Source organism: Falco rusticolus, chromosome 1 (genome assembly GCF_015220075.1).
Source record: "Falco rusticolus isolate bFalRus1 chromosome 1, bFalRus1.pri, whole genome shotgun sequence".
Lineage (NCBI taxonomy): Eukaryota > Metazoa > Chordata > Aves > Falconiformes > Falconidae > Falco > Falco rusticolus.
Genome location: NC_051187.1, coordinates 121802188 through 121873459, shown reverse-complemented (window position 1 = coordinate 121873459; position 71272 = coordinate 121802188). Strand labels below are relative to the sequence as shown.

The 71272-nt window shown below is 42.9% G+C and overlaps 2 protein-coding genes across 4 annotated transcripts; one reads left to right on the top strand and one right to left on the bottom strand.

Moving 5' to 3' along the window:
- Positions 1-31333: 31333 nt before the first annotated feature.
- On the bottom strand, positions 31334-37488 carry LOC119152761 (caltractin). Of its 3 annotated transcripts, XM_037398428.1 has the most exons (6): positions 36959-36977; positions 35584-35739; positions 34561-34658; positions 33622-33750; positions 33377-33514; positions 31334-33140 (listed from the first exon to the last, which is right to left on the bottom strand). In XM_037398428.1, exons 4-6 carry the CDS (start codon positions 33742-33744, stop codon positions 33051-33053), a joined length of 351 nt encoding a protein of 116 aa, XP_037254325.1. In that variant the 5' UTR covers positions 33745-33750; positions 34561-34658; positions 35584-35739; positions 36959-36977; the 3' UTR covers positions 31334-33050. The 3 variants fall into 3 exon arrangements, with proteins under 3 accessions (XP_037254325.1, XP_037254331.1, XP_037254315.1); XM_037398434.1 differs by lacking the exons at positions 34561-34658; positions 36959-36977 and adding an exon at positions 37387-37488; XM_037398418.1 differs by lacking the exon at positions 34561-34658.
- A 115-nt stretch (positions 37489-37603) lies between these two features.
- Positions 37604-67666, top strand: BBS12 (Bardet-Biedl syndrome 12). The gene is made up of 5 exons (XM_037398406.1): positions 37604-37721; positions 40856-57699; positions 59061-59286; positions 60540-63922; positions 67581-67666. The coding sequence occupies exon 2, from the start codon at positions 40872-40874 to the stop codon at positions 43002-43004; it is 2133 nt and encodes a 710-aa protein (XP_037254303.1). The 5' UTR covers positions 37604-37721; positions 40856-40871; the 3' UTR covers positions 43005-57699; positions 59061-59286; positions 60540-63922; positions 67581-67666.
- Positions 67667-71272: the final 3606 nt, after the last annotated feature.

The following is a 71272-nucleotide window of genomic DNA, read 5'->3' as shown; positions in this document are numbered from 1 at the left end:
TGATAGCCCGTTATCTAGGAGGGAAGCAAATAACCTGAAACCTCGACCTTTCAAGTGTCTGTGATCTGAATAATGTTTTGTTCCTCACCAATGTTGTTGCTTATATGCTGCACGACTGCCTGTGAGGGCAGCCGGGAGCTAAGGAGCATCATTTACACTAAAGGCTTCAGGTGTCCTTTTATGTGACATGACTCAGTATGGAGGACAGCAGCACCAAATATCATCCTTCACCTGAGTTGTTTTCTCCATATATTCCATATACAGCACAATGCTGAGCAGGTCATTAAGTAATCCTAGCAGGTCGCACACAGGGGAATAAATGAGCAGCAAGAGGTTTAAAAATGGTGGAGAAGTGGCAGCAGGTAAACCTTGTGCAAGCTGCTGACAGTCATTGGTGGTTCATGCCTGAGCACCTCGTGGGGCTACTCAGTCCCATAGGGCAAAGTTGTGTGCCCCCTCCCCCCTTTCCTGAGCTGTCAGAGGGGGAAGTGAATCCTCCTCCTCTGTGAAAAGCTTTGAGTGGAAAAAGCTATGGAAGAGCCTCAGTGTTACTGTTAATACAGGCGGTCTTTTACAGAACTGCGGACGAGACCTAAATGAAGTGCACTTATTTTTGGACGAAGAAAAGGAGCTTGCTTTCCAGAAGTCCTTGACTCCAGTGTTGACAAAACAGTTACCCTAACTTTCAGTGTGCTGTACAGTAGAATAAGCAGGGCTTGTAGTATATGAGCTACAGCAATCTTCTGGGCAGCAGTGTCCTGCAAAGAATGCGTGGAACTGAGCCTGCTCTGAATTCCCTTCTCAAGTAGCCCGTACACCTTGCTGCGCTGAGTTTATGTAGTCCAGAAATTTGTCTCCAGGCTCTTTGCATGGCCAGAATGAAATCAGTCTTGGACCAGGTTCCCAGCAGCTGGCTTGCAACAGTGTAGACATCACATCTGCGCAAGAAAAGCAGCTCAGACCCATCACTGGTTAAATAATCCACTAGTACCTGTTTGGAAAACCGAACAACCACTGTACAAATTTTGCCTGAATGCAGTACACATTAAAGGTCTGCTCGAGGCAGGAGTTTGTAGACTGAGAACATAAATAGCTGAGTGACATCAAAGCCGCACTTCAGACTCTTCCTATGATTAAGTTTGCTGCTCACGTGGGGCAAAAAAGGAAATGCTAAGTCCCACTTCAATACTTTTGATGCTGCTGTGCCTGTTTAGAAACAGGATATATCATTGGAAATATCTGGGACATGAGTTAGGGCAAGGTTGGAAGAAACCTTGAGGTCACTTCCTCTTCCTCCTGTCCATACCTGGTCTATTTTTCTTGTGCTTATTTGTAATAAATGGCAAGAGTAGACAATCTAAAGTGAGAAGCAGGGTGCTCGGCCACCCAGGAGATGCTAATGATAACATAGTAGATGAAAGCTGCCGCACACCTCTCTCCTGCTCCTGCTCCCCAAGGCCTGCCAGGTACACAAGTATGAAGGTGATCACCTTATAAATGGTTAGGTGGAAAGATAGGAGCTATAGGTTAGATTTAAAGGGACTTTTCTGATAGGTGGAAGAGATATCTTGATCTCTTTTTGGAACAGGTCTCTGCTCATCTCTTCCCATGATTTTCTTCTTGGCCCCATCCTGAGAAAAAATTTCCATCTCTCTCTACTCTGGCTTGTGTGAGGAGGACTGTTTTCCTTCTTGCTTTTTGCTCTCCTGCTGTTATACTGGCAGCCCTGGGGCACTCTGGGATCTTTCACCCTTGTGCCAAGCAGTCAATGTCCTCTGGATTATGTGAGGTGGCAACTGTTTGTTGGGGAGCCATGTAGCTGAGCTCATGTCTCTCATGATCACAAGCATGGGTCTCATCAGTTGAAAGAAGAGCAACACGCAGTGGTCTGAGATTGATAAAGGACTTCTAATGCTTAGGTCACCTCAAACCACAGTTCAAAGGGCTGAAGATGTGGTTACAGTGGGTGTCTTGGAGGAGATAGGGTGACACTAGAGATGTGAAGCAAAGTCCAACATCCTTTGTGCCTGGAGGAACACCATCATGACTCAGGAGCGCACCTGTAGGGGACAGCTGCCCATAGGAGCTGAGTCCTGTGTTAGGTGACCAACGAGGTTCTTCACAATTTGGGCTCCTCGGTAAGACTTGCAGGGCAGCAGGTGAAGGCAGGCCCAGGTCCTGGGTGGCTACAGAGCACGGGAAGTCACCTGCTTGCTCCTGGCTGGGCATGCTGAGCATCTGCACCTACCCAAATCCCTGCCCACCTGGCTTGCCTACTCCAGGAGGCAACTTCTCCAGCATCTTTGGAAACAGCTGCTGTAATGGAGGTGTCAAGCCATCCTCTTCTCCTTCAAATCCTTCCTGGCAAACAGTTTTCCCGGGATGACTTCACCAAGTAAATTAGTTTACCGAGATGCTGAGAATTAAATGTACAGGCAGTACTTTTCTCCTAAACCTATAGGCGAGAGGTACTTGAGTAAGTGACTTCAGTGCCTCGCATATACCTCCTGTTGCAAGACTCAGGACCTGCACATTCTCAGTGCTGGCAAGAGTCTCTGTGGCATTAGTCACAGAGCAACCCACAGTCACTCTGGCTGTCTGAGCAAGAAAACTTGTGGTTTCATTTCAGCTTCCTTGCTAGAAGTCCCAAAGCCAGACATCCCCCTTTTGGGCAAGAGGTGCACTCCCATACCTGACTTATCCCTTTTATTACTTGCTATTTCAGCACCTGTTTCCTCCTTGGCTTTGACTTTACGCTCCCCTTCACTTTGGCGCCCTGAGCACGCCAGTGCTTGGTGCTCCCACAGCGTTACATGCTGCCTCGATGGTATCGCTGCATCCTCATCCACCGCTTCCTCCCCGCTCGCCCCAGCTCCCACCACCACGGTGCGTCTGTAACGTCACCGGCCGCTGGCTGCAACACAACTGGCGTGTGCACATCACAAGCCCGGCGCTCCTCTGATGGCTAAGAACTGACTCCCAGATGTCTCACCAGTTTTAAAGCCCCGTGTCTCCAAATTCTGTCTTTTCACCTAATACTGGCCATTTCTCTCTCTGCCTTCAGATTCTTTCTCTCTGTTCTAAGCAGAAGAATTTTCTTTGCCTTGAGAAAGGCTTTCTCATACAACTCTGCCTCATTGATTCTCCACTCCTTCCTAAATCTCAGATGGAAAATGCCTCTTCCTGCCCCCAGACTTGTTTTTCTTTTCTGCTGGGACTGATTTAACTGCTTATTACTCTGTGCTTCCAACGTTGCTCAAAAGATGTTGCAGAAAACAAAGCTGTATTTCATTGACACAGAAAACAATTTCAGAATGGGATGAATCACCCTTTCTTCAAACCCCAGCTAAAAATAATTTTTAAAAAAAAGATGATTCACTGTAGAAAGTCTATATGAGATTTCTCAAATCCAGTTCTGGTTTATTATCTGTGAGGCAATTCTGTGCTTGTCATTCTGGCAATGTGGTATCATTTTACTTGAAAATGGCCTGGTGGTTTTATTGATTCATTCTGGGAGATGACTTTATTTTGTTGGTAAATCTGAAGGCAATTTTCCCTTGTTTCATGAAGCATTTGAAGCATATCTTACATTGCAGACTATAGAGTATTTTGGAAAATTTAAGTAAATATATAATAAACCAACAAGAAACACAATAAAAATACAGCACATTAGAATTTTTTTTTTCAAGCAGAAATAAAACACTTTTTTTTTTCAAGCAGAGAAAAAAAAATTCAAGCAGAAATAAAAGAAAAATAAAGCCAAGGAAAGGCAGTGCTTTTTTATGCAACACACAAGCTGTGGAAGTTTTTATCTCAATGCCACCAAGGGCAAGATCTTCATGAGATTCAGAACAATTAGGCACACTGATATCACCTATAGTTAAATTGCCAAAAACAGATAAAAAGAAAACATCAAAATGGGAGGACAGTGATGCCTGCAGCACGTTCCTTAGGATGCAGAAGTAGTGCCCGGTGCCACGGGCTGCCAGTGCTCCCTCGGCCAGGGACTGGGGCTGGTTTTCAGCCCCCTCAAGCTGGATCCAGCCTTGCAGTTTCCTTGGCGTTGCAAAGGCTGCGACTGCCTCTGCAGCCTCTGCACCGCAGCAGGATTGATGCCTCGATGTGGTGGGCCATCGGCTGCCTTGCAGTACGTCAGGGCTCTGAGGAACGGCGATCCTCCCACCTACACCAAATATTCCTGGACCTTCTAGTCAAATCAGACCAAAAGCCTGGCCCCACGTGAAGTCTGTGTTTCCATCTTTCCCTGGTGAGCGGGGTGAGTATTTTTTAATTTATGCAAAAACGTATGTTGTTCACATGAGCTTTCGGTCTACGTCTACGTTATCACAAGCATCCCCAAAGAGGAAGACCAGAAAAAAGCTTTGGTGGAGGTCGAGTGCGGGAGCACTCTGGAGACCCAGCAGCTGTTTTGTGGGCTGGGGGGGATTTGATGCGTTTTGGGGATCGGTCAAGGAGGGGAAGGGGTGTTCCTCAAGCTCACAACAGATCGCCCTGGATTTAAATAAAAAATACAGGTGCAACATTGACATACTCTTTATTTTGCATTTCTGTAACAGTAAATTTTTCAAAATTATTACAGAAAAAGACTGTGAAGTAACCAAGCATTGCTATCCTGGTGTGAGCAGAGGAATGAGGAGCAGCACATGCCTCCTGCCGAGCCCTCGCAGCGCGGCTCCTGCAGTCTCGGCCGGCATCGCCTGCCAGCCCCTGGCTCCTGCAGGTCCCTGGGGCACCGAGTGACTTCAGGAAGAAGTGGGATGACCAGAGGGTGGGCAAAGTTAGCGAAGACTGCCACGGTGCCCTGTCGCAGACAAGGTGTGACATTTATGGCGGTGCTGACATGCGTGCTGTGAACTGAAGAAAAAAGGGTGCACAAGGTCAAATGTCCCAGCTCTGACTCTCGCTGAGGGTTGTCTGGAGCAGAAGTCAAGCTGCTGCATGGTGAAAGTTTTTTATGAATGACTCTCGATTAATACTTGTGAAGCTGCTGGGAGGGAGAAATATGAAGAGGAATGAGCACTGAATGTGGCCAGAAGCACTGCTGCTGATAGGGCAAACGTTCCCCGTAGGCACGGGCAGAACAGCAGCAAGGCTGGACAAAGATTCACGTCTGCACATAAACCGTATGCATTGGCCGTTTCCCCAGACAGATTTTGTAAGAAGTGCCAGCTAATCAAACTGCCTTTTAACCCAGTTTTCACAATCTACACACTTCATTAGGGCTACTTTTGACGTACCTATCAGCCAAATTTACTGTAAGCCTGCAAAAGTAGTAAACATGATTTGTTTACAATTTACTTAGAAATGATTTTACAAGTTAGCTAGAGTGCTTTGTTCTGGGGAATCTGCTTTTCAGACGTTCCTCCTAGTGCACCAAGAGTAGTCATATTCACGCGGGAAAAAGATGAAACCACCTCATCCATAAATTAATGTCAAGCTGAATATATCACAAAAAGAAAATAAGATCTGTATTTTTCATGCCGTTGGTGCGTTCTAAGTCTGCGAGATATCACACCAGTAAACAACAATCTCTTGGGGGCAAAACTGGCAGTCTCGACCCCAACTCAGAATGTAATGCTTGGCCAAAGCCAGGCTTAAGGAAGCAAATTTTAATTGTGAGCACTGCTTAGAGCACGGTCAGCTTGCAAAGGATGTAAGTTGCTTCCAGAGAAAGTGAGGATTGTGGGGAAGACAAACTGTTGGACGTTGTTTGGTGCTTCATGGATGTCTTAGTTTTGCCATGAGGATGCCCAGCACAGTCAGGTGAGCCTTTGCAGTTACCGTGCTCAGCTGAGCCACAGTAGCCAGGCGTGTGGCTGTTCCCAGTTCAGTTCCATGCTAAACGAGCTGGGAAGCTCCAGCAGCGCACCGAGGTACTGCTGCTCAGCTGGCAAGTGCTTGCTGCTGTCACCTTCTTCCTCTCTGCTCTTCGCTTGCTGTGAAAGATAGTGGGCTGGATCTTTGGTCGCATCCTCTGTGGCCGTTTTCATACTCAGTGTTACGCTGAGTCAGTAAAGACTCGCGAGACATAATAATGCGTTAAACATCTTGAGTTACGCTGCATGCGCTTGTTGGGTGCCACTTCAGTCAGTTTTCTGGTGGCGATGGCTGAGGCTGGTGTATCAGATGGGAGATCTGGCTTGCTGAGAAACGTTGTGTCAAAGCCAAGATTTCTGTCCCAGTATCACCACCCACAGCTTCCCAGGAAAGGCACTATTTCTGTTGGGGTAGTTGAATATTGAATCTTAGTATCAGCTATGACCATTGGCCAAATATCACAGCCACATTTTCAAACTTCAATTTCCCAAACAATTTTGTCCATGTTTGCTGTGCCAGTATTTAGTGGTGATGTAAGCCAACTTTGTTTGTGCCACGGATGGGGTGGGTTTTTTCAAAACACTGTTAGATGATAGTGTGCCTACTTAGCAGAGAACAACAGAGCCCAGAAAGAAGATGCTAAGACAAGCTCAAACATCAGATTTTTAGATGTATTTACTACACCGTAGGGCAGCAAAAGTGGTGTATAGTTTTGCCATACAGAGAAAACGAGTGTGCTTTGTTCTGGGGAATTCACTGTTAGATTGGAGGTGCGGGGAGTTCAAAACCAACACGAGGAGCAATAATTATTCAGCCTGCAAAGAACTAGAGGTACATCCAACAGAGGCTTCCACCCAGTTTTGGTCAGGCTGACAAGATACAGCTTCCTTTGCAAACCTGGATTCACTTAAACCTGTAGGTCAGCACAGCTACAGCAACACAAGCACTGCAGTTTCTACCAGGCTGCTAGCAGTTCCTTTCACATGCACGTTAGTGCCCCTTTCCTCAGTGACAGGAAACCTGGGAATATGCAGAAAGCATTACCACACAACTCTCTATATACAAGTGTCAAGACTCACCCCTTCAGAAACCCCGCTGGGGTTTGTGGTCACAGATACTCGCACCTGGGCACATGCTAGAGTCAATTTGTTCACTGAGGGTGTCTGCAAAGCACAAATGTCACTGTGCAAACTTGTCCACATGTTCCCCTTTGCCACGAAACAGGACCTCCTTTGTATGGGTGCCCAGGAGGTGTCTTTTGCTTAGAAATGTACCCCTTTAACACCAACTGATGAATATGATATGGCCAAACCTGAACGCTGTAGCTACCATCAACGATACTAAGCACGCGAATGGTGATAAGGCAGGGCAGTGCACTAAAAAGAACTGTTACAAACAAGGCAGCATAATAGGGGACTTAAAGATACCTTGTTTTAATGAAGTGAAAGATTAAAATGTAGGCTGATCTTCTGTCACTTCTGTTGTTTTGCCTTACATTTTGCAATCCCATACACAAATATCAGTACATGTTTATTCTAACACCAGTTTGCTCACTGATTTGCATTTCCAAGGATAAAATTTGCTCCTCTGTATATAGACGGGTGTTTCGCAGCTTTGCCCTTAATCATGGGCAAAGACAAACTTGTCTGCCAAAGCGGTGTTCAGCCACCTGAGAGTTTTCCAGAGGCAGGTAATTCTCAGATACTGAAAAAGTTGACAGATGTCAAAGGTTCTCATTCAAAATTGCCTTTAAAATGATATTGTCTGTCTACTGCAAATGTTTTTTTTCCTGAAGGCTTTGTCAATAGTATTATTTCTGCAACTGGAAATGGCGTAAGAGGGGTTTTTCCTTGTAGAAACCGTTGTAGAAGGTCAAGTTTCACTAAGTAGACTAAGACTCAGATATCCTATGCAGTTCTCAACTGAACCAAATAAATCTACTTCAAGTCAATGAATGTGAAGTTAATTCAAATTTACATTTGTGAGAATTTAAGGCCTAGACAACATAAAATAAAGAATTTTACTTAATAAAAGGAATAGCAGCGCTCACTGTACAGTTTGGAGAGGTACCTTGTGCTGCAGTGCAACCAAATGAATTCCTTTCCCTTGCACACATCATCAGGCTTAAGGCAGAAACTTTGATTTCAGACTAATTACTTCTGCTAAAAATTGTAGAGTACTTAAATTTGTAACTTCACCTTTGTCGTTTGCCATCCTTCTGCTGTTCATATTACCCAGAGTTTTACTGTAGTATTTGTTCTTATAGATCTGTCCATTGCTCCAAATTATGCCTAAGTCACTTGCTCTAGCAATGATGAAAATTTCTGCAATTAGTTTTGGTACTCAGTGTTGTTTAGGTGGTTGGACAAAGTATCACAAAACATTTGCCTATGTTTTATACACACAGCAATAAAAAGGAGCGGGATAGCAGAAGGTTTCTGCCAGACCAATGCCAACCATGTTATATGCCCTAAGGAATGACCCAAACAATGGGATAGACTCATAAATACAGCAAAAGCTGTTGAAGAAAAATGTCTTTATCCACATACTCATGGAGTAACATGGCCAATCTTACCAAGTTTCACAATGAATAGTAAGTGGGAACTGAAAAAAACAAACTCTTGCCCAAACATTGTTACCGTAAATGTAAAGGAAAAGAAACACTGTAGGTGGGGATAGTAGTTCTGAGCCATTCCTTTGGTGTCTTAGATGTAACTGTCCCAAAAAAACCCCAATAGGACTTCACCGTCAGAAATCTCCCATTCTGCAGACTGCCTGTCTGCTCTTGCCTCATTGGCCACAACCCCTGAGCATTCTGACTACCAAAAAAAAAAAAAAAAAAAAAAAAAAAGAATACCATTTGACGTATTTCACATTTCCACTTATGTTCGGTGATCTTTTTTCCTTCTGTCTGCGGTTGTTTAACCTTGATCCAGCCATTCAGGTGAGAACAGAGAAAAGTGGAAACAAGTCTATATTTTTTCCCCCTGCATGTCAAGGTGCGTGGCTACCGTCTCAGCACGGTCAGAGGTGGACTCAATGGCCTTGAAGACAAAGTGTTCTTTAAAAACAAAACAATATTTTGCTTATGGCTCAATGACTTCTAATTTTTTCAGCCAAAAGCAATTATTTTACTGATTGGCTGCTGAAAATAGCAACTGCTCTTTGCCCCTGGGTATGGCTTTGGAACCACAGAGGAGATTGTGGGATAACACCATCCAGGTGCCAAGCTCCAGAAGCTACAGTGCAGCCAATGATCAGCCTTACGTTTTGCAAAATCTTCCTTTGCATGTGGTGTGTTGTGCATGTTTAGGCCTTCTTATTTGCAAGCTGTTCAGCTGCAACTAAACATTTCAGTGCAGCAGGGAGGAGAGACACGTATTTTGGGATAAAAGCCAAGCTGACGTTCCCATCCTGTGAGCTGGCTACATTGCACTGGCAGCTAAGTATTAGGTGACTCAGTCCTATACGGTCCAAGTCAGGCAGAAAATAGCAATGTTTGTGGCATACAGGGTGGTGTGGCTGGTCCCATCCTATTCAACAAATCAGTGTTTAAATTGATCACTGCACTTTTCCTTTCCCTGGTGCAGCACCCAGACCAGCCTGCTTAACTTTTCAATATCCCAAATACAATGGCAACATTCAGGCCGGTGCTTTCAAAAGTAAGCCTTGGAAAGTGCATGTGAAAATTGCCCTCTCCATTTAGACACCGAAGTAAAGTGCCAGCCTTCAGAAACACAGTTCTGAAAACCCCGGACTTTATCATTAGTGACATTTTGTTGAGATCTGTTATCTGTGTGGTTCCACAAGTGACCTAGAATAAGAACAGCAGAATTCTTGTTCTTCGAAATGGAAAAATTTGCCCTTTAGGGAGTACTCCACCACACAGAAACAGTCAGGCACATAAAGGATGGCCGTTTGCCTTTGCTTCGACTATCGTTTCATAGGATGCTCTTTCTCAGCAGTAGTGGAGTTGCCCGGTGGCAATTGATGAGCCGCAAAAGCAGCTGGAGATGACTCGGGATGGTTTTGCTCGCAGTGTTAAGTTTCCCAGGGTGAGCAGAGCTGGGGAGGATGAATATGCTGCAGCAGGGCAGCAGAGCGGAGGGAACTGATGGCACACCACAGCTCTTGTAGTGAGTGACTGCTGCAGCCCACAGCCACAGTGCCGACTGGGGTTGCCCTTGGGTTTTTCAGTGATTTCTTGTAGCGTATCTGCAGCCACAGAATCATCTGTTTGGCTTTATTTTAGCTTTACTTGAGAAGAACCCAAGCAGATTTCCTCGTGTTAGTTGCAGCAGGGGGCAAAGGCTTGGGGCAGGATTAATGCTTAATGTCTGGGAGCGGCAGGTCCCAGGTGCTTGGCACAGTCAGGGGACCTGTGTGGGCAGCTAAGGACGTCAGACACATTTCGGCTGCATATTTCTACTGTTTCACATTGCACAAAATCTGGCCCCATATTTGTATCAGTTGGGAGTCAACGAAGCGTAGGAATACCATACAACCATTTGCTTTTTATAATTGTTCTTATAAATACGCCACACCAAAGACCCAAGTTCTGAGTGCTGCCTAACAGGAAAACTAGACCGTGCTTAATCTCCACTAGGATTTCACTTTAAGTTAGTTAGTTCCAATTAAGAACACTCATGTTTTCAGAGGTAAGCCAAGGGAAGGCAAGAGCAGAAGGTACAGCTCTTACCAGAAGTAGTATCATTGAAATTCCTGGTTGTGGAGGGGTGTTATAGGACTCGGTCCATACGTTGAAGCGTTGATCAAAGTTGACTTAGGAAGGGGTCCTTAACTGGATTTGTATCTTTAGGTACCACCTTGCAGTTTCCCAGACATAATCCTTTTCTGATTGAATAATGAAGGAGAAAATGGTTTGCTGAAAGGGCACGTGAGAGGCAAAGCACTGTCTAACATTTAACATGGACAAAGTTACATTAGGTAGGAAAAGAAAGATTTACAGGAGACTATGAACTATTTTTTCCTGTTGGAAACATGCAGAAAGAATTGCCATGCTAGGCAAAGTCTCCCTATACATCCTAGAAGTTCAATATTTAGAAGAAGTAATCACCAGTGCAAGACCTTTCTCTCTTTTGCCAACCTACACAAGAAAGATAAAAATGGATAAACTACATGGGGACCCATCACTCTTAATCCAGAATACACCTGTCTGCACATGGAATTACTCAGGAAAATCTGTTCCTCAGCAGATCCAGATTCTACCCTTAGAAACGCATAGCAGGAACAGCAGCTTAAACAAGAGCTAGCATCTTCCCAAAACTAAACAGAGACTATTCTCTAGTCTTACCGTTTCAGTGTGCATTCTCCCTTCACATTATCCATCCATAAAAATGCAAATGTCAGTATTGAAAGCTGTGCAAGGGAAAAATGATGATTAAACCCTTTGCCTCTGTAAATGGCTTGAAGACAAAAGCCCATATCTGCAGTTCTTCATTTTTTTGGTATAGGAAGCAAGCAGGTCTGCAAAGAGACTTCTTAAAATAAAAAAAAAAAAATCAGCCTAACCACTGGTTCCGCCTGTGTATTAGTACATATGTTAGCTTCTGGGGGCTTCTCTTACTCAGAATTGAACTGAGACTGACAGTAACATTTGTTTACTACGTATTTAATCAACCTTTGCCAAAGCAACTGTCTAGAAAGGAGCAATGTATTCATTGGGATAGGAACATAATTGTTAAGGATTATTTAAGATTAAAAACATCCACAGGTCATAAGCGTACATATTACTGGAATGAAGTTTTGCAGAAACCAGAAGATACTTGCTTTCTCAAGGCAAAGATTACTAAAAGGAATGCATGAGATGACACTGAAAAAGATGATCTAGAAAGAAAATAAGCAATATCAGTATAATAAGATAGAAACTCTGAAGTCTCCGGCTACAAATCAGATACTTTAGCGCTTCAATAGATTGTGCTTGATTTCTCTAAATTCAAATTTGTGATGTTGGGCTTCAAAATTCCCAAAATTTGCATGAAATGGAAGATGTGCAGCCAAGAGTTAATATCGTACGAAATGAAAATGAGTTAATAGTCAAAGACCTGCTGAGAAAACTTGGCATTATCCTCAGGGAATATTTTTCCTCAAAGCCTTATGCCTGTTTTGGAGTGATCTATTCTAAACAAAAAAGGAAGGGGTTTGCTTTTGTGGGGAAGAAGAGTGGGGTGGGTTTTTTTGGTGTGTTGCTCTGAAGTGTGGATTGTACGTGGAGTGCATGTTGAAATGCTCACAGTTACTTCTGCCCAGCACAGTGCAGTTCACACTGGTGGAAGTTTTTATGTCAGGCAGCAGAGTGCTTATTACTGTTATTAACTTCACTTCCAGTAATTGGTCCATTGCTGAGACTAAGGAAGAAAAATAAAAAATATATATTTTTTAATCATTACAGCTCTTTCACTGGGAGCCTCTAACAGTTCCAACCTCTGGAACAAGATTCTTATGTTTGTCTGCAAGAAAGGGACAGTGTCACCCATACTAGTGTCACAAAACCATCTTCCTCAAATGTAGCCAAGTAACAAATCCAGAGCATCTTGGGGGGGGTGGGGGGTGGGGTGGGGGGGTGGGGTGTGCCTTTCTAGAGCCTGACAGTGAAATTTCCCAACGCGCCTTGCCCTGAGGATGCTGTGGCTGAAGGTAGGATGGCCAACGAGCCCTGCCTGATCCAGGGAAGCCAGCTGTGGCTTCAGAATTGTGATTAAGACTTTCTTCTAATATCCCCATAATAACCTTTTATTTCATTTCCCTAACAAAGAAAGTGGTGGTGGTAGAGGAATAGAGATCCTGAGAGGGAGAAGGCTGGAGGGCAGGCGTGGTTGCGTTAGGCAAGGGGGACCTGGACAAGCAAGGGAGCTGGCAGGGCTCTGGGGTGGTGGGACCAGAAGAGGACAGGAGGCATCTGCGCTGCAGAGCATGGGTGGCATGTCAAGGCAGAGCCAGTGCATCTGTCCCTCCCAAGGTAGGTCCATGCAGAAGATGAAAAACCTTTGTGCTTTCAAGTCAGGCACAAGCTCAAGGGACAGAGATACCAGTGCTGGGGCTGCCCATATCCCATAGTCTGGTCACAGAGAGCAGGCGTCTGCCTGATATCTGAGGGGGGGTGTGCAGTAAATAAAATAAACAAAACAACTTTTACCTTGCCCCAAAAGAAGTGCTGGTAAAGGCTTGCTCAGGGTTCAAAATCCTACTTGAGAAATGCCCTGACAACCTTACAGCTCCTTTCTGCATAATGCAGGAGTGTTTATGTCCTTTCCACCCACCTTTGCTTTTTAATTCTGTGCCTATATCTTGCACTTTGAGAAAAGCCTTTACAAGTCCCCAGAAGCTTGAAAAATCATGAGTCAGACTCCCTCAAAAAGAGGGTTTTGTGTTTGTTTGGGGTTTTTTTCAATCTACATGACACTCAATACTTTTATCTACATGTGTGCATAAGACAATAAGGTGTTAATTTTTTGGCCTCTGGGTAGGGGATATCTGTCAGGTTAGTTTGATGATGTGGGGCTTTCACCTGCTCCCTTCGTCACCAAACCTGAAGCCAGGCTGTGTTCCCTTACACCCCTCATCATCCTGCCCCTGATTTGATCATCCTCCACTGACCTCCTCTAGCAAGGCATTTATAGAAGCCATTGTGCCTGCACAAGCTTCTACTCTTCTTCTCACAGACTGTATCAGATGTTTAGCAAGCTGAAAAGACAGATTTTTGCAATGCAGAGCCAGAATTTGTGCATTCTCCAGGTGCCCAGCTCAGAACACCCGGGGCCTTGATGAGAAGATGAGTACTAGCAGCTGTCAGAAAGCTGTGCCTTGTGCTAAGTGTTGGAACAAAATACTAAATATATTTTTTCTCTGGCTTTTAAAATAGGGAAACAGTGCACCGTTGCTCTTCAGCTGTTTGAAAGTAAATATGTTCAAGTATATAAGGAGTGAGAAGGTTTGGAGGAGTACAGCAGGAGTGGATGTTTTCTACAGGAACTTATGCTGGATTTATGTGGTGCACAAAATAATGCAAAGAATGAGAAAGATCATACGTTCAGTAATTTTTTGTCAGTAGGAAGAATCCTATGGAAAAATCTGCAAGGTCATGTAATTAAAAAATAAGAATGGAACTCAGCAACAGACTGAATTAAGGTTGAAAAAGTCAACCTAGATGTTGCTCTTAACCATGCAAGTTTGGCTTTGCAAGTGTACTGCCCTTTCCTGGCCGTTTTCTGTGCTTTCAGAGAGCTATTGAGTCTGTTGAAGACAGGAGATTAATTAGTCATGTCACTCTTGGATTCAGAGAGAGATTTGCTTAAGGTTCTAGTGAAATGATGTTTGCTCATGTGAAACCTGTAATATTAAATCATAGCATAATGAGATCTGTCGAAGTGGGAAGTCTATTATTGAAATCTGATGCTTTTTCACCCCTGCTCTTTACAGGGCCAGTTCCAACATCTCAAGAGCTTCTCTCAGCTCTCCCCCATTTTTAATTATACTGTTCAGCTTCTGCCGTTCCTGTCAAAGAGTCTTAGTGATTTCATTTTTGGGTCCTTTGAACTGGCTAAAGTAAAACTGGGGACATTGTGCTGACCTCGGAGTCCTCCTAGGTCTGGGAGCTCTGAAACAAGGGTTGTCCTCTTTGAAGGTGGGAAGAATTGTGCGTTCATGGCTTTCAGCCATTGCAAAACAAAACCTCCAGATACATCATCCAGAGTTGCTCTTGAAATGCCTTTGTAAGGAACCAGACAGATTCTGCTCACATTGAAGCTGTTCTGCTCTGTGTCTGGATTTTTCTTTACAAGCCATCTGATGAGGAAGGACTAACCTCATTCACAGCACAAGCACAGGCAGAGTTGTGGCATATGCCTGTGGTCTTAAATTTTTTTCCGCATTGGTCTCTCATTACTAATCTCTGTTTTCCTCCATCTTCCCATATTTTTGTACCAAAGCAAATCTTGCTTTTAAGAGATAGGGATGAAGAGGAGGTGCTTGAAACAGTTTCACAGGTTTTCTATGTTCAAAACCATTTCTGAACCACTTACAAGACTTCGGTTGAAGTAGATCAGTATCTGCCAAAAATAATCCCTCAGATGCATTTCCACAGCCACATAAAACAAACAGCCACCTGTGACCAAATTGTGCAAGTGGTGCAAGCTGCGTAGTACCAACAGGATCCTGGTTTTCCTCATCTACTGCCTTCTCAGTTATGCTGTGAAAGTTGTATTTGACAGCAAGTGCTATGATGTGGTATAAATAAATCGGCTATTCATAAACAGTTCTACAAATCATTGTTTATCAGCCATTAAATATCAGCACATGTTCATTAAAAAAGCATTGAGAAAACTTTTTAAAAGCTAATAGAGGAAGGGCATAAGATGGCGTGATATGCTTTGGTTTAGCACAGTGATTTTCATATTGTAATTATCATACCTTGTCTGGTCTGTTGAAATTATCAAGGGCTTCCATCTTTTGATCATTAATAGTAAGAGATTGACTTAAATTACAAAGGAAGAGCATTGATGGAAAATTATCACTGAAAACCACATTGTCCTTTATGCCTGCAGACTTTACTGGGTATCCGATGAGCTGCTGAGTCACTAACATCAGCCCTTGGGCTGCAAAAGGACCGAGGCTGCGTGCCTCGTGGCGTTTAAAAGATCAAATGGAAATCTTGACAACTGAAAAACTTCCCACACATGTGCCCGTTGCTAGTCTGAGCTAGCAGATCGGAGGACTGTGTGTAGTCTTGTCCTCAGTCTTTAACACCACTCTAACTAAAAGCCTGCTCCCTGTTGCTTTCTTTTAATATGTGAAGATAAACCCTTTACTGTGTGACTGAGGCTGTCAGCTTATTATAAATGTATAAAGTGTGCGTGTCGTTGGAGATGTTCAAGAAATGAGTTGAACAGTACCATACCTCTGCTTGCTGCCAGATCAAAAGCCAATCCCTGAAGTCGTATGGCTGCTGCTAGTTTCAGAAAAACGTTATTTCCCTGTGCCTTGACTTGTGCATATCTGAATTTTAACCTAAATTATCACACCTCTGAAGCCATGGAGGCTGGAGTATTTGTTAGCTCCCATTTGGTGTTTTGGTCTTCTGACCAGAAAGCTTGTCACTCAGCTGAAGAGTAAGAAATGATAGAGTGTGGCGTAACCAACCGGCACTACCCGTTGTAAGTGCAAGGACTGAGCAATTGACGTGAACTGTTTGTAACCTATTCCCAGGAAAAGGGCTTCTGGTGGGGAAAAAAAAAGAGTGTTGCAAGTTATTTACAGAAACCAGTACTGGTTTGTGACTGATTCACAAATCTCTGGGCTGAGGTGGGCAAATAATATGTTGGCCATTCGTAATTTTGCAGTTGGGATAGATCAACCCTCTGCTCTGAGCCTGGAGAGATCCTAAACGAGTTACACCCAGGTGAACTCCGCTGAGCCTGGTTTTCACCTGGCTCGTAAGGTAGGAGAGGGCAATGTCCCTCACTGGAGAGGGGAAAGCAGTTTTCCTCTACCAGGCTGGCAGAGGGAGGTCTCAGTTGGGGACCTCTTTGCTTCCAGACAGAGGATGAGCCCTTCGCAGGTCTGTAAGTTGTCCAAGAGAAGCAGAGCTAGGGCCAGCTGGGGAAGTGGGGAATTACATAAAATCATCTTGGGAGAAGCTATAACAAGGATTTCAGTCCTGGTCCTTGCCCCGAGAGAGGGCTGGGAGCTCCCCCCGGGGCTGGCCAGCGAAGCGTTGCTGGAGGAGAGGGCCTTACACAAAGCAGGGAGGAGGGAGGAAGACGTCGGTCATCTAGTTAAAGTAGGTCAATATCTGCCAAAAATATTCCCTCGGAGGCACTTCCACAGCCACATAAAACAAGCAGCCACCTGTGACCAAATTGTGCAGCACATCCTGTGTTTAAAGATGGTTTGTACATTTGTGCCAATCAGTTTGGGGTGTTGGAAGGGGTTTGGATTCAGATCTGAATCAATTGACCACGGCAGTTTTCCCTCCTTTCGCTCGAAGCCTTGGAGGAACTTTGCCCATCGCTCTGTGGTGTGCGCCTCTCGTTTGTCACTTGAAATGATCCTCTGTTGTGTTATTCTTCAGCTAAAGGTAAAAATTCATCCAGATCTCCTTTAGAATTCAATTTTCAACCTTCAAAAAAGAAATCTGAAAAAACAGTCAGAGATATTTACCATTGGAAGTCAGACTGAGGGCAAGAACTTGTGCTTCTAAATCCTGTAGATGTTTTGTGACTGCTGCTGCCCCACAGCCATGCCTTGTGACTTCACCCTTTAGGCAGTTTTGGATGAGGGGAACGTGTGGAAGTACACCTTGAGATAAATACTGTGTTGTAAGAGTATGGACTCCAAGGAACAAGGGTATCCATTTTCATTAAAAACAACTGGTAGAGAAGGGGAAGGACAGGTACGAACAGTTAGCAGGAGCCTGGTGTGCTTGTGGTGGTAAAAGTGATGTTCTACTGACACACATATATCTATATATAGGTATACAGAGAACCTGGCACTTTGAAAGGTCTGCTTCTGGTGACTGATGCCTGCTTTTATCATTTTTGCATATAATTATGCAAACATATGTTTGCTTAAACATAAAGATGAAGGTTAGACATGTATATAATTCCCCTCTTCCTGCAGAGTAAGTGTATAAGGAAAGGGGAAACTGAAAACCACAGATGGTTTTGGCAGAAATTCAGATTAACTGCATTACCTGTCTCGAGATCATAGTCCCCCAGGGTCACGCAGACACTCTTGTGGTGCGTGAAATGGTTGTCCTGCTGTGGATCCTGCCTTGCTCGGGTCAGGACTGCCCCAGGCGACCTGTCTTTGTGTGACTGCCCATGTGGCCATGGCTGGGTGTTAGGTGAGGGTGCCTTGCACTCTCCTATGCGGAGTTTCCCATCGAGTGCTTATCCTTTTCTTCAGCAATCCAGGGGGGACGTGCTCAGAATTTACAAGTCTCATGAGGAGCAGCTGAGGGAACTGGGAGTGTTCAGCCTGGAGAAGAAGAGAGTCCGGGAACGCCTTACTGCTCTCTACAACTACCTGAAAGGATGCTGTGGGCAGGTGGGGGTCGGTCTCTTCTCCCAGATAACAAGTGACAGGACAAGAGGAAACAGCCTCAAGTTGCACCAGGGGTGGTTTAGGTCGGATATGAGGAAAAACTTTTTCACTGAGAGGGTGGTCAGGCACCTGAACAGGCTGTCCAGGGAGGTAGTTCAGTCACCATTCCTGGAAGTGTTTAAAAAAAGCATAGATGTGGCACTTAGGGACATGGTGTAGTGGTGGGCTTGGCAGCGCTGTGTTGACAGCTGGACTTGATGATCTTAAAGGTCTTTTTCAACCTGAATGATGCTCTGATTCTGTGAATCAGCTGCAGCTTTTCCTTCTGTACAGCTTGCCCTGCAGGCAGCTGCAAACAGTGTGTTTTGCCCCCTTGTGCACAGGTTGTGCTGATCAAAGTGAAACCAAGTTGCCTCAAGTAGTTGGTTGAAGTATTGAAACAACCTCAGGGGTCTCTAACGTCAGTTCAGTAGTAGTTATATCTGGTCATCTTGCCATCGTAAAGGACCCAGATGACACACATATGTGTTGTTCTGAGAGTTTATATTACTTTACAAGGATAACATGGTTCTTGAAATTGGTGGAAATCCATGTGCAGCAGAGGTGATAAGAAGCAGCTGGCGGTGCAGGAGGAGGTGCAGAATGAGGTCAAAAAAGAGCCAGTCTCACTGAGGGTCAGCGACGTGCAGCGATGGGAACAGGCAGAGGAGCTGCTGGCTTCGGGAGTAGGCTTTGGCTGGGACAGCAAGCACCAAGTGAGAGGTGAGCAGCACCGGCAGTGAGGCCGATGAATTGCATGGCTTTGGGAAGCAGGAATGATTATTAAAGAGCATTTTGCCAAAGGCAATGAGGAAAGTTTGAGGTGTGTGTATGGCAGCAGGCTAGCAGAGAGACAGTAGGAGTAAGCTGGTACTGGGGAAGAGCTCTGCCAAAGCAACAGCAAAGCTGGCGGTACGTTAGTGTGCATCTGTTCAGGGATATGTGTCCACCGTCACAGTTTAACAGTTGGGTGAGCAAAGTGACCGTGCCTGAGGAGTGAGGAGGAATCAGCAACCCCATTTCATGTGTGCCATGTCCCCCCCCAACCCTTTCTGCCTTGCAAAGGGCACAACTGGCTGATGTGCTACTTCTCTGCAGTTTGCTGTAATTTTTTTCCCCAAGGTGCTCTAGTATATTTTATATTAATTGCTGTTGCAGCTGTCCACGCTTCTTTCCAGCTCCTTGCTGGAGGCTGCATGGGCTTCCCAAGGCAGAGGAGGCAACTCATGCCCTTCCTGTCCCACCTGCTCGGCTGCCACGCTTAGAAAAGGATCTTGCCGTTCTCATGAGCGTGGCATGGTGTGTTGCGTTATCACACAGCACTGTGGTTACTGACGGCTCCCCACCGCTGAACCCAGGGAGGCACAGGAAGCATGGTGGAGTACGTGACCCAGCACAAGGCAGTAAGAGGGCACCTCCAGTCCCTGACATGACAGCCACCCCAAATTCTTGCATGTCTTAGCATTTATCCCTAGTCTGATGTTTGTGTGGCAGTCCACAGGTAAAGAAGGGACTGGGGAGGTCTTTGTGGTGACAAAAGCAAATAGCAGGGGGTATGTCAGAGAGTGCAGTGTATGGCCATCTCTGCTAGTCTGCAGAGAGGTAAAGCAAAACAGATCACACCTGGTTCGGCTTCCTCCTGCCTGGTGTGTTGGCTTCAGGGCAGCCACCTGGGTATCTCCATACAGATCACCTGGGTGTCCATCAAGCCTTGTCGTACCAGATGTACTTTCCCTGAGTCCTCCAGGAACCCGAAACTCTGAGCAGCCCAGGCAAAAGCACCCAAATGTGGGTTTTTTACATCATAGCAACTAATCTGCAAGTCGGTAATCTAGGAGCAGCCCTGCCCAAAAGCGTGGAAACCACAATTGGACCTCTGCAGACCTGGAGAGCCATACAGCTTGCTTTGCCCATGCCTGAATCTGCTGGCTCTGCTCTGGGACACCCCCAGTGCATCCAAACCTGCAGCATGGCTAACCTGCAACACGCCTTAGGCACCCACAGGCAACTGAGAGCTGGCTGAGCTGGCTGCGCTTGCAGTTTGATTATTAAAGCCCCAGCATCTTGCTTCTCACTCAGACTTGCAACTTGGACAGCACCTTTGCTCAAGTTGGGGACTGCTCTGTGTCCAGATCATGTTTAAATCTGGATGTATGTATTCAGTAATGTAAAGGTTTTATTCACAGAGCTCAACTTTCTTCCTGTATCTCTGTTACTGCAGGATTCTTCTTGGCTTTCACACAGTCGTTGCCAGCTACTGCAAAGCCAATTTCCCAAGCCTACCTTGCTGTTTAAATAATTTCTGTGATACCTCTCTCCTGTATTAGATGCAAGTAAAATGCCTGCTCATTCAAGGCCAGCTGTGGTGTACTCTGAGCCTCTTGATCATCTCCCACTCACTGTCGGTACGTTCCCTCCTGCCTCTTACTGACCTTACTGCTCCCAGGCTCTACCACCCACCTGTTACGTATTTAAGAGTGCATGTTGCTTGGTATTTCCAAAGCATCCCAATTTCAGTCCTCAGATGGCTTTGGGAAATGCTCCTTTTCTAAGAAATGACTAACAGAAGGATAGTTCTTGGACGTTCCTTGGATTTCTAGCCAATACTGCCTTGTGTATCATCTGTCTGTTACCACCCGCCTTCCACTGACGTTGAAAGCTATCTAGGGCATGGGGCTATTACTGTTCTGTTTGGATAGTCCCTAAAAAACTCATATGCAAATAATAAATAGTGGTTATTGCTAGGAAATCAGTGTGCTTTATCAGGTAAAATCTACTGAAGTTGTAATGTTTTTAAAGAGATGGTGCCTTGAACAAGCCAATTTCTCAATGGAAACTGCTGAAATAAGTGTCAAACTATTTCATTTTTGTCAAAGACCTATACCACCTTTTGAACTACGAAAGTTTCAGGATGGCAACAATGCCACAAAAATTACTGTCCTAGACTCCGTTTTCCATTAAATACCTAGATTCAGTTTGAATCAGTGCTCACTCTTAAAAACAAATTATTTTGTAGGTTAAAAGGAACTCATCTGCCACCTTTACATTTTCAGGTGGTATTCCAAAACCACCTTAAACTTTTGAACTCCAGGACAATGAGCCAGCAGGTCACACACTGTTTGTTGATATAAATTCATTCTAACTCCCATGCGTAAAAGGAAATTCACCCGAAGAATAGTTTGCCTGGTAGGGGGTATGATGAACCCAGCACTGGGGGAACCTGTGGTGTAACCAGCTCCTCCCTGAGCGAGGCCAGTGGTGGAGTCAACCCCTGTACAACTTCCCAGAAGAAAATGTTGCCGTTGAGCACCAAGTGTTAAAACATCCCACTGGTGACCCGGTCATGGCAAAGTATTTGCTGGGCCTTGTTTCTCCCTTGTTGGTGTAGATTACAAAGGCAGGCTCTCTTGTCTGCCCATCAGGCCGGGTCAAAGGCACTTGGTCCAGGAAATGAATTCATGCTGAGACAGAGTGAGGAAAGGCTGGTTTGTTTTTCCTTTGACATGCAGCTATTTTCCCCTGTCTGTGCTTTCCTCTTTTAGTCAATATGAGCATGGAACAAATGTGACAGGCAATGGATGTCAGGAGAATTTTTCTCTCCTCTGTTTCCTGCGTGGTCTGGCTTCTTAACCTTCCTGGAAGAAGTTCAGGTGGCTAAACAGAATGGGAGGACAGTGCTGGAGGCGCAGGGGCAGCAGCTTTGCTAAGGAGGCATGAGGAGGAGGAGGAGGAGGACGAGCCTCCAAGGAAGCACGGCACTAGCAAAGTAGGGATTGCCTTAGGGCTGTGGGCTTTGGCTGGGGAACTGATGCCAGCTCAGAGGCTTATAAGCCATTGCAGACTTGGGGTGGGAAGGCTTGTGCTGCACAGGACCAACAGAGGCTGTTTGGTTGCTTTCCTAAGGCAATCCCTCCTGGTGCCAGCTCTGCTGACACCTCTGTGTGTGAGCACACATTTGGGGATGACAGGTCTCTTGTCGACTCTGAAAGAGCAGCTTCTCAAAAGAGCTTTTGTCTGGAGCAACTGCCCAGACAGCTGGGCAAACCCCTGTCAGTCTGCCCCGTGTTTTCTTTCCCAAAAGCAATACCCAACCTTAGGCTGGAGAGCCAGGCTCTGGCTGCCTCACCCGAGATGCTCACGGTGTTCTCAGAATAACACCACCATCAACATGAGCTTGGCAAGTGCCACAGGGAACTCGTAGGAGGAAACAACATGGATCTGTGAGCAGCGTTGTCAGTTGCTTTCCCAGCAGTGTGCTTGCAGAGTTGTCATCTGAAGCAGCACTGGCAGTATTCAACCTGTATTGGCAGACTGCAGAGATTGCAGCAGCCCTGGCTGCTTGCACCCGCCTCTGCAACTGTCTGCTCGTGGAGAACAGCTGAGTGAGCCAGGGTGGGTGGGAAGCGAGAGGAGAACCTCTGGTGACCTTCAGTGGAGCCCAGCAGGTCTAGGCTGGCACAACAGCACAGCAAGACTAGTGACTTCAGTAAGCCCCTGCGCTCGAAGGCGCACAGCCTGGGCTCCCGCGGGGAAGACTAAGGGCTTGGTGTGACCTCCCCTCGCCAAAGAGCAGGGAGACAAGGTGAGGTGGGACAGGAGAGGCGGTTTCCTGGTGGCCCTGGCTGATCCCCATGACGGGAGGTAGCACTGGTCATGTACCTGAAGGCACTGGGGTTGGCACACCAGGGGGGCTGTGGGCGGGCATGCGGGGCAACGCTGGCCGCAGGCTCCATGCACAACAACTTGTGCCCTGGGAGCCAGCAGGCCACCAGCCAGGGCCCGGGAGCTGGCCCTGAGCCTGCGGACACCACCCACACCACAGTGTCCCCTTTGTTTTTGGTGGCCACGAATCCCGAGGCTGTAGCTGCGTTTCCTACACCTCCTGGGAGGACGTGGGATTTTCCTGGCTGCGGGGCAGGGGACGGCTGCGAAAGGCAGCGAGAAGCTCTGCAGGCTGGGCCAGTGACTCAGCTGCTGGCAATGGGCAGGGGACAGTACAGACGGGCTTCCCCCTCTCCGGCTGTGCAGCAGCCTGAGCCACTGTGCCTTTGCAAACCTTCATCCTTTTGCTTTTCCACCCTGCTCTTTGTATTTTATAAAAAAAAAAAAGAAAAAAAAGAAATGTGGGTTTCTTTGTAACAGTTGGACATGCATTTACCATTCACCCCATGCTGGATGCATGCGTGTGCGTGCACACACATACTGTATACCCACACACAGATCTTGCAATCATACCATTGTTGGAGTTTCATGTACTTCTGACATGCAAAAAGTACAAATGTGAGCATACGTTTAGAAGCTTCACTTGGGAAGAGCAGGGGATTTGCTGTAATATTTTAGTCCCAAACAGGGAATGGATCCGTGCACTGTAGAGTTGTCTCTCTACATTTTGTTGAACACTGTATTTGTTCCTAATATGAAGGAGGAAGCTGAAAAATGGCCACGTAAGGAATATTGTTACCAAACACTAATCTCAACTAGGGTAGTTTTCTGCTAAGAGAAAATAATTGTCGTTTTGCCACCTGTTTTACCTGTTATTTACAAAAAAAACACCAGAGGCAAACAAACTAATTTCGCCAGCAGGAGATACCCTAACTGGTTTGGAGAAACGAGCACATGATTTTTATTTTAAAAGTATTTCATTCCTTTCATCACAGTCATTTCTGCAGAAACACAGTCAGAAATTGCTGTGTAGGAGTATGGATTTCTGGTAACAAGGCCACCTACGCAAATCCACCGCAGGAAATAGGAAGCCCGTACCTAAAGCCTTCATTGTCTAGGGCCCAATTCTGCAAAAGTGCTAAGCACCGCTTAGTCCTGCTGAAGACAACGGGAATAGATGATGCTGAGCAGGAGGTGGTCAGGATTGAACCATCCTATATCTTGACTCGGTGAGTCATAGTATTGCATGGCATTTGATAGTCAGGAGAATTCTGACTCTTTGTGCAAAAATCCCCACATAATAAATGGTATCCTGCTGAATACATCTATTGCACCTTGCTTTGGTACTAGGAAGCATAAGAATACTGGTTTCTTCCCACCACCCTCCTAAAAACTTTCATTTCTGGGAAAAAGCTTCTTTAATTTTGATACATAAGCATTTTCAAATATATCTTCTTTTGGATTTGTAATATTACTATTTTTAATACTGTAAGCAATAATAAAATTGTTTTCTGCAGAAGGATCCTAAGCATTTACTTCACCCAGGCAGTTTATCAGGATTCGACAAAGAATATTTATTTATTTTGCAGCACGAACAGATATGATATTCAAACCTCTCGGCCATTTTGTTGAGCACTTTATTTGTTCCTGATATGAAGGAAGAAGCTGAAAAATGGCCACGTAAGGAATATGGTTACCAAACACTAATCTCAACTAGGGTAGTTTTCTGCTAAGAGAAAATAATTGTCGTTTTGCCACCTGTTTTACCTGTTATTTACAAAACCATAGGTCTGCTCTAGGTGGCCTGTACCTTCACTGACATGGAGTTTTTCATCTAGAAAAAAATCTTCTGTTTTTGCAAAGTGTACCTGTTGTTCCACAAGTAACAGATGAGACTACTACAACTGAAAAAATATTTGAAAAATAATCTTTGTTCACTTACTGTGCTCATTTGGTGGTTTTAAACAAAGCTGGTTTCTGTTTCCTTGTGTAACTGATTAGCCATCAGGAACTGAGTAATTGAAAAAGAGCTTTACCAATGGTGACAGGGAGAAACGCTTTGAAAATTATGGGCTTTAACATTTTATTTAAACAGGACCACCAGTCCTGCCTACTCAGAGTTGCAGAGAGGGCTCACCAGAAATCTGAAATTGAATTAATAAAAGAAATCCAGATGTTGGGTTTGGTGGATTTTTTTTTAAGATGTAAATGATAAGTTCTCTGTGACCCATTTTTTGGACCTCATCAGTATGTGAGTCCCATAATAATTTAGTTAACTTGGTAGGAAAAAAACAACAAAAGCCCAAACTTTGCTAAATTTATCTAAAAAACAAACTTTGCTAAATTTATCTATCTCCCTTTCCAAAAGGAGCTATTCTGCAGCAGTCATCTTTGACATCACGTAATTGAATACATTGTATGGACTGATTGAAACAAAGCATTCAAGAGAGATGTGGAAACCGTGCATCTGTAGATTTCTTCTTTGACTGATCGTGGCATAAGCTATCTAAAGAGAAAACATCTGAATCAGTCACCTTAGCTTTTGTTTTAACATGGGGAACACAGACCTTTAAAAACTGAAATTGAAATGATCTGGTACCATGTTTTTAGAAGTCGGTATAAATGACGCTTTTTTTTGTAGTGAAATACTTTCTAGTGTTTATAAATCAGATCTGCAATGTTTGCAGTCAGTTTTCCCTTGATATTTAGATCTTTCATGGTACTTCTCGTTTGGAAGTCTGAAATAATTTACAGGAAAGTATGTGTCTTTTCTCTATGTTAAGAGTATTGAGCAGAGGCAAGTGAAGAAGGAACCATACTAGGAAGGAACTTTAGACAATAAATAGCATGCATGTGTAAATTTTGCTGCTTTTGTTTGTGCTAAACTATTTTTGAGGAGAGCGTGCTTTGAAATATCATTGAAAATGGGCTAGGTTAGCTGTTGCATTTGTTTCCCATGGACAACTTTTTTTTTTTTCTCTTTGTTTAATGTTGGGAGGGTGCTTTTGATAGTGAAACTCATGGCATTTCTAGATGCAGTCAGAAGCTTTCAAAGGAAATACCTTTGAAAAAACAACCTGTCTGTTGCAGACCCCGAACCTGGTACAGAGGCTTCCCAGGCCAATTCCCACAGCCCTTGCTGGCCCAGTGGGATTTTCACTCCAGGGAAATAACAGCTAGGCTTTGGCTCCACAACTCTACAGTAGACGGATCCATTCCCTGTTTGGGACTAAAACGTTACAACAAAACCCCTGCTCTTCCCGAGTGAAGCTTCTAAACGTATGCTCACATTTGTACTTTTTTGCACGTCAGAAGTACATGAAACTCCAATAATAAGATTGCAAGATCTGTGTGTGGGTATACAGTACGTGTGTGCACGCACATGCATGCATCCAGCGTGGGGTGAATGATAAATGCATCTCAAACTGTTACAGCTGTGCCCAGAATATAGCACGTCTGCGGCCCAGGTTTGACAGCTTCGCTTAGTTCTCAATCCCTACGTCAAATCTAATTCGGACAAGCAAAAAAAATTGACTCGAGCAATTTCAAGTTCAGGAATGAGCAGTAGTCAGAACACCAAAGAGGGCAAGAACTATAGTTTTGGGTCTCCAGCTCCACTCCAGTGGACCCCTGAAATCAGCAAGGGCTGAGGCTCTCGAAGGTAGGGACCTGGGATGCACTGCTCACACACGCTACGCTGCACTGCACGGGAGTGGGTTTGTCACGGGCCAGCTCTGCTGGGCTCCCAACTCAGCAGAGAGATTTGGATCATCACTTTAAGCCTCTTTGTCTGTACTGCTTAAGGAATTTGGGCACATATAAATGAGGTTTTGAAATATTGAACTTTGTAGGTCCTCTGTCTTGCTCCACCCTAACTCCATGTCTCTTCCTCACCGGCCCACGGTATTTTTCCAGCAGTAGATGACAGCTGTCAAGCTCTTGATATTCTCAGTTGCCTTTAAGCAAAGGCAGGTGCCCACCTATCGTACTTTTGATCTCTGCCCTGGCAGTTGCCTGAAAACGTATTTATTGATCACACTCCACCGCGCAAGGCCACTGGAATAAGACACATCCCGATGCAGACAGTATCCTAAAGGTCAACACACTCACCTTGTGGCCAAGAGTCTAATTCTCATATCCTTGTTCCTCTTGACTAGAAGCAAAGCCACAATTCCAGCTTTCCCACATCCCGAAGGAGGGCCACAAGCATCCTGCAGCGGGTCTGGCTTTATGTGTCTGCTTGAAGTGGTTCCATTTGATAGCAATATTCCCAAAGAGAAATAAACTCTACAGAGCAGTGGTCAGAGCGCTCAGGGGGACTGTGTGAAAAGCAAGTTCAGTTCTCTGCTCCCCCGAGAGCCTGTCTGTAATAATTGATACAGAGTGGGAGTTTCAGAAAGTGTGGTTTGGAGGTTTAGCTTTGAACAACCAACTAATAATTATAGCATTTGCACTTGAGTTGTATAAGAAGCCTTGTGTTCCTTTTTCAGAAAAAGGTTATTGTGTCCAACCGCATATTTCAAGCCCCAGCTGGATGGTGTTTGTTAGCCTACTTTCAATCGTCATTAAAAGCCACAGAGGAGGGAAATAAGCATCACTCATCTTACACATTAGTAACTGGATGCCCTCTAGCGAGACTGCAATGCTCTCAGACCAGCTCTCTATTCCCTTATAAGAGGGAAAGACTTTTACATCTTTCCTTAATGTAAAAATTTATGAGTGCATCCTGTAGTTAAGCGGAGTGTGCAATGCCCACTGAAAGCAGAATTTTATGCCTGCTCAGCAGAGGCTTGCACAGAAACTTCGGGCTGTAGCGAAGGGGCAGTCCTGGCCTTCTGTTCACAGAATGGTTCAGAGGGGCGTCTGCGTGCTCACCCTGGGCATCGGCACACAGTCCTGTTGGTTGGGGTGACTGTCCGCTCACAGCTACGCTTATATTGGTATATATGACAAAAAGGAAGCCATCTCTGCAGAATTATCCTCACAGAGTTTTGTCCTGGATTCAGCCGGGATGGAGTTAATTTTCTTCTCAGTAGCTGGCGCAGCGCTGTGGTTTGGATTTGGTGGGAGAACAAGGCTGATAACACACTGATGTTTTTAGTTGTTGCTGGGTGATGTTTATACCAAGTCAAGGACTTTTTGGTTTCTCAGGCCCTGCCAGCGAGAGGGCTGGGGGGGGCACAAGAGACTGGGAGGGGACACAGCTGGTACATCTGACCTGACAGCTGGCCAAAGGGATGTTCCATACCACAGAAGGTGATGCTGAGTGTATAAACGAGGGGGGCGTTGGCTGGGGACAGCTGGTTGCTGCTGGGGGGCTGGCTGGGCATCGGTCAGTGGGTGATGAGCAACTGTCTTGTGCATCGCTTGGTTTCTTTTCTCCCTTCCCTTTGGATTTTATTCCTCTCCCCTTCTCCCTCCGTTTCATTATAATTGTTGTTTATTATTGTTATTGTTGTTGTTATTATTTTATTTCAGTTATTGAATTGTTCTTATCTGAACCCATTAGTGTTCCCCAGTTCTCCTCCCCATCCCTCTGGGGATCGGGGGAGTGAGTGAGCCGCTGTGTGGTACTTAGTTGCCAGCTAGCGTTAAAGCATTGCAGGTTTATTTCCTCAAGCATTAGGGATCATCCCAGCCCACGGACCAAGCAGTTTGTTTGCTCCCCTGCACCAGGAGGCACGTGGGTTGCTCCTGCCCGGTCACTCGTGTTGAAGGATGTCTGAAGAACACACCTAACTATCTGATTGTTTGCTCTCCCTGCCTGATTTTTGTAAAACGTGTCAGACTGCTGCAGCTAGTTTCTGTTAGCATATGTAACTAGGTTTTCAAACAAAGCTTCTGTTGTCAAGCATCTCAGAACCAGCGTTTTTCTCATCTTCGTTTGTTACTATCTGTGTGAGGAAACAAAAGTCATTTTGAAACAAATATAGCAGGGAGAACAGGTTCTGAGCGAGCAGGAGGGCCACTGGCAACAGTACTTGGCTCAGTCTCAACGGTTCCAATTTGGCTTTAACACTGACGTTTTGGGAAAATGGATGCCTGCAAATGTGCTACTTAAAAGGCAATACATCGTACCGATGTGCTTGCAAAGATTGCCAAAAGTACCAGCCAGCGCATGGAATCGATTTAAGTAGTATGGTACTGTAGAGTTTTTGTTGGAGTCATAGAAAGATTTAACCCGTGTCAGAAAAATGTGTGCTGCCAGCATTTCCATGTGTCAAATGTGGCAACGGCGATTTCTAGCCCAGAGCAGGTTCCACTGCCTGAGTTTTTCTCAACATCCATTTACGCTATCCTGGCATATTTAAAAGCAGATGTAGTGTGACAATATTTGATTTATATGAACTCACTGAGGTTTCCAAGGAATTAATACTTAACATTTCAAACATGTGGTGTGACTTCACCAGGCAGTTTGCAGGACATGGCAGTTATTCTTCAAGACTGTAAATGGCCAAATTGAATATTTTAATATTAAATGCCACATGCATTTATTGAAATATTTGGGCTCTGTTAGTAAGACTCTTGGCACACGAAAGTACACAAAGGGTTTCTTTTGTTGCTTTCCCCACATCCTCTTTTAAATACCAAGATTAGGCTTACCTGAGAAGAAGCCATTATTTTTCTGCAGTGTCAGAAGTTGACTCTGTGCTTATTGCTCTGAAACAAACCCACACCTAGTGAAGAGAGAGCATAGCACTAGTTGCCAGTTAACTGCATGAGCACCTCAAGCAATGCAAGCTTCTGCTAGTCTTTTGCAATCACACGTGCCTGGGCAGCCTGCAGCTTTACGTGCGTCTGGCACGGGTCTAACTGCACAGAAGTGCTGCCTTTATCCACTTTTCACTGTGGTGTGATAAGAAAGCACAACTGTCCAGTGCCTCAAGTCACCAGCTCAGATTACTGGAAACATCTTTGCACACTAGAGAGTAACATTTTGTTTTGGTTTCTTCTCTAAAGCCAACAGAAGATTTGCTGTACTGTGGGACTGGCTGTACTGTGGTACCAAGAAATGGTAAAGAACTTAAAAGTTGCACAGGGGAGATAACAGAAAAGGTTAGTTAAAAATTGCCATGCAATTGGCTTATTTCGGATTACAACTTGTAATTTTTTTCTCTTGAACTATTTCGTATTTTATTCAAAGCCCAGTACATCTTCATTTACAAACAGTTTTCATTGGAAGTCATTTGCAATACTATCTCCCAAGAAGCTATCACCCTTAACAATGATTTGACATTTAGGTGCTTGCCAAATACACACCGCAGTTCCACTTTCCTTTTTGTACAGTATCTGGCTGGCACAAACACTCAAACTGAAAACCAGGCTTCGCTGATGACGCAGAAGGAAGGATCTCAGCTGGATGCACATGTTGCAGCATCCGAATTGCAGCCACCTGAGGGGAATTTGCAAATGCCAGGTAAGAACCCAGCCTCTCTGTCAGCATGAAGGGGAAAAGGGATGCCCAAGATGAGGCTCACAGCCACCTGCCTTCCCCTCCCCCCAGAGCTGCTCAGGTCGGTCTGTAGGGAACATTCAGCACAGTTGTGGCAGAAGCCTCCCCCTCTGCACCAAGTGCCCGTCAGTGCGCACTCACACTGATGACCACTTGGACTCGGGTGCCTTGAGGGATGGGTCCTTTCACGCAAGGCAACCTGAATCACCGCATGGCCTCCTTTTTGGTGCTTTAGGAAACCAAGTCTCCTGGAAGAGACTGAGCCCTTCCCAGCTCTTATTTTTGAGAACAGGGTGAATGGGAGGAGGAGAGGAGTGCAAGTGTCTCCTCCAGTGAAACCCTCCCCATTCAGGGCAAGCTACTTGAGTAGGCACTAGAACAGAGTCCGTGAAAAAGTCTGCTGGGTACCTTCCCAGTTCATTGATCTGAGTCACTTTCTGCAGCGCAACAAAAGGATGAAATTCCAGAATGGGCAGTTCAGCACCTGTTCCTCACACAAAGCTAACTCTGAGTTCTGCCATTGGCTTCAGTCAGGCTCCTTTTCCTCCACCATGTATAGAAATGTAAAAGATAAAAATCTAGAAGGGACAGGAAGGATTCACAAGGGCACTGAAAATAATTCACAGAACCACAGTATACTGTGCTTTAAGTTGTCACAGTTGTGCGATACTGCTGCGCTAAGTTGTCATACTCAGTGCACGTGGCTGAAGAGGGGGCAAGGTACCCCTCACTATCATGTGAACTAAAGCAGCATGAGACACTTGTTCTATTACATTAACAGCTGCAAATTTTGTGCTGATTCAGCCCATGCTCAACATTCCAGACTTAAGAGATTAATGGGCAAACCAGAAGTAAGATTTCATCATTGAGTATACAGGATAGGTATGATGGTGTGGTTTTTTCCTACCTTCAGAAGTCAGGTAACGGTATTAGAACAGGAAGAGAGAAGTGACGTGCATCATAGGTAAACAGCAGTCATCAGTCTGTGGCGGCATTTAAAAAAGTACTGTCACTCTAATAGGCTCTGGGATTCCCCATAATCAACTAGAACTTCAAATTTCCCTTTCTGAATATAAGTGGTTAGTCCTAGAAACTTTTAATCAGCATAGTGGAAGAGGAATTATACGATAGACTCCTGCACCTAAGAATTTCTCTCTTTAGAAAGAAAAGATAAATGAAAGTGAAAATATACTTGGTGAACCATTTAACACTTTAAAATTATCTTTGAAAAGTTAGTTTTCACAGTAAGCACACCAAGTTACAAAGCACCCAAAATCCTTAACTTGCAAAACAGTTTTATTTCACACTTATACAAATTTAATAGACATTTTAAAATGCTTACAGCACTATAGGCTACATCTACTGCCACTGAGTATGGTAATAGAGGACTTCACAGGTCTCTCAAGTTTTCCAGGGTCCTACACAATCCCTGTTCTCTCACAGGTTTAAGCCTACCTCTGTACATGTCAGGGTCTGCTTAGAGTTGTTCAAAGGACAAAACTCAGAGGACTGGGGCAAACTGGGGCAGAATGTGCCAGGTCTGCACCTGCATGCAGAGAATGTAAATGAGCACTTCTCCTTTCTGCTCCTGAAACTAATTCTCCCCCTGCTGGGAGAAGAGCTAATTAAGGAGCTGGCTATTCCTTTCTTCTACAAAGCTCGTTAGTTCTGTCAAGTAGCAGAAGCTGTCTGAAGAAAGGAGGGACCTGAATGGATACTGGTGAAATACCATTCTCTCCTTCCTCTTCCCTCTGAACCCTTCTGGCCTTTTGCTACCACTGTGAGCAGTAACAAATGCACCTTCAGGCACCTTATTAGAAAGAGAGTGGTTTAGGGTTATACCATTTGCCTGCAGTTTTGAAGCTGATTGTCTGCTTAGGACCCAAGGACAAACTCTCCTGCAGAACCACGTAATCAGATGTCACATTCTGTGCCACCGCTCGGTCACCATAACACAGAAGGAAGTGCGGCTCTCCAGTAAGTCCTAGATTGACAGTGTATGCAGGAAATTAAGAAAATTAAGGTACTCCTAAAAAAAAAACCCACCACAAACCTGTGATGTCTGAAACTACCTTGGATTGCATGGATCTCAATATATTCAGTGTTCCACAGATGTCCGAAGCGAGCTGTTTTTTCACTTCTGATGTGAGTCCTCCTTGCAACTTAACTGTAAACACCCAAAGACATAATTTACTGTCATGCACCATAGGACTGAACTTAGGTAGCCAAAATCCTTGCATAACAGCAGCTCTGTAATGTCTTGGGAATAAGAACAGTGGCACCAGATGTTTAATGGTCATACAGTAATCTCTGATAATCCACACAGGACAGGTAACCTTCAAGTAAACTAGGTTTCAGATCATCAGATAAAGAGAACGTCTACTGATGGCACACAGCTCCAAATGAAGAACCAAATCTGGTTATCTATATTTGCTTCCCATTAGGTCCAAAAACAAGTTGCCATGGGAACACAGCGTTTCATACAGAAATAAAGACACATACGCAATTGGGTTTAGAGTCTTTCATGGAAATAAACAAAAGACAAATACCAAAAGATAACCTAAAAGTCTTAAAAGGAATAAAAATACTGCGCTTGTACCTTCATTCTGTAGCCCTGGGAAAGTCAAAAGCAGCCTTTCCCAGCAGCAGTGGGAATCTTTAAACCTCAGGTGAAATGTCTTCTAGTTGAATAGTTAAATAGCTGAAATACAGTGTTCTTTATCCAAAATGGCAGTCAATTAAATTGTCGAGGAGAAGGGACCCTGCCTTGTAAGGGCAGTTCATCCTTCCTTTTCACTTCTGCAATATCTCATTTTAACAGTTCTGGGTAGTGAAGCCCCCCTTCGCCAATTAACATTGCTGAAAAAAGAAGAATGAACCAAAAATCTATCCTTTCAGAATTTATATAGCAGAAAATATGCAGGAGACACAAGCCCAGTTTTTAAGTCTTCTCTAGGTTATCTTTTGGAGCAGCTGTACAGCAAAGCAACAAATATTAATATAAGCTAGTTTTCTTCATGATTCTCAAAAATTCTTGCTCACTCACTTCTCCATCTCCATCTCGATCAGCTTCATCAATCATTTCCTATAAAACACATTTTACATTTGATCAGGCATGGGGCTCTCAACACAAGATCTTCCATTCATGAAACAACAACAAATCAGAAGCTCTTCATGTGAAAACATAACCATGTATTTGATTGCCCTTCATATTTCTGACCTCTCAGCCCTTTTTGCATAAGCATAAACTTCTACCCAATCCTTAGCATCCTTAGCATCGGTCTGTGCCTGTTAGAAAAGCTCTGGCAAATCAGAATTTACCTGAAGTTCTTCATCTGTTAAATTTTCTCCCAGCTCCTTGGCAACCCTTTTCAAGTTTTTGAATGAAATTTTTCCTGTTCCATCATCATCAAATAATCTGAAAGCTTTCAAGATTTCTTCTTTTGAATCCTTTTCACTCTAAAACAAGAGTAAAATGTATGCTAATTAGAAAACACCTGCCACAGAGATACTCCTTTTCAGTATTTTTTTATAGTGTCACAAGAATTTCTGCTAAGGATTCTTACCATTTTTTGCGTCATCATTGCCAAAAAGTCTTCAAAGTCAATGGTGCCACTTCCTTCTTTGTCAATATCTGCTATCATTTTCTTAATTTCTTCCTTCTTTGGCTCAAAGCCTAAAGCACGCATCGCAACCTGCTCCAAAAAACAATTCTGTTAGGAGGCCACCAGAACTGTTGTCTGAGTAGCTGCACTAAAGCTTGGTTAATTTCCTTGTCCAAAATCGTAATAATAACTTACTGCAATGAAAACATCTTGGTAATCTCTTACCAGCTTGTTTTGTTTTCCCGAACAGTAACGGTGTAGCCTTCATATTCTTGACCCAGATATTTTTTCTCATTAGATCCATGTGGAACATGGATATATTTCTAAAACTAAGAGGAACGTTTTGTGTCTGAATTAGGTAAAGGTTCCAATTTACATAGTTCCTAAGGTGACTGGATTACAACTTACACAATCCAGTACACAGAAAGAAATCCGTATGGATAGCTCTTGGCACTTCTGGCTAGGTGGTGGGAGGGGGGGGCAGGAGGGGGTGGGAGCTGACAAGCAAAGACTGACTGCTGTGCTAGCTGAGGAAGAGAAAAGAGAAAAGCAAACCTTCCGAGCCTTACCCAGAGCAAGCAAACTATTACTGTAAAAACAGCCGTGTAGATTGTGGTACAAATGCTTAATATTAACATGGTTTAAAACCAGGCTCTGGCATTTCACCAGCCTAGAACAATGATTTTGCTACTTGGGTGTTTATTAGTAATTTCACAGTCCTGGTGTGCCAGATGATTACAGCATATTTAATTCAGAGACTGAAGTTTCAAGAACATGTAACTAGAGGAAGATTTTAACTGTGAACATTCTTTCTTCCTGTATGCTTGAGTGGAATCAATAGTTAATACTAGGCAGAAATTTTCTCACTAAATGCTTTTCTACTGGAAAGTGCCAACTCACCAGAAACTTATCATTTAACTGAAGTGTGTTTTCTGACCAGTTTCTTGCAATGGGACAACTGAAAACGTTCTGTTTTGTCTTTCAGAGGGGAACACTTTCTGTTGTAAAATATCCATTATTTTGATTAATTTTGAAAAAGAAAAACATAGTATTAAATGGTTGGTGTGAAAACATTTCAGTCCATTTTAAGTACTATATTTCAACATGTATCATCTGTACTCAGAGAACACGCTCTCCTTAACCAAGCAAAGTACTTCCAAATAAATCCTGAGATAAGCCATAGGCTTAGGTAACTCATGCTTCTAGGTTACATATGCAGAAATTGAGGCAGAGTGTGTGTATGTGAAAAATCAAGATCATGGAGATAATTAAGATAAAAGGCTAATGCTTAAATAAAGATCAGACACATAAAAACATAGGCAGAGAACCAAGAATAATCTTCCCCCTTGTACTACTGTGTGTACACATGTGCATGCACACACATGCACAACCTGAACTGCTACTGAAATGCAACTCAGATCTCTGTGTTCTTTTTTTAAATTAAAAACCAGGTAAATTTTTGATCACATACAGGAAAATATGGTTCTGTCTTTCCTGAATGCATGCAAAACCTGTGTGTTTATTTCTGAGATGAAGAAAAAATTTGATACAATGACATTCACCACAGAACAAAAGTGCACTTCCTAGAAACAATTACCTTGGCCAGTCATGTAAACTGAAATGTGTACTGTGTGTACCTAAACAGAGGAACTGTTTAGTTCCTCTAATGCTCAGCCATTCAAAGCTATCTGACCTACTGTCCATGTATTAGAGAAGCCTGTCTGCTCTGAAGTATTACATACACGGCCTTCTCAGATTAACCATGCAGGACACCTCAGATTCAGTTATGACAGCAAGCCATTACTCTTGTTTGTACTCCAAAAACAATTTTAGAATAGTTACGTCTGGACAAACAGAAAGAGCAGCTACGGTTTTGAGATCAAAGATACTTCCATTCAAGAAAAAAAAAAAAAGTTTGAAAACCTTCAGTTCTTTTATGTCAATTCTTCCAGATCCATCAGTATCAAACAAATCAAAAGCTTCTCTGATCTCCTGCTTTTGCTCTTCTGTAAGTTCAGGTTTCAAGCCACTTTTCTTCCGTTGGGCTGTACTTAAGCCAGGTTTTCTATAGTTGGATGCCTTCAGGAAGTGAAGGAAAGAAAACGTAAGAAATAGCCCACTCTGGGGAGAATTCAACACACAACTAAATTATAAGTAACAACAGTAAAGTTGTAGCAGAAGTATGAGACATTCTTTTGCTGCAAGTGGTAGACACTGGGTCTCTGTGCTCATTTTCTTAAGTTATTCTGGAAAGAAAACAAGCTGAAGACTTTGTTACTGGAGAATACACATTTGGGCTTAATATTTTCTGTTTTAACAAAAAGATCATCAATTAAAGCAGTGAGACCAGTAACACAGGTGGGCAGTCTCAAAATGAACACTCCACTGAGGTGACTGTGACCCTCCACACCTCTTGCTGGTTGCTTTGATGTGTCAGGAGTGACTTCACCTGGAAAACACGAGTAAATCATCCTCACTGCTAAAAAGGATGACTGTATAGAGTCTTGACTGTAAACGGGACTCAAATTCAGCTACTCCTGGAAGTCAGCAGTGAAATGGGACGTCTGAGAGCACCTGCCCTGTTGGCACAGAGTTTAATGGGAGCTGTGTAGCCACCTGCCTGGCCACCAACTAGCTGTGGAGCTAGGTAACAACATGCTGTGGTAACAGTGATGTGACCGCAAAATTTGTCCCATATGAACTAATCATGCTGAGCTGGTGCATTATTATCCAGGACAGTTCTGCGACCTTTCCTGCTTCTGGTGTAAGCTAGTGCAGTGCAGAGGGTTTCCTCCCTCCGCCCCACCTATTCAGCAGGAAAGATGCTTTCCTCTAGTACAGGTTTTCTTCTAAACCTGCAGCAGACTGATTTTCAACCCGCAGCAGACCAATTTTAGTCCTTCAGCCTTGAACTTGCACACATTCATGGAAGGAAGGGCAGTCCATCCCACCCCAGCTTTAACTGGTTGGGCTTTTAAAAAGCAAATAAAACTAGTACCAAGAAAGGAATCTGCTTTGTAGGTACTGCCAAACAATCTCTTCCTCCTGCTGCGTTGTTACTATATTTTGGCTGGGACCTCTCTTTTAAACACCCAATGCGTAACAGAGATTCTGTTTTGTTGCATTGGGAAACAAATTGTCATTTTTTAACACGATTTGTCCCTCCCAGGTTGGATTGCAAACCAACTTGTCGGGCACACCTCAGACTTTTCCCTGCTATAAACACAGGCATCACATTTTTCCACCCGCAGCAGGGGACCCAGCGAGGCAGAGGTCAGCAAGCTGTGCTCACACGAACCTGGAATACTGCGGCCGGCAGAGCCCCACGCCCTGAAATCAGGTGACATATTTTGCGATTCTTGGGAGTTTTATGGGGGCCAAGGCGGTTTTCTTTTTTTTTTTTTTTTTTTTGGGGGGGGGTGGTTGTGGGGGGGGGGGTTGGGGCGGAGGGGTGTGTCGGGGGGGCGGAGGGGGGTGTGGAGGGGGATCTCCTCTCACTTTCCGGCCGGGCTGGCGGCCTCCGCGCTGTTGGACGGTCCCCGCGCCAGCTCCTCACAGCCCTCCGGAGCCCCGCGGCTGCCAGCCCGCCCGGGGCCGCGGATCAGCGGGGGGCTCCGGGGCGAGCCGAGCCGCGGCCGTAAGCGGGAAGGCGCAGGGAGACGTAGCCTGGAAGTTGAGGGAGGCGGCGAGGGGAAGGGGAGCCCGCGGCGAGGGGAAGAGGCTCACCATCTGGCCGCAGGGACGCCGCTCCGGCTCGGGACAGGACGGGACGGCCCTCCTCACGGCGGCGAGCGCGCCCACCGCCGCACGCAACGAACACGCTGCCCGCCCAATGAGCGAGCCGGACGTACCGGAGAGCCCGCCCCCCCCTCCCGCCCGGACCAATGGCACCCGGCGGGCTCGTGATGTCAGCGGGAGCGCGCGGCCGCTCCGTCCGGCCGGTGTACAAACAAGCGGCGGCGCTGTCCTGGCAACGGGGCGCGGCGGGGCCCGCCGTTGCCGTCCCGCCTCACGTCACCTCAGGCCGGCTGCGGGGAGCGGAGGGAACACCGGCCGAGTCGGTGAGAAACCAGCGCCCGCCTGTTGTGGGGCTGAGCAGGGGCTTTGGGCCGGTGCCGCCAGCCGGGAGGAAGCGGCCGGGCCGCCACTAGGCCTGCGCAGGGCGGCCCCGGGGCTGAGCGGCCCTGCCCACGCCGGGGTGTCCCGGCCTCCCCGCTTTCCCCTTGCAGGCCGCGGGTGACCCGGGGCAGGTGCACTATGAACGTTTAGGTTCGGCTGCACCGATTTAGGAAGCTCTTCCTCTTCCAACACCAGTAATAGCGCTGGCTCTTAGGGCAGGTGAGTTGTGACAGTTGCCTGAACACTTGGCAGCTGAGTTGCAAGCAGAGCATCTTCTACGTGTTTCTCGCTCATTGTGCACCGGTGCTGCCACAGCGTGCCTGCATGCATGAGGGACTTTTTTGTTTGTTTTTACAGCATTTCACAGAAACAGATTAATTTGGAACACTGAGCTAAAATTTTGTTGTATTAGTTTAGCCTTCGTGGTTGAGGCACTGTAAGACAAAGTAGTAAGTGTTTGGCATACCTTTTGGATCCTAGAGTTCCTCACTTGACACCCCTAAACCCCACGTGTGTAAACGTACACTGAACCTCAGGTCAGATTTTATTTTGCTTGCGGAGGCAGGTGTGAGGCAGGCAGCAGTAGCTCAGCGTGCAGGTTAGCTCAGCAGAAGCCACTGGTGGTTGGTGTCTCGGGCATGGCTGTCCTACCAGCTTGTTCCTTTGTTCTCCAGAATGCCTCCTTCTCTTTGCTGACCTCACTTTCGTTTGGCTCCAAAATTTAATTTCACTTAACCCCTTTACCATTTCCACCTCTGACTGGAACGAAAAAGAGGTAAAGAGAACAGGGGGGATGAAATGCTGAATTCTGGGTCTGCTGTATTGGTTTCTACAGCACTGGGGTAGTGTGATGTTCTGGGCAAAATAACATGCATAAAACAAAAGGGGGGGGAGCAAGTATCACACAATCCTAAATCACTTATGCCAGAGGTTGTGCAAGCAATGAAATAAGAACGTTCTTCCCTGTAAGTGCGTTTTGCAGCCATGCCATGGGTCCATTTGGTTCAGGTTTATGGATCTGCACCAGATCAGGCTGGTGACCAAAATGAACCTATATTTTTAAAGGATGAGTTTAAGCTGAAAGCAAGGGACACGGTTTTCAACTTAAACTTCAGAGAAAATTTTAATAAAACAACTTGTAATTGGCTGCACTGAGGTCTGGTGGAAGTGCATTGACTTGATAGAAAGCGCTGCGCTAACTAATCGATCTGTCTCAACTAGTCTTGGCTTCACATTCATTGAAATAAAAATGCCACCTTAATAAGGCAATGGCTCATATTACTGAGCTGAACCCTCATTTGGGACTGACTGGGGAGTAAGAAGCCCACTGTGTTGGGAAACGGAACCCCCTTTCCCACTAGTCCTTCAGTAGTTGTCTCCGATCCAAACAGCAGGATGGCCTTCTGCCCAGAGCTACATGCCAAGGACCTAGGTAGTGAGAGAGCATTACTTCACCTTTCAGCATAGCTGCTTTAGCTCTTTCCGAAATTTTGTGGAGGAAAACCGCAAATTGGTTAGTCTTTCTATTAAAACAAAAGCAGGCTGATAGTGAACATTACTAGTTGAGAACTGCTTGAATTCAGAAACAGTGATCTCGGAGAAAAAGAAAAAGAAAAAAAAAAAACCAAACACCACAAAACCAACCAAATTACTGTCTTAGTAAATCCCTAAGAGAAATTGGTTGGAATAATAAATTTTGGGGGAGTGGGGGAAATACGTTTCATATTGGATTCCATGATCCAGTGATTATTATTTAATCACCTCAATGTGTGTGTTTGTTTCAAAATAACCTGTGATATTAAACTAAGGATTCCAGTTAAGAAAAAAACCCACTTTTTTTTAATTTTATTTTTTAAATTTTTATTAATGGAAGTACTGATACAGATACATTGCACAACTAGACCATTATTACAAGATATTGCCAAGAAAAATTTTCAGAAAAATCCTTAAGAAAAACCTGGATGGAGGTTTTTTGGATGTGCATTCCTGGTGCAATTTTGAAGTCAAAAGTACCTGCTTATCTAAAAGTCCTTTTCAAGAATTGTTGATTACGGATAACCATAGACTAAAATAGACCCTTGGTGAATGATTCTTTCAATACTTCAGGATGTATCTAGTAATTGAAGGGAGATTCTGTTGTCAGTTTGGGCTAGACTAGAACTTCAGATCTGTCAGCATAGAAAGGTTATTTCTGACTGCCTACTCTGCTTTTTAAATTCACACTTTGTCTTCATTTGAGATAATACTTCTGTGGACTTCCAATAAGTGGGACGGTAAAAGAGGTTTTTTGGATTTGGAATAGCTATGCAAAGGGGCCTTTAGGAAGATGAAATAAAAGGTTTGAATCTGAGCGTAAAAGATGTATGGCTAAGGCTTCTTAATTCTTGGTGTATACTTTTTCACTCAAAAAAGAAAAAAAGAAAAGGAAGCTTTAGTTTAATTCATGTGGTCTGCCCCACAGGACTGTGGTGGGGAAGGGATTTCAAGGGAAAGATTTATTTTTGACACGTTAAAACTGAGTAGTAGATCAAAACCAAATTTGAAGTCTTGGCAGTTTGGTTTGTCAGGTATGAAGAAGTGGCATTCCTTTTCATGCTTAAGTACTGACGCATTCTAAATGGAATAAATAGAATTGGACTGAAATAAGTTTGATTATGCTTTTCCAGATTTGAAGGTTAAAGTCATTGGCATAACTATTGGTAACAAGATGGACTTCTACAGAGCACTTCTGTTCTGCACACAATTGTCCATTCTGCTCTAATGAACTTTTGCTCTAAGTAAGGCAAATAACTGAGATTCCAGATAACACGTCAGAAGAGAAATGGTAGCTCTATACAATCTGTACTGCTTCATGTTTAAGAAGCCACTGGAATTAACAGCATCTGTGCCAGCAAGAAAAAAATTCCATGGTATTTTAGCAATGCGTGATTTCAGCAACTATGTGCATCAGTGTCTCATAGTAAGTGCACAGGATGAAGAACTGCTGTGTTCAGTGTTAGATTTAAATTAATTCTTTGGTGATACGTGCTGTGGAGCACTCTGAGGATGGGGGAATAAGTTTGTGTTCTGTTCACAGATGCTGCCTGCTGCCCATGGCTTTCAGGGATGTCAATGCAAGAAGACATATCGGACTTCAGCAACTCTCATCCTTAGCATTAGCTGGAAGAACATTATTGGGGCCAATGAAATCATGCAAATTCATCGTGGATGAAAGTACCAATGAAAGCACATTGATTTGTTCTGCTGTTAGACTGCTTGAAAGTTTGGATTTAACCAGTGCTGCTGGACAGCTGCTTAATGAAACCATTCAGGCACAAAACAAGGAGTTTAAGACTGGGATGAGTACCCTGTTGTTTCTTGCTGGTGCCTGGAGCAATGCCGTAGTGGAGTGCCTTCAGCAGCATGTTCCTGTTTCAGCAATAGTATCTGTGATGTCTGAGGGCTTGAGTTCTTGCTGTGAGAGAGTCCAGTGTCTTCAAATATCAATACATGATGTAAATGAAGAACTGTGTTCTAGCAATGTTAGGCCAAATGCTTTTAAAACCAAAACTTGCCAAAGTGGATGCGACAACCTTCTGAATCCTCAGATTCTCCTGTATTTTCAGAAAGATATTTCTGCACCAGAAGAAGTAAATCCTTGTTCCCATCAAGAAGATTGTTGTAATCTTAACAAGCGCCTGGTTTCACTTTTGGCCAGCTTTGGTTCAGTAGGTCCTCTTGTCAAACCAGCGGGTGGCAAAAGTATGTCTGTGATTTCTGGAAGTGGTGGTATCGCATCCAGCTGTAACAAACAAAAGTTAACTCATAGCAGATACTTCAGCACTCAAGGAAAAAGCTGGTTTTCAAGTCAGCAGGGTAATTCTCAGGGATGCCTTTCAGGACCTTCAGCAGATCCATGTGAATGTTACGGTTTAGGACACCTGGCAATGGCTTTGAGCCATGGAAATCAAACTAGCTTGAAACTGCTACAAAGCATTGTTGCTTATCAGCGAGAAAGAGCAGAATGCAGTGGTTCTTTGCAGTTTAATACTGCAGAAATTGTGACATGCTGTTTACAGGGCCTCCCTGAAAACTATTCTTGTGTCTCCCCAGGCTTTGTCACATTAGTATCACCAGAACAAGCTGCTGTTATCAAATACTTTGAAGACAAACCTCTTCGGATTCTGCTAATGGATGGAGACCTAACTGAACAATATCGTCACTTAGGCTTTAACAGACCGCGTAACGTAAGGACTATATTGGAGCATCCTAGCCTACAGGAAGGCAGAGCAGGAGCCTTGTGGCTAAGCAGTATGTTAGATATTCTGATAAGCTTTGAAGTAAACTTGGTCTTGGTCAAAGGAAATGTGTGCGAAAACTTAATGGAAAGATGCATAGCGAACAGTATATTGGTAATTGGTTCTGTGTCTCGGAATGTGTTGTCTGCCTTTGGGGAGGTCACCCGCGCCCAGCCAGTGACATACCTCACCCAGCTGAATGCTGCTTGTGTGGGCAGTGGGGCCCAAGTGGAGCTGTGGAAGGCCTGCGATGGGCGTGCAATGGATCTGGGTGAGCTTGTGCCAGTCAGGATAAAAGTGCGAGGAATTCCCATGCTCACAGCCGTGCTTACCTCTACTGTCACTTCAAAGATGCAGCTTATTGAAGATGCGTTCTGGACTTCAGTGTATCGGCTCCATCATGCTTTAAATGATAAGAAGGTTTTTCTTGGTGGTGGTGCAGTGGAGCTCTTGTGCCTTAGTCACATTCAGATGCTTGCAGAACAGCCTTTACAGACAGCAAATAAAAATGCTGTGAACGAGTTTCATAATTCTTGGCTGGCGGCATCTGTGTCAGAGTATAAATCAGTTGTGCTCCAAGCATTAGCAAGCGGCTGGAAGCAGTATCTTTCAGTGGTTATGTGTAACACTGCAAAAGCTGCGTCGGAGTTGGAAGCATGTACCTCAGTTGATCATCACCTCAAAAAAGCAGCTGACTGTGGCTCTCCCTTAGCATATATACTGAAAGAATTTGGAAGAGGTGATCTGCTTAGGGGTGGTTCTGGTCCTTTTGCTGACCACGGAGAGGGTTTAAAGGTTTACGATAACGTTACAGCCAAGATTGAGGCATGGCGGAGAGCTCTAGACTTGGTGCTACTAGTGCTTCAAACAGATGCTGAAATTATCACAGGTCCCAAAAAGAATCAGCTGTTGAACTCACATATGTCAAATGAATATATGTTTTTATAGGACTTGCAGGCTTTATAAGTCCATGAGTCAGTGGAAGAAGTCCAGGGGCAACCTACGTTTCTTCATCATTTATAAAGCAAACATCTAGATGTGATTATGACGTTAGAATATAACAGTGAAAATCAGAATGTGAGATAGTCACAAGGTAGATAAGACTTATCATTTCTAGAAATGGGAGTTAAATAACAAACAAAAATGACTTGTGAGTTTACCTCTAACCCCAGCTGTGCATTTCTAACTACTGTCTGTGTGGACAGATTAATCCAGTCAAACTGACTTCTCCCATCTTATCTAGCAGAGCAGATGTGCAGTTCTTTTTTTTCATTATAATGAGGAGCACTGGGCAGGTGCATACATGTCAAGTCTAGTTGGAGAGAAGTTTGATACCCTGGATATGCTTATGTTCTGAACATGTGCTGTCTATATAAGGTGTTTATTCTGTAAATTTTTCTTGTTTAATGTCTTTTAATGTCTTCTAAAGAGTAGGGATTTCTTATATAACATTGGCATACTTGTGTTAAATGAAATAATATATATAACAATTTTTAATTTCTTGCTCTTTCTGTACATTGCAAATGTAAAAGTTAAACTTGCAGTAATTTGTGAGTTACATTTTATGCTAAGAGATTGTATTAGTAGATTCTACTTTTGCATATTTATATGGGCCATAGATTTATTTTCAAATATATATCTGTAGGAATTTCTCTCATTTTGACATAAATGCAGGCTGAATCCTCTCTTTTGGTGTTATAAACTGGATGTATCCCTACACAAAGTTTTCTTTTACATTGTGAGTTGGATTTTTAGATTATTTCCTTTGGGTTCTTTCAGTTCTCTTTGCAGAAGGGAAAATGTTGTTCTATGCTTCAGCTGTTGGCTAAAAACTGAAAACTAACCTATCATGATGATTGATGCAAGGCATTCTTACGGTGTTTCAGCACTTAAAATTCGAAAGCAGAGCCATGGAGAATTAGCACTTTGTTGCAAGAAAGGCGTGTGTAATTATGGAGAGATTTTTTCTGAGCTTGGCACTGTGTATCACGCTTAAAGTGAATGAAAACAGAATGGAAAAAGAAAGGAAATGGTGATACTAAAGCAGATTCTTGCTCTTAGAACTTTCTCATTAAAATGCTAATGGCTGGCAGTATTCTGGTTAAGCACTTACTAGTTGGGATGGCTGGTGCTGCTGGCTGCTTGGCTGTGGTGAAAGCTAAGAATTGGGGTGGGCTAAAGAATTGTGATTCAGTGGAAAGGCAGACAGAAAGCGAGTGGTTATCTTACTGTTAGAGCCTTCGCTGCTACTTATCTATTTTAAGTGGATGTTTTTTCTTCTGGACTTACTTTCCTTGGGGTGGTTCCCCACTGCAGATGACATCTCGGACAAGAGCCATCAGCTGCCTCAAACCCCCGTGACTACTGGCAGTCCCCCAGTTGAGTTGTACTGAGCCTTAACGCAGTTCTCTGCCTCTGTGCCCTGTTGGAGTTACCCTTTTCTCCTGGGAGGGCCCTTCCCCTCTGCCTGTGCATTTCGTGGTGTCTAATTCCAGAGGGCTTGAATTAATGAAAAGGAAAGACAGTTCCTAAAATGTCTCTCCCAACACTTCAGCATTATATACCATTATAATTTTTGGTAGATGTTTGACAGTATCTGATATTTTGTACCTCCTTCATATTCCCCACGTTTTTTTTGCTTCCTTTGATGTTTTCATCCTCATAACACACAACTCCATAACCTATACCACATTCTGCTAAATATAGCCCTTTTGAGACTTGCTTATGGATCTCCATAGCTAGGAGTTCCCCGGACAGGTAGGACAGGCTCCTAAGTTCTAAATTAACCCTAAGCGTAAGATGAAATTGGGATCGTTAGAAGCAGCTTTTGAGTGTTGAAATGACCAGAAGCCCTAACTTCATTTTTATGAAGACAAGAATCTTATCTAAATGCATTTTATCCCGGAGCTTTCTTCTGTGCTAGTATCAAATTATAAACTCAGATCTTTCATAGAGCTGTTTACCCAAGTGGTTCACACTAGGTGTGATCAATATATTCAGCGTACAAGGAAAAGAAAGACACAGATGATGAAATTCATCCCCAAATATGATTTAGATACATATACGTATGTGTGTGTTAAAGTAGTGTTATACAGTATATTTTCAAAGGTTTCATTCAAAGTTCTCGTTGCTGAATTGCATATTTTTATGTTTGTATTCTACTTGCATGTAACTGGAGGACTCTTAAGGAGGTTAAAGGAACATATTAATAGCAGTTGCCTCTAAGAAATAGGAGAGAAAAACTTTTTTGTGTGTAGACAGCTATGCTTATAGTATTTAGGCATCTCTAACCTGAAACTGTAATATTTTGGTTCTCTAACAGACTCCAGAATTCAGTGGATTTTGGCAGTCTCATCAGTACTGTAGGTGTTTATAATTTTAATTTGAAACAGTAGTTCCTAGCAGCATAGGGATCTAGTTATGTTAAAGTTTTGATCATCCTGCAATTAGATTTTCATTGTTAATCAGTTGGTAATTGATGTTTAACTGCTTGGCCACACTCTTGGTGGACCAAGACATGAGAGTGAAAAAGGTTGGTAGATCAAAAGCGGTAAAATGAGCTAGCGGCTGTTAGGTGAGAAAGAAATGGAAACACGGCATATAAATAAATATAAACAAAGTCTGCTGCTCTGCAAGTGGTTTCAGCTCATGTTTGGCTTTATACTGTTTTTCTTGAACCTCCAGTACTGAGAATTGCATAACCCCTGTTCCCAAGAAAAGATCCAGTTGCACTTTATTTGAATAATAGAGTTAAGTGGATTATGGAAAAACTGCATACATGAATTGCATTGAGGTGGTCCAAACATCTATTTATAGGGCTTTTAGACACTGAGAGCTGACACACCAAATGTTGAGAAAATCCAAAATGATGTAATTTTTCCAATCAGGCTTTTAAAAAGCACATAATGATATATTTAAATATCGTGATGCGGAGGTTTTCTGAAAAGCTGTCAGACCTTGTATCTTGATTATTTAACACTTGCTTTTCTACAGGCCAACAAAATGGAAAGTTTTCTAAACTAGCTAGATGTTGTATCCTGGATTACTTAAAATTATTTGCATTGATATGCATAGAAGATTAACATGCATGCTGCCTTCAAGGCACACTTCTGCCGTGTGAAATTCAATGTATTTGTGTGGCTTCCTCAGCTTCAAATCTCTTAAATCTCTTTGCAACATAGAGTGGAGGTCCTGTGCATGTCTGCCGTGGCTCTCAGCGCAGGGAATGATTGCAACAGCCATGGGCGATTCCAGCTTCTCCCAGGCAGCGACTCCTCCTAGGGTATACAAAGGCTGTTTGTGCAGAGTATGATGTGATGGAAGAGCTAAGCTTTTACATTTGACGTGCCTGGCAAATTGGAAAATGGCAGAGAATTTAGGGAAGGGATTGTCCCAAGGGGTAGGTAGCATCTCACTCCCTGCTGAAACCCTGTGCTAGCCAGGTGCCTCGTTTCTCCCTGGTATCCCAACATCATCATTCCCAGCTCCCTCCTCCTGTTTAGGGCTGATGCTATTTTATTTAATATTTGTAAGGCCAAATTTGTAGGCCTCTGGTCCATCACTGAAATGTAGTAGAGATCTTAATTATAACAAGACTCTCATCCCAAACTGGATTAGCCCAGAGGGCACAGCCTTCTTGCAAATTCTGGCCCACAAGTATTAGAATTAGGAATGTGCTACAGAGCACTAGCTAGCAAGAAACCGGTGAGGTGTGTTTGAGTTGCACTGTTGAAGTTGCTTTCCTAGCTGTATACCTCTAGAGCTTACAGTGCAGGAACTACATCGGGGTTACTGGAAGGGGGTTTGTTGTTTGTTGCAAAGCCCAGTTCTCTGTACTTAGGGTACATGCTGTCTGGTTCCCCAGACACTGGGAAGTCTGTCGGCTTTTCTTGCATTTCTTTTCAGTATTTGAGGAAAAACTTCTTTGTCCCTGTGCAAAGATGTTAACTTGAATCCCAAAGGCAGAAGGAAGTCTCAGTTGTAGGGTTTTCCTCAAGGCTTATGTCTACTGCAAAGTGACCTATTAGGATCATCAGAGGATTAATTAGTTTATTTGCCTTGCTACAGCACAGTGGGTAAAGAAAGAATAAAGGAAGGAGGGATGGGGCTGTGTCTCAGATGGGTTCTGGTATGGCTCACTCTCTTCCCTTTGGATCTTCTCTCTAAATTCTCATGTGGAAAAACTGAAGTAAGAATAAATTAAATGTGTGCATGTATTTAGAGAGAAGGATTGTGTGTGACTGGTGCTCGCAGCAGGCCAGACGTGCTCCGGGGGCACGCAGCAGCCTGGCAGGTGTCTGCTTGCTGCACCAGCTATCCCAACAGTGAGCTCTGCCACCCTGGCTGCCCGCTCCTTTGCCCGCTGTACGCTGGCTGCCCTGCCCTTTACCCACCCAAGTGCGGAGCTGGGTGTTTTCCAGCACAGGCAAAACTGAACCTCTCAGAGCCAGACAGCCTGGGGTCACCGATAGCTGGTTTTGTTTTTTATGGAGCCAGGATGGTTTGGAATGGCTTGGTGGGAAGATAGGGAAGCAGACTATTTGGGATGCTCTTCTGGGCTGCACTACCTCCACTTCAGTTATCCTGGGAAAGATTCAAGTATGGGGAGCAGAGTGGAATTTTTTTTAGAGGATTCAACATTTCAAAAATCTGCCTGCTGTCGTGTGCTCCTCACTCAGGAGGAACAGCATGGTTTGCTCTTTAGCTTAGAAACATCACTTGTCCAGCATGTACCCTTTCCATGCATTGGGCTCTGTAGTTAGTGAGAGTAGAAATTGCCTTTTGCTATGTTACTTTGGGAAACTGATGCAAACTCACACAAAAATATTTTTGAACAATGTGAAATAACACCAGCAGCTATAGATTAGGTCTTTCATATATCTTCTATACTCTCCAAGCACTCCTAGGCTCCCCAAAAATGTCTCCAGGTGGAGTTAGTAGTTGCATTATCTAATTTAATAAGAAACAAGCTTGCTCTGGTGTCTTGTGTGTGGAAGCTGCCTAACCTCTATTTCCTTTTGAACTTCTTGATTTGTTCCTGCCCGTGTTTGTTTTAGAACAAATGTTCTCAGCATGTGGCTTGCCCACTGACAGTTTCCTGCTCTCTGCAGTGGATCAGAGTAGCAGTTTCTTGCAGCCAGCTTCAAGAGCCGACCTTCTTCCCATAACCAGCTTGGGCAGGACATCTACGGGAGTTGCACCGACTGTAACGGGTAATGAATGAAATGTATCATTATTGAAATTTTTTTAAAATCTTTTTTGCATGTTTATACTCCACCACACCCTGCTATGTTATAGTGCCATACTCAAAATGTGACCGAGCAGCTGCTTCAGGGACGTGCTTGCTGTTGTTGGAGCCCGCAGTGTTGCCAGGATTGCTGTGCGCAACAGGCACTTTTGGGAGAACCTTTAATGGAGACTTACTACAAGCCCCTTACAATTTGTATAAGGCAAATTGACAGGAAGTATTAAATTGTTCAGTTGTTTTTCTACAGCTAATATAAAACAGGTATCTGATACTGACTGATTATAAATGTTGGTTTTGTATCAAACCCACGGGCTTCATGAGGTATTTTTTGCTTTTTGAGGGGACCAGAGTATGGCAGGGTGTTCAAACGTTGGCACAGTGATATGTTTGCTCTGTCCCTTGCACAGCTTCTTTACGTTAATTCTTTACTTTAGGGGTTCAGCTAAACTTCTTAGCTTTTGGTAATTTCCAGAATGTGACCAACACAGTACTGCTGTTTCTACAGTTCTTTCCTCAAAGTCACTTCTAGAAGTGTAACTTGCTGATAGCACTTTGAAGCAGAGAGAGTATATGCCAGTTTTATTTCTCTCTCCATAGATCAGTAAACCTTTTGAGATCAATCCCATACCCATATACCTAGAGCACAGCTTGACACGAAGCTGGAAAAATAAATAACTGACTAAATTCTGTCACAGCTGCAGGACCAAGACCCTTTTCTTTCAAGACAATGTGTTAACCCAGTAGAACAGATCTGCAGTCTTAAAGGGCTTTTTCTTTGTAGATAACGTTGCTCCAAGAGCTAATATCCGCAGGGATAATTTCAGCACAGTTGAGGGGAAAGTGAAAACAGTTCAGGTATGTGCACAAACTAGAGACTGGGTTTGATCCTAAATAGTGGAAGGAAAAAGAGAACACACTAACCCATCTATTTTGGCTTCCTATGTTTATTCTGTTAGTAATATCCATTTCCTTAGACTTCTGAAAACACCCACAGTGGTGTCTTTAGCTGCATTTCAGTGATGGTTCGCTGTGAGTACTGGGATTCAGTTTGTTGCATTGTGTTCCTGAAAACTTTGTTATTTTTTGCTGTTCTTTCTGTTTTGAAAGATGCAGTTAGCATTTGTGGCTGTCCATCTATGCACATTTTGCAAATTCTGGACTCTGTATTCCATGGTGGCTAGCAGAGCTGGAAGTGTGTGATGTGCATTACAGTAATCTTTGAGAACATAACCTGAGCGGGATGGAACCTTCTGCAAGTCCTTACAAATGTTTGCAACACTTGCAGGCACAGCAGGGACTAGACAGAAGCGTGTAATCAGAGGGAGCAATGTCTGGGGTGCACTCCCTTTTGCAGGCTGTAGCATGCGTGTCAAGGTTTAGCAGAGGAACAAAAATGAAGTTAATAGCCACATGTCTGCAGCGTTGAGTACTTGGGTGGCTTCTGAAAAGGCAGTTTCAAGCTTTTGCTACTTGAAGAAATTGTTAGTGTAAAGTAGTCACAGTGAAGCTTCCTGGAGACTGACTAATGTGTGATCTCTGTGGCCCAAGTGTTGGCCACAGTGTTCACCTTCTCCTTTGCCTTAGTGCGTTTGAGCTCAGAGCACTGAATCCCTACAGAGGACGTGACAAGGAGCAGCCTGAGCAGCCCTGGGGAGGGACAGTACATAACAGCTGGATGGTTCAGCAAGGCCGTGCAGAAGAGTGATCAGCGAATTTGTTAATGCATGGATTTACAGATAGAAACACTGTCGAGCGGCTCTGGTGGTCTACAGAGCAGTTGCTGAAATGGGGAGTGTGTAGAGAACCTGTACAGGCTTCAGTGCTGGCCGCAGTGGTTGGGAGCGGGAGAGGGGGGAGTGACAGGGCCTCACTGTCACACGCAATTCAGGGAGGGGCAAGGGGAGGTCAGGGAAGAGGTGCTTCCCCAGCTTCTCCCTCCGCATCGGGCCCCCAGTGGCCCTTGGGAAGTGGTTTCATGTCACATTTAATCCAGCGCCAGGTTCACCAGCACCGTTCCGAGCAGCTCCGTGTTCCCATGGTGAGACATGCTCGGGAGGAATACTTGCATGCTTTTCAGAACGGTGGAAGGAACGGCTGGGCCATGATGATGTGCAGATGGTGAAAGAGCTTATGGGAAGGGGGAAACCAAGGCCTGTATTTGGGTTCCCTGCCTGGCAGAGATTCAAAACAAATGTAAAAATGTTTTTAGACGGAAAGGAAATATTTCCCTGGGGACTAAGTGCTACTCCAAACAATAGGATTGTGTTTTAATTATTGCAAGAGTATAAAAGATAGCATGCCATTTTTATTTAGAATAATAGGAAGATTGGACCTTGACTGTCTTTTATTTCAGCTCAAATCAGTAGACTGAGGTTTCGTTCTATTCACAACTTTTGTCCACTGTATTGTGAGACCAGATAGTTAACCAGTGTTGCAGATTTGGAGAGATGACTAAAAATAACAGAGTTGGTGAACTGATTTATTTCCAAGGTGTAATCTGAGTCGCTGTTTTCACTGACTAAACTTCAAAACAAAACAAAAACGAACGACAGAACTCCCCTATTTGTTAGTACTGGGGAGCCAAAATAACTTCAAAGGACTTGCATAAAATAAATTTTACTTGTATATCTACATATATATACACATTCTAGAGAAGAGCAGACACAGTTTCTTAGTTAGCAATAGGAACCTGAAGTCTAGTCATACGGTCCTGAACTAGGGCAGTTAATCTGTTCACCTTCTGCTTGCTTCAAAGAAAACCATCAAAATACCTCCTTTTTCAGAATAAGTATTATCGGTAAATCCTAATTTTGCCCAAGAACAGTCTTGTAATGGGACAACCCCTCCACTAAATTGAAAGGAATTATGTCTTGTTTTGGATATTAATTCCTGTATTTCATTTGGTGCTCCCTGCATTTGTAGTTCTGTCTGTGGGTTGCAGCTCAAAGATACGCATATTTATGCAGATACTGTTTTAGGGGAAGCAGTTGTGAACACAATTCTATGTGTATAATTCCATATTGGTATAATGTCTGATTCCTTACAGTGATACCTTGCTCAAGGTAAGGGGCAGTGCTCGGTACCTCACTTCTCCCTGCCCTTCATCCCTTAGTTTATGTAAGCACTGTTTAAATAACCATCCCAAGCACATCATTCCAGTTCCTCTAGTTCAAGGATACTTGTTTTCTGGAGCCATTTATCTGTGACACTATGTTAATGGCTGCCAGAAGCCAGGAAACGTAGATTTAATTGGCAGTAAGAGAGCTTTACTGGAAATGATGACCAAATCGTTCTTTGTTTATCTGAACTACCTCAAGAAACGGTTTTATGAGTGACCCTGGCTATGCAGTTATTCTAGCTGGTATTTTTGAAGTATTTGACATCATAGAGAAGCGTTGTAAATAATCTCAACAGAATTGCCAAATGTCGGATCAGTAATTACTATATATGGAGTTGCTGTGGCTAATGTGGGAACAGCTTTCAAATCTTAGCTCCAGTGATGGATATTTGGGACTGTTCCCCAACAGAGCTTGAGGAGGACCTCCAGCTTTCGAGATTCCTCTCTCAACCATTAACAAGGCCAGTGCAACTGTGGAAGAAGAGGTGAGTTTCAGAGCCAGGAGAAGCTGGGGGAAATGTATTAAAATTGGTGATTCCAGTGTCTCTTAATTGTTCAAGTCAGATCATGAAACAGACTTATTATTAAACTGCTGTAGAAAGGTCTTCCAAAATACAGTGGCTGATTTAAAAGTATGTGACTTCGGTCTGTGCCAAGAGGTGCTGCTTTAATTAACTGTGTTTGCTTACCTGTAAAATAGAACTTTAGACTGCCCTACGGTGTGATACTTTGCATTTAACATGTGGCCGTGATGTGAAGGGGCATTATACAAATAAAATGTTCCATTCCCTGCCCTCCCTCAAATGCTTACATCCATCTCTCAGCTAACAAGTTAAAATAGGATTTGTTATTTATTCAATTTTCTTTTAAAAGGCCAGTTGAGCTGTTTTATATCTATGTGTTGCTTTGAGCCACTACCACAAATTCCGTTCTTGAATGAGAATTTACAGATTCTTTTAGTGATGAGCATGTGTGACAAGATATTATTTTGCTGATTTGTTATTCTCAGGGGACCGGAGCGGAAGACTGAAGAAGGAAATCATCTTCGGTATGAATTAATACAGGAACCAATCCCCTTTTCATTAAAAAGCCAGTGAAGTGTCCATTGCTTTGGGGAGTTAAAAGGCTTGGTCCCTAATAAACAGATTGCTGCAAAAGTGCTATTGTCCTTACTCACTCTTCTGAATACTGGAAAAGGGTGTCTTTCTGATCTTTTCTTAGTGGAAAGAAACATAAAATCAGGGCTTGCTAATGCTGATGGGTACAATCTTCATTAAAAGCCACTCTTTCTTGGATGAGCCTCTAATAAGTTCTAATAGCAATTGAGTACTTAATGATGACCTGGAAAAAATGTGTTTCAGAGATGCAGTAGGTTGAGCCATCCTTTCCACGGCAGAATTTGATGAGGATTAAGAGCCCAGCATCCCTAGTAGTTAAGGATGTCTCCTTCAGGCAATGTCACTTAGGGAGAACAGTCAGCTTTGGAGACAGTCATACCCAGCTCTGTTTCTTATCTCTAAAACTGCAAATTCTGTATAGAGAGGAAACTCTTTACTCTGTTCATAGAGTGTGTAACAAAATGAGGCCTTGGATAACGCATAGGAATCACAATTACTGTAGTAATGGAAGAATGTTTGATGTTACTTAAGATTTGGTTTCTTCATCTTGAAAGAAATTTCCTTGATCTGCAAACCTGATAAAGCTGATGGAATTTGTCTAAAAGCCTCCTGCATTCCTTGGCTGTACAAAATTCTCGCAAGTCTGCACGCTGTAAGGATAACATCAAGAATTGCCTTGTCCTAGGAGGGTGGTAGTAAACCTTGACAATGAGCACAGTAGCTCTTTTTTGGAATACAGGGCGAAGATCAAACCACAGCAGTTACAGTGTGCCAAGCAGAGCTGCTAGTAGTCGTACAACATATAGTGCAAACTCAGTAGAGCAGAATGGTTTCTCTACGTGCATACCGGCAGGATGGAATGAATGTCATCTTTTTTAATACTCTGGAAATGAAATGAGACTGCAGTATAATGGGTGTGGGTGTGTGTGTTGAGTTTCACTACTTTTTAATATATCTTTTAAAGAATTCCTTATAATCTGCAATTGTATACTTTACATATGATCTCTTTATTTTTGGCTTTATTATTAATCTCTACTGTTGGATCTCTGTTTATTTGTCTCGGTCTGGCAAAACTGTAAGAAGTCACCCCTTGTCGTGTTTCCTGTATTGCTGATGTGATAAAGTGCTGGGTCGGGCATTTTTGACAGCAATAGTTTTAATATTGCAAGCAGAAAATGAACAAACCTTAATGCTGCAAGTTCGAGGAGAATCCTTGCCTCTTCTCTTTGGTTTTGTTGGGGTTTTTTTGATTGTTGGTTTTTGGGTTTTTTTTAAAGTGGAAACTTAAATTGCTTTTTTAGAATTATGCTTTCATCCGTGTCTGGCTCTTCCCCTTCTCTGTTTGCTCGAGTCCCCAAAATTAGCAAGAGTAATGTTCTAGTTTGGAGTGCAATAGGAAAGAATAACTTGACTTTCTAAAATGTAATAAACAGTGCAAGACCTGGAACAAGTACAAAACCTTCAGACAAGGTGAAAGCCCCCAGAAGAATACCTCTATTCAAAATGTCTGTGGATGTCTGCAAATACTGCCAGGAGCTTAAGTCTTGTCCTTTTCCTTTCCAAACATGTGTATTAGGTTTTTCTTTAAAAATACATACTGTATCCTTGAACTCTTCCACGCTTCTAGTCAAAGAAGGTAGTATTTCCTTTAGACTAGTTGATTCATACATAAAATAAAATCTGTGAGACATTATTTTGGTCTCGGTTGTTTCCCTCTTGTGATATTGAGTGGAAAACAGTCTTTTTGAAATGTTCGAGCTTTGAAAAACAGCTAATGTTTTTAGCTATTGAGTGTTTTTACTGTGGGCTGTAAAAATAAAGTGCTCTTAATTATGCTTCCTTTAGAATAGATTTATACTTTATTTTGCCTTCGTTTGTTTACAATTTCATTGCTTTCAGCAGGAATCCTAAATAGATGAAAACCTACCTGCTTTAGTTCAAATATTTATCTGAAAAGAACTCAAATTTCCTGAGGAGAAAATACTTCACAAGTTACCTGGCTTGACATCTCCGGAATTTCACTGGGTTTAAATCTGTTTCGAACTGAACCAATCCAGCTTTGTTTTAAATATCACTTACCCTCTAAGACCTGTATTGTGCTACACAGCAAATCTTCTCACAAGGTCAGCGTCGTGCTGAGGTTCTCCTCTGGGTCACCCCCAGGAGGCTGATTGTCAGCCCACTGGGATGGCTCAGTTCCCCAGAGCAGTCTTGCAAGCCAGAATCTGGCCCAGTAAGGGTCCTCATTCAGCAAAATACGCTGTACTGTGCCATTAATAATAATCAGATAAATAGCCTGATCAGCTATCAGGCTCTATGTTTATCTCTGAACTGTGGGACCCACAGTAACATGGGGCTAGTCTCCCCCATGCATGCAGCAGTTGTAAACATTTATTTTTTATTTTTTTTTTTTAATCCTACGTGGGTTGCTCTGCCAATACCTCCTCATAAAGAGAGAAGCACAGTAAATCTGCTGAGGTGACTTCGCCTGTTGCTTTTCTTTCACTGCACTTTAACTTTACTTCTCTTTTGTTTTTAAATTGAACTAATTATAATCTTCCCTCCTCTTGTGTGCAGCAAAGTATCTGCTTTACAGACACATCAAAAAGGTTTTATTTTGTGTTGGAAGCTCAGCTACAGACTTACCTTTTCATAATGCCTGTAGGTTAAATTAATGTAAATAAATCCCTTATATCACACAGTAGGTTCTGTATCTATGCCTCTAAATGCACATGGGATGATTTCCATAATATGCGTAGCAGATCACAGTAATTTCTTCCTTAAATATAGGCTTTGTCATTCTTTTGGGGTCAAATATGACGGAGTGAGAGACTGTTGTTTAATGTGTCATCTGTTCCACCTGGGTGGCACCCATCTGTTTGAACGTCACAAGCAGAGGCTAATTTTTTAGCTGTGCTGTTGCCAGCAGCCTAAGAAGGATTCTTTGTGGCATTTATTCCTTTTTATTTGCCTTGAAACCACTGCTGATTACAGCCTGAGTTTCTCTTTGCAGTCTGTTGAGAACAATAACAAAAGTCCCACTGAAATTTAGCTTCTGGGAAGGAGTTGTCAGTGGTCTAGGATTTATTCCTGTATTGCTGTACTGTATCACCATTTTTATTAGCTGATAATTTCATGTTCATTAATGACAAGACAGTCACACATTATCTTCTACAGCAGAGGCCATCTCTACACAAGCAGCTTTTAGTATTAAAAATGCAGGCAAGAGAGAATTCCTCCTAGGCCTCCAAACTGTGCATGGAAGGAAGGGATTAATATAACGATGATGGCCTCATCATCTGATCTAGCCTCTTGAATCCTTTTGGATGTGCCAGCTCCAGAAATTCTTCCAACTTACTTTCTTCTTATCCCCTCTGTATTCTGCTTCTAACAATGTCTTGTGAGAATGACTGCAACAGATCAGAAAATGAACTTGGTTTTGAATCACATGTGAAATTGGCAAGAAAGTGAGGGACTTGAAGCCAAACCCCACAACATCCTCAAATATGAAGTATTTGGGATCAAGGTTCCAGTGTTTGCTTCTGAGAAGAACTAGGGCTACTTGTGATTTGCTGCAATCACTTAGGACTTTCCAGTCCTGTAAAAGAAATGTCACTGAATGTAAGACAGAGTCACTGTGTAGCCTTGCCTGGAGGCCAGTACCAGCAGTGGATGGGGCTAGCTCCTTGATTTAACGTGTAAGCCAGGCCGTAGAATATCATGAGTCAGTTTTTTGTTGCTGCTGTTTTGGTTTGTTGTTTTTTTTTAGGAAGTTGATTACCCAGGGTCGGCGACAGTTGATATTTGGGATACCCATGGAAAACATGACCTTCTCAAACTCCTGCATTGTCTACGAGGTCTGCAGTGTGCGCTATAGGGAACTAACTGCCTACAGGCTGTGCTGCAGTCTCAGAAAGAACTGCTCTGGGGAAGGATGTGTTGTCATTCTTCCCTTTCAGGGAGAAAATCCCCATTCACATTTTTCCAGTTTTCCAGCATTGCCTGTCTTTTGTTAACCAAGTAGGCTTACACCCTATGCCTTGCCTGGAGGTAGGTCTTTAAAGGTTTTTTACTTTACTGTAACTATGAATGTCTGCTCATTGCCTTGCAGGTGTGTTTGAGGCAGCAACGACCTGCTGCACTACAGCAGACTAACAATAAAAGGCAATTCCTTTATGAGAGGTTTTGTAGTCTCAATTACAACAGATAATCTCATACCATTACATCAGACATAATTCTGAAGGCATTACATATTCCTAATATTTCAAACTATACTTAAGAGATTGATATGATACGTACGTTGCAGATTTTACATTAATCTGAGGCAACTCAGTTCCACAAGAAATTCTGGAGACAAGTAACCATTTAAAGTCTAAAACTGCTCCACTGTTGTTATTGCTTTTTCTTTTCATTTTTAAATCTTGCCATTAAAAAAAAAAAAAAAAAAAAGGCAAAAGGCAAATACAGACCATCTGTGAAACACAAATTGTTAAAAGCTGCATCCATGAGGATCTCTGGGCAGCGTGCCATAACACAGCTAAGCATTCAGCCAGCATGATTTATAATTTATAAATTAAACATCTCTAAATAAAACAAATTCCAACTTGAAAATAAAATAAAAATCTAGCAGACTTCTGCTTGTTTCTTTGTGGTAGAGGATCATGATAATCTCAGTTGTAGAAATTACTGCCTATCTTCCTGCATACTGCAAGGTGTGTGGTGTCTGCGTGCTGTCTATGAGTGGGGGTTCGGAGGGAGCACCTAATCAGGCACTGCTCAAGTCCGTATTTCAGTCAAAAGAGACTGAATTCAGGAGGATTTTGAGCAAGTCTGCAGCTTACTGGGTTTTTTAGAGGTACTACGTAATGGCATGTAATGATACTCTACGTTTACGACATGTATAAATGTGCCTCCTGTTCTGGAAAATCATATGTTCAGGTCATATCAACAAGACTTGTTTAAATAAAGGGTCATTGACAATGATATGTTGAGATGTAATCTTTTCACACTTAAACTAGAACAGTCTCTAATACTTTCTCATTTCCTGTAGGTATTTTGGTAACATACCCTCTATCTTACTTTTTATCTGAAGGAACATTTTGCATTTAATGTTTGACACAACCCCAAATTGGATCAGGTGACTCTTGGGACATGCTTGAGGTAAATAATCTTTCAGCAAAGTCATCTTAAGTATTTGTAATAACTACTTATGTTATAGTTTACTGTTGTATTTCCAGGAGGATCAAGAGTAACAAAGGGAAACTTTAGTTACTAAAAAAGAAAAGTCAGAAAAAGAACTTAAGTCTTGTAAATAAATGAAATGGATGCTGACATAATGTTTAAGATTATTACTGAACTTTTTTTTCATGTAAACCAGACTTATTTTTTAATTTTCTGTGCATGCCTCTGTCTTTCACAGAGTAATGTTACCTTCAGTTTTAGAGGTTAGATCTATGTTAAATAGATCTTTCTCCATCAAATCCAGAAGTATTCAATTGGAATTGAAGATGACTATAATAAAGCAAACAAAACTCTCCAGAATAAAAGTTCTTTATATAGATCAGATTAATCGTAAGACTAATAGATTACTTTATCATGGAGGTTCAAAATAGCTGCAAGAAAATAGTTTGACCATTCAAGTACAAAATGGTGCACCAAACATTACACAGTTTTTGGAACCTTCATAATTAAAAAGCAAAACCAAAACCCTCTTGCTCATATAAATAATCCTAAATTGGTTACTAAGACGTTTTGAGTAGGAAAAACTAAATTTTGTGCTTTGAAGAGGAGCATAAACCAATGGCCTTTAAGGGAAGGCTCATCAGGTGAGTTTTCTGTGGATGTTGGTGTCCATGGTAAACACAAGTACAGTAGCAAATATTAAAATTCAAGCTTTTGTGCTTGCTGATTAGATGTTTCATTTTTCCTTTATGACACTCATAGAAGTAGAGACCACCTATTTTACTGAGAATTTCTGTAATTGGTTCTGGAACTTTAACCCTATTTTTTTCTTAATTTTTCAATACCTTTCAAGGGATGTGATTAATTTCAGAATTCTGTCTGATGTGCATTGTAAGCTTTACTTTGATCATAACAGCTTTTGTTTCTGATTGTAAGCTCATTAACTTGAAATGTCTTCTGTTTTGTGGTAAGTAGAAAATCTACTTTCTTTCTCTTTCCTTTCTAGTTTTAAAAAAGCTGCAACATTCATAATAGCTTATTACTGTTCACTCTCCTAGAAAGAACAGGAATTGGAGCTCTGACAGGAAGTAATTTAAAAATAAAAATAGAAAAGTAATGTAGTGCGGTGACAAAGGTTGTATTTTGTGATCTGCCAAATATGTAATTCTGAAGCAATGAACAGGTGAGGTTCTTAGTCCTGTTTCAAGGTGGTATAAATATACCACCGGTGTATTTCTTTACTAGGAAGGATGGCTGGGGAAATCATTGGTATTCTTTATATCCAGCCTGTTCATCTCCATCCTCTCCTCCCACTTCTCAGCTCTTTCTTTGTTTCCTAGGTGTATTAAATCAGCAAGTCTTAGCACTGCTGTCATCTGGTCTGTACTTCCTGGCTCTCTACCATCTGAAAAACTGTTCTCTGGACAAACTGGATTCTGGAGGAAGTCTTCTGTGAGCCTCACAGGACAACATGAACAGCGGCAGCCCAGTCCCGTTGCGCTTAGTCAACTTAAAATGACAGCTGCTGTTAATAACAATTAGAACTTGTTAACACCGGTTGCATTGGTGAGTCTTAGGAAATAAATGTTGCCTTGTTAACTGGTTATTTAACTGAAGTAACATATCAAGCAGCCAGCAACAGCAGTGACTGGAGAGAGACTATGAATCCAACTAACTTCCCCCACTTTCAATTCTTCAGAGACTGTTTATTGAGATTTTTCACTTTCCAGTGAATAAGAAATGCTGAGTAAAAGGATATTACATAAATTGGCTGACATTTGCAGTGGACTAGCTAATTCTTGTTGCCTTGTGTGCGTGGTGGCTGTGTGTGTATGTGCACGAGCCTGGTATTGTCAATGAGCTCCTGACCCACTCTCCTCTGGTCCCAGCAGGCTGTTGCGATACTGAATTTGGGGGGTTACGTAAGAGACGATCCAGGAAAACATGCTGAGCTATCTGGAATTTACCCTCTTTCCTCCATTGTGTCATACACTTAAAAAAAAAATTATTTTTTTGGGGGTTTGTTTTGTGGAGTGCTGGGTTATGTCTCATCTGAAAAAATTATGTCTGTCTGTCTTGGGGAAGGAATTGGGTGTACCAAAAGACTTTTGCTTGCTTCTGCTTTCCATGGGCTGTGGCTGTAGCCTCTGGAATAAAAAAAAATAATCTGTCTCTAACAACTGTGAATTGAAAATTAACAAGGGCAATAGTGCACCAAAGGGGGGGGGGGGGGGGGGGACGACACTAAAAAGATTAGGGCTGTATCTTTACCCTAACCTATAGAGCAGTACAACTGCTGTGCAAATGGCAGCTGCATCCTGGGAAAAGGCTAGCAACAGGTGCTATGTCTAAGAACAGTTACTCTTTTCTTCTTTATGACAAATTATTTGCCTTAAAAAAGAAGTAATGTTGTGAGATTATGCTTTATGGCCAGTGAAGATGGAGTCATTTCTAGTGAGAATAGATTGATGTGAAAATCATAAAATGCGTTCCAGTGAAAGAAAGCACGTCTCGTGCATTTCAACATATGAACATCACTTGTTTGCTATGTGTAACCCTCCTCTGAATTGCGCTCATTTTGAAAGCTGTTTTATAGTCCTACATATTTGTAAGGATTTTTTTTTCCCCCAACAAGTTTTGGTTGGTCTGTCTTAAAACGCCAGAAGCACACTATAGTAGAATTTTCTTATACTAGTCTGGAACAGTACGGTGTTATTTCATTACACGTTATTTTTCTCCTGTTGCCTGCGTCCTTAATCCTGAATCCACTGAAGTTTCATAGCAAATGTCTTACTGATACTTGTTTTTTTCTTTTAAAGGCAGTTGGGATCAGACCTCTCTGCCCTGTCTCTGCTTTGTAACCTATTGAAGATATAGCTTTTAAGTCGGGAAATTCCTAACCATTCAGAGCTTCATCTTCTGCAGGTTGAAGCCAATGACAGTTTAGTTAACTACAAGAGAGCAGGAATTGCAGTTAAATTACTCCCAGTACCACTGCTTTTCATATGCTAAGATCAATAGATCAAATTCAGTCATGAGGTAAGCAAATGCAACTCTTTGTTTATACTCATTTGTACCACATCTGAATTCTGGCCAGTTCCATTCAGTCTACTAAGCTAATTGCATTCAGTTTGTTCCAGTCATTTCATCTTATTGCTTACAGCTGACTTGCCTTTCTTGCCTGTAACCATCCTGGAAAAAAGACTTGCATCTGAGAGGTAATGTTATTGTGGTTTCAATTATCCCACATGGTAGTAATCCAAACACTGCAGTATATGCATAATCTTTTTTTTAGACAGTACCCAAAGTTGACATAAAGAAACTGAAATAAAAATAGTCTATTCAGCGCTGATCTGTTTTATATGTGAATGGAAGAACAAAGGTAGCCCACTTCGGTGATTTTAACAACCAAAACTATTCACCTCTGTCATCTCCTAAGACGTGATACAGTAATACACATGTGGCAGCTTCTTTCTTAGAGTGCTATGAATTTGGTGTTGTGTCCTGGGCATGTGGCAACCAAAAAGCATTTGTTCACTTCTTCATAAAATTTCTTTTTCTTCTTCTTTTCAGAAAAGTACTTCCATCTGCTAAGTACAGTTGCTTAAAAAATAACTGGATAAAACTACAAATGATGCTGACTTTTTTTTTTTTTTAAACACAAATCGCTTCTTCATTATTTTTGTCACATCTTTATTCACTTGTCCTTACCGCATGTCCTACACCAAAGCAGTTTCACATATGTGATGCACAGGGCCAGGACTTCTTGTGAGAACTGGCTGGGAAATCAAAGGTCTTCAAACCAATGTCTGCCATGCTCAGGTGAACGTCTTGGATGGATTTTTAAGGGATTTGGATCAAGGCCTGAATTGGCTCCAGTCGTAGGGTGACATCCAGTCACCTAAATGACATCCAGTTTGAGATGCTTTATTGGTGCTTAACTGGGAGAGCATGGGAGAGGTTTTCTGGGAATCAACTGTTTAAAAATAGTAAGCAAAATGGAGATACCCTAAAATACTGATTTCTGTAGAAAGTTATGCTCAGGGTATTGAAGGTAAGAGTGTAAGGAGGAACAACAGAAAAGGTTTGATTTAAAGAGGCTTGTCATCAAGCTAACAACTCTAATGAAATAAATTCAATTGCAATCATCCCCTAAGTTTGAAAAAAAAGTGTTAAACAGAGCTCCCAAAATGGGTCTAATTGACTCATGAAAACACTCACTAATTGTGTATGTCTGGCAGTTATGTTACACTGGCTGGGCTGCACTAAACGTGGAATCAGTTCAAAATAATAGTTGAGCTAGTTGTGTAATAAAATCACAGGTTTTTGTTACACGATTATCCTAACTTTGTTACAGACTCTGGAGAAAACATTCTTTGACAGTAACTCATTCCTTATATTGCATTTTTCACTTCTTCCCATATATACTTTTTCCTGCTCTCCCACCCCTAGCTCCTGAGAGCTTTGTTATGATACTTTACACTCTCATCTGATTGCCTTTATGGAGCATGGAGATTTCTCCCAGAAACCAGACAAGAGCACACGCTGTTAGATGCAGCAAAACATGAAAAGGGTTGGCTCTAGTGGTTACAGAAAAAGCATAAGGAAAGGCTCTTTTCTGGCTTTCCTAACTAAATGTCTTTGGGCTGTACTCAGCAGGTTCACTTTTCTATCCATTCTTGTTTGTTCTGTTCTTTTTATTTAACTTGCTAATAAAGTAGAAAGCTTGGTCTTCCCCTTCTGGTGGCTGTTGGGATGAGACGACAGACTGCATTCTCCTCCCTCAAAATTTTGCAGTCTTGTTTGCTAAAGATCACAGCTCTCTGCTGCTCCGTTCTGCTCTCCATTTCTCAGCCACAGCTGGGAAAAATATTTATGCTCATCTCTATCTCTCTGGTGATTTAGCCACTAGGACTATAACCAGTGTTCCATAAAAATAACTATGCCCAATAATAAAGTTGTGCATGAGATCATATTCTTAATCTGAAAATAAGTAGCACAGTTCTTTACATTAAAAAAAAAAACAAAAAACCCACGCTCAAAAAAAAAAGTAGTGAGCAGTATATAAGCAAGAAAGGAGAACTATTGCTCAGCAACTAATAATGCCTTTTGGGTTACTTGGTATCATTGAGAAAAGGAGGCTGGAATAAATAATTGTCCTTGAAAGTCATCTCCACAGATATCTTTTATAAACATGAAGTAGTTGGTGTGGCATTGGTGTCATTATTTTACAGTATCTGTGACTGTAGGGATTGTGGCAAGACACCTATTTAGTGAAAACACCTATTACAGGAATTCTGTTCAGCACAAGCTGAAGTAATTTGATGTAGGGCCATAAAGGCTCTTGTGGACTTTTCTTGGGAACATGCAAGTGCCTCTAGGTAAAAAGGTAGCTGTATCTTCATGTAATTGTTATCTGTATGCACTAAAAATAAAATCTAGAGATGACTGCTAAAGAAGTAAGTCAGTGGAGAGGTGCTATTTGAAGGGGGTGAGTAAAAAGTGATGTTATCCGAAATTCCAACCAAATAGGTGAGGTAGCCTGGGGATATATCCTGTGCACTCCTGCCACACACCTCTACACAGGGAGGCTTTGGGAGAGCTGCTAACTATGCATTTAGCCTTTTCCTTTGCAAGGCAGACCCTTGCCTTCCCAGCTTTGAACAAACAACATCGAGGTAGCTTCAGAGAGGCCAGAGAAGACAATGGGTTTACTCCTGTGGGAAGTAAAAACCTAAGAGGAATGATTTCATCACTTGCTCCTTTCTTGTATTCAAGTCATCCCAGAGCAAATTTTCTTACATCACTGAAAATGAGAAAGGATGTTGGCTCTGAAATTTTAAAGTGCTACTTAATACCACCACAGTCTGGCTAGAAAACTCTAGTCTGTGAAACTGCCTGCCACCACCCTCCCAATTCATGTCTGGACAAACAGAAAGTTTTCCCTCATTGTGTTATGAAGAGCTGACCCCCAGCCGCTGGCACCCACGAGTGCACACTCCAGCAAACTGAAGTTCCTCAAGGGATCCATTTCATCTGCACAGCTGAATATGGATTGTTGCTGTTTTGTACAAAGCTCACCATATGACAGATTACATCGTGCTTTCTCCGGGCCCACACAGATGGTGCGAGTGACTAACTGATGCCTCGATTTTGCACAGCCTACACACTGATGTCATAAGAAAAGGCTAATATCTCTGAGGTGAGTCTCCGTATTTGTTTGTATTCCAACAACAACAGTGGGAAATACAACAATGGGGAAGAAATTAATGAAAGAAAAGGCCAACTTTGTGTTAGGAGCAACTGACATAAACTGTGATGTGTAACCCAATGAAAGGAACCATCAATACGGTCCTTTTAAAATAAATGAATCATTAGATGACAAAGCCCATAAATTGATTCATAAACTGCTGTCATTTTAATATGAAAACTCTGAGATTATTCTGTCTGAAAAATTGCAATTCGATTATGAATGGAAATAACAGCATTCATCTTGGCCAGGATGCCCAGACTATTTTACAAAACAGTCTTCTGAGCGCTCAGTTATATGCATCCTTGTGTGTATAATAGATGCACGCAAACATATGCACTAAAATATGCTAGCCAGCCACCTTGATTTGATTTGATTCCTTAGTATTGCAATGAATTTGACTTGCTGGTCTTTGAGGGAAAGGATTTTTATCATCATTTGCTGACTGAGTTTTTTGTTGTTTTTACAAGTTACTTGTTGGCTTCAGTGAAATGACTCAAGGTGTGTGATTAGTCAGAGTGAAAGCCCTTAGTATTTATGGCAATGAAGTTAGCTACGTACGGTTTTGTTATTTTTCCCCATCTGTGAAGCACTCCTGGATGATGTACGAGTTGGTGATTGGTTGCAGTTGCTGAGGTAATCTATGCAATAGTATCTTCTTTAAACAAGCATGAAGAGTTTTGTAATAAACAGTTTTGCGATGAGCTGTATGAGGTTTAGGAGCTGTTTGGGATTTTCAGCCTTTTTGTCAGAAAGCAATTCCTGTGAGCTTGAAACTGAACAGTTAAAATTCCATCTAGTTTCACAAAATTTTAGAGGAAGCCTTGTGACTGAGTTTGTTACAACCATTAAACTTGTCCAGATGCTTCAGAATAGCCTCAGTTAGAACTTGTACACTGGAGGGCTGAAGAATATTTGAAAGGGAGGTACCAAGCAGGGCAAAAGCGCTTCCCTTCTCCTCTGCCCCCTTCTTCGCGTCCTGGGGACAGCAGGCCTGAAGCGATGTGACAGTGTGGGGTGGGGTGGGGTCCCCTGGGGTGCTTTGAGTAAGTGCAGATGGGGGCCCTGAGGAGCAGGACTGCTAGCAGAGCTGGCTGGGCATTGTCCAACCTTACCTGTCGTACGTAGGCAGGTGGGCCGGCACGACAGTGATGGGCAACCTGAGGGGACTGGAGACTACTTGCCCTGCCAGGAGCGTGAAATGGGGAACTGGGAGCTACTGTGAGGAGCGAAAGGCAAATGAAAAGGTCTATGGAAAAACTAAGCTACAGGTTTATGAGGATTGGCTGGGGAACAAGAACGTGGGCTTTGAACTTTGAGAAAGGAGGCAGGGATTAAGACAAAATGGGCAAAGGAAGCCCAACGATGGAGCACATGGCTAGGAGCCATAGTGAGGTACAAAGGAAGAGTGGTCCGGAGGACAGAGCTTGGCATGAAATGCTGAGGAAAGATTTAGAAACAAGCTAGAAACCTGTGCCTGAGAGCAGAGGAAGGGAAAGGAACAGGGTGGGGACAAGGGATGAGGAGACAGGCTGGGGGTGGAGGGTGGGGTGGACCAGAGAAAGGAAGATGAGTCTGTGCCTATTTCAGTGTCCTCCTGGTTTTCATTCCTGGGTCTGGGGAGGATGACACAGCCTTCCCTTTGCCTGCTGTCAGAAGACTGTGAAATCTGCTGATAACCCCTACTAAGCTGCTCAGTGTCACGGGAGGACAACCCTTTACTGTTAATGTCACAGAGTAGTGGCCTGTGGCAAAGCTTGGGGGTCCAGCTTTATCTCCATTATCAGCTGATAGCCCCCTGGGGGTATCAGTAGAGAATCTGGGTAGTTGTAGATTTGGGCGGGTTAACATTGACAGACCAAGACCACTAAGGCTTCAGGGCAGACATTCAGACTGGTGATGGCACCTGTAATTCGCTTTTCACCTTTGAGCCTCTGTCGCTTGGAGTTTGCACCTTTGGCGTTCTCCTCAAGGTACAGCTAGCTTTTCTTGCATGTTGTTGTAATGTTAGCGGGGGTCTGTAGAGAAGTTTTTCCAAACGCCATCTGAAGTACGACATGGCTGGAATTCATAGCTGCAGCTAAACAAGGCAGAGGTCACTAGCCTTACTTACTTACTTACTTACTTACTAGCTAGTAACTAGAGGTTACTAGCCTTACATGTTACTGTCGGAGCAAACTTCCTCCTTGGCATTTGCTGGCGGTTCTTGGACCAGGTAATGCAGCTTCTACAGAGGAAATGAACATGCGACCAATAAAGTGTGACCAGGTCCTTCTCCCACTACCCAGATTGTCTTGCTGTCGTGCCTCTAAACAGTGATACCTTTTTATAGATATTTGATTAGTTGCAGAAAAGCAAAAGCTGTTTGCACATCAATTTATTATCAGTGGGATAAGGACTACATAGGAGCATACAAAGCCTTTTAGCTTTTCAGGTTTTTTCAAAGCTGGGCGCGTTCTCACAAAATTTGCATCACGTGCAAATGAGAGTGTAACAAAGTGGTTTATGCAGGCTTTCATTCTCTAATTTTTCCTGAAGGGGGAAAAATGAATGTAAACTAAATAGTCGTTCTATTTATATGTACTAAGTATTGTGTAATGACTAATTGTGTGTAATGAGTATTGCTTTCGCATAGCACAAGACAGATCACTGAGCAATTTAACCTCCCAGATGCTTGGAAGTTAATTATTGCAGGTCAGGTTTGAGATAATAGCCTGGACAGTGTTGGGAAAGGCATTTTTTGGCAGATAACAAATTCTATTTTGGCATGCAGATTACAGTTTTTTAAACTACCGTGAAGAAATGCGCTAAGCGTCTCTCCAAGAAACAAACAAGATTTCACAAGAACCAGTTGGCTTAAGTTCTGCTTACAGTACTTGTAACTGCAGATATTCTAGGAGGTGTAGGTTCGTCTGCAGTAATGGTAAATGTAAAGACGTGCAGGAATGATTTCGTAGCTGATAGCTGAGATAGGGGAGAAATGCAGGATGTGTTTCACCTAAGCCAGTCCTTGCATGGATGGATGCATTGGGGTGTGGTGGAGCAACAGTAACTACATCCACCCCAGCCTCAAATTCGTTGGGGATAGTTCTCCCCCCCTAGAACTGAAAGCTAATACAGCATCAGGGACTGCATAATTTATTTGCACTTCTAATAACGTTCCAGGGCCTGTCTCTCCTTTTTCAAATACTAGTGTGCTGATACCCTGAACAGTAAACTCCATTTGCAAGAGGTTTAATGTGTTGACTGTGCTACTGGAATTATGTTTGTGTTCTGCATGTGATGCTGGGTCTGTGACCTGCTGCTACATGGTGTTATGCTCTGGGGAGCCCTTCAGTGGGGCCTAGGTTTGGGCATCCATGGAAACCGTCCTGAAACAAAGAGAAAACAAATGGGAGAGCTGTTGTGACATGCCTTCTGGAATACTATCAGTACAGATTGTTACCAAGAGAGAGGGTTTTGGTTTTGTTTTTTTATTCTTGCTATTTTCTACCTACCAGCTAATATATTCTACAGAAGCAATGCAAAGCAAGATTTTGGTTGAGGAACTGGTATAAACTAAATTCATGGTATAGTAAAATAACCTTTTTTTTTTTTTTTTTTTTTTTAGTTTGTAGTGTCTCGCTGATCTCATCTCTCCTTGCCCTTAAATGTGAAATGATGAAAGCTGTATGATGTGGTAACTCCTATTCCTCGGTAATTGTCTTTGCTGCATTCCTCCATGAAGTTAGTTTGGCCTTGTACTGTAACATGCCAGTAAACGGAAAGAGTATTTTCCTCAACTCCACCTATATTTCAATTTCCAACTGCAGTCCTGTGAATAATTTAGCTTTCTCCAGAATTACCCCATATGGAAGTTATGAATCTTAAGACCCTTAAAAGACAAAAACCTAATTTAAAAGAGGATAAAGAAGCATCTGCAACAGATCCCCTCTTTCCTCATCACTTGCTAGGCAGCGTAACACAGTGAGAGAAACAATTTTGACCCGCAGTGGTTTGTAGTTGATGTGGAAATATTTAGAGTTAAAACTGTTAGGATTGTTGCAACGGGCTCTAGGTGGCCCTGCTTGAGCAGCGAGGGTGGATGGACCAGATGATGTCCAGAGACATCTTCCAACCTCAACTATTCTGTGTTTATGTGAAGATCCACATCTTAAATGTTTACATGTTCAGATGGGTTAATGGGTTTCTTAAAATGACAACAGCAACACAGGCAGACACTGGCTGCATTTTTCTCTTTGCCTCACAAGCACTGATATATTCCCCCTCCCCGCCCCCCGCCCCCGTTACAGGGAAAAAGATATGTCCCTATAATCTCTTAACCTGTGTCCAAGCATTTCTAATGCAAGAGCAACTGCTTTACCCTGTAGTGATATAATGCAACTGAAAGATGTCTTGAGTCATAAGTAGGGGATGAGTTACTTTGGGACAACTGACAGGACTACTGACTGACTTCACGTAAAGATCTTTACACTGCCTGGATGCGTAGCCCATGTTGTCGTGGAGGTAGGAAGGACAGCTGGACCACTGACCTTTTCAGCTTTCAGTGGCATGGGATCAGGAGGGATAAATACCTAAATCATTATCTTATGGTTATAATGCAACGCTGTGAGAAAGAGATGTGGTTTTATGATTGTTCCCACTAAGGAATCTCTCAATAAATTTGGATTTCTTTGAAATCCAGTGTTAAGTCAAGTTCTTTGAGTTCATGATGTTTGATTTCGGAGTATTTTTATAAATTGTCTTTTTCTCTCATAAATATTACCAATCTTTGTATTGACATTGTTTATTTTCTTAGCCTTAAGTTATTTTGCTGATTTATATGTATTATTCTATATAATGTATATACAGTGAGGGAGTGTGTATATATGTTTTTTTATGTACATTAGACAGAAGGAAGAGTGGTGATTTTGCTAATTCTGAACTCTAACCTCCGTAACTATTTGTACTTAGAACACTGTTTCTTGTTTCTCATAAGCTGAGGTCACTACTGTATCTCTTATATCTGCAACAGCTGTCCCTGCTTCTAGACGTTTCAGTTCTTTTTCCAAATGCAATCATTTTGGACCATACCAAATTTGATTTGCTTCCAGTTTAAACCTCACTGGATTGTTAGTTCTCTTATCTTCAGCCATCCTGGGCTGCTATGTTTCCAACATCAACCATTTGTAAAGACAACCCCAAACAAAAGTTTTGGCCGTCTGTGGTCATACTCAGATTAAGCATATATTCAGAAAATTTTACTTTAGAAAGGCATAAACAAGTGTCCACTGGTGCTTTACAGGAATAAAATACTCTCCTGAACTGAATGGAGACTATAAGAGGTTTATAATACGGAGAAGATTTTTTTCTATTGTTGATGCGATTTCTTTCTACTGTTTGTACCGGAAAAAAAGATGAAGAGGGAAGAAATAAGCTTTTGGTAAAAAAAAAAAAAAAAAAAAGAAGCCTTGATGAAGTGTCAAAAAGTCATCAGAAAGGTAAATGGAAAGCTTAACTTCTGTTACAGATTTTTTTTTTAAAGAAGTGTCCCTACAGGAAGACTTTCTCAGGCACTTAATAATATGCATATATACTTAAAATACGTAAGTTTTTCCTCATAAGCTGCATTTACAAAAGAAGGTAAGCAAAAAATGAGACCGCTTTCTATAGTAACTAATATATAGAAGAAAAAGTCTGCCTGTTCTAGATGGATTTGTGTCCGTATGCTCCATTGTACAAAGCAGCTGAAGCATACATTTAAGCTCCTGAGTGAGCATATGAATATTGACCCAGAATATAAATACCAGCTGTTGATGGTGAAAAAACTAAGAATTCCAGGGAATAAATTACTACTGAATTTTTAAATTCATGCTCAGAGTTTGAAGGAAAGAAATATATTTAAAGTTATGCAGTAATTTTTTCCCAGAAGTGTGTTATCTCAAACAGAAATAGTTCACTAAAAGATTAAGACACTTGCCGTACTTCATCTATCCAGATGCCTGCCTGCACAAAAGCTCTTCTCTTACATCAAGGTTCTCTTGCACTTGGAAGGAGCACTGAGGTGAATTTCTTCAAGTCATCTACATCGTGCAAATTTTGTGATTTATTTTTCTAAGCTGGAGGAGACACCTGGAGCAGAGAATTCCAATATCCAGAAAGTGAGAAGACAGAGGGAGAGAGAGAGAGAATGCGCTTTCCCCTTTCCGATCCTAGTACAACTGTGTTCTTCACAAAATTACCTTCCTCTCACTTTGCAAGCCCCTCTTCCCTCAGGGCTATTTGGAGGACAAAATAGCCTGCCTTAACGCTAAGGATTAACCAGGGAAGACTGCATTAGAAAAACGGCAGCCCACCGTCAGAGGAGCGGGGCTAAATCTTGCCTGTATAGAAGGCTTATCACCGCATGCTTGAGATTCAGGAGAGAGCGTGTGGTAGAAGTGATACCTACTGGTGCTTGGGGGAGAGCATGAGGCTTACCCTAACGGAGGCACTGTGCAAGGCCAGCTGAGATGGAAGCCGTTCCCTGCTCCGGCAGAGACCTGGCGCTCCCTCGGTGGGGTGTTACCGGCTGTCTGGCAGCTCCTGTGTTCCTGTAAACCGGGGGCCAGCCTGTGGGCTCGCCTAAGGCTGGAGCCAAAGATGCTTATGGAAGATTTGGCCCCGAGTGTTGAACTCTGCGGAGGATGTTGCCTTTGTGACAAGCGAACGTCTGAGAATTCTGGTGGGAGGCATTCAGCATCAATACGTGCTGGTGGAGCGAGAGGAATGTTTTTTCCACTGCTAGCTGAGCGCGAGACAACACAGGAAAAACGTCAAAAGAGACGCAGCTTATCCATCTCTTTTTGGCTAATCGTTACTTGAATATACACCAAAGAGAGAAGGATTTGGCAGCCAAGAAACCCAGGGAATCAAGAAGTGCTGTGATGGACTGGAAGCCTGGGGCTGTTGTTACATTTCCAACGGCAGCAGGAGATGCTGCTGTATCGATACAAACCTCTTACCGGTAGGTCTTAATGGTGGGCAGATGGACGAGCTGAGGTGTGCCTGTGTGTCTTGGCTTTTCCTGTAGTTATTAAACAAAAAACAAACATATTAAACAAAAAAAAAAGCCCTCAGAAGTGAGTTTTTTGGGGTTTTTTGTTTAGTTTTAATTTGATAGTAAATCAGGTGTTCTGCAGATTAATGTATCGCACTTTTCAAACACCATCTTCATGATACCTGTGTGACCAAACACCCTGTGGAGACATAGTTCTAGCAAACTGTTGAGGTCATATGGCTGAAACACCTCTAAAAGCAGCTTTCATGGAAAGTGATTGAAAT

Excerpts from the sequence above, each read along its gene's own strand:
- LOC119152761 (XM_037398434.1), bottom strand. Across the intron at positions 33,751-35,583 it reads TTGACATAAAAGAACTGAAG|GTTGCGATGCGTGCTTTAGG; the intron begins GTTTTCAAACTT and ends TTTTTGGAGCAG. Across the intron at positions 33,141-33,376 it reads TAACAGATGAAGAACTTCAG|GAAATGATTGATGAAGCTGA; the intron begins GTAAATTCTGAT and ends TGTGTTTTATAG.
- BBS12 (XM_037398406.1), top strand. The coding sequence starts at position 40,872 with ATGGCTTTCAGGGATGTCAATGCAAGAAGACATATCGGACTTCAGCAA.